The sequence below is a fragment of the Zingiber officinale genome, chromosome 9B (genome assembly GCF_018446385.1).
Source record: "Zingiber officinale cultivar Zhangliang chromosome 9B, Zo_v1.1, whole genome shotgun sequence".
In the NCBI taxonomy this organism is placed as follows: domain Eukaryota; kingdom Viridiplantae; phylum Streptophyta; class Magnoliopsida; order Zingiberales; family Zingiberaceae; genus Zingiber; species Zingiber officinale.
Window position 1 is genome coordinate 112,869,197 of NC_056003.1, and position 72,089 is coordinate 112,941,285.

Genomic DNA, 72,089 nt, shown 5'->3' on the forward strand with positions numbered 1-72,089 from the left:
TAGATAACAACCAATCTTATTGCTTTTGTGAAAAGGCTGGCTGAAAGAATTGGGAAAGTAGCTTACAAGCTGGACTTACCACAAGACATGTCAGCAATACACAATGTATTTCATGTCTGTTTGCTAAAGAAGTGTCTCCACGACCCTAGCCAAGTGATTCAGCCTCAGTCAGTGCAGATCCAAGAAAATCTTAGCTATGAGAGCAGACCTACGCAGATAGTGGACAGAGCAATCAAGAGACTAAGAAACAAAGAGGTGTCACTAGTGAAGGTCATTTGGCAGAACCAGAAGCATGAGGAAGTCACTTGGGAGCGTGAGGACAGTATGAGACAGAAGTATCCAGAATTATTCTAAGTTCGAGGACGAACTTTTTATAAGGTATGGGGAATTGTAACAACCCAAATTTCCTCATTTCAAGTTTTAATAGTATTTAAAAATATTTAGAAATGCTATAGAAATATTCTAGAGATTTTTAGAAATTTTTAGAGTATTTTTATGTAATTTTTGGAGGTCGTTTGGTATTTTTACTAAACGAAAGAAGTTTCGACAAAAATAATGTCCAAGCCGAGATTCGAACCGGAGACCTCGGACCCCAGCAAAACCTTAAGCGAGTCCTTCTGACCAAGTGTCCAAGCGGATGATGCTGATCAGATAGGTAGCGAAATATATTTATATGGTAGATAGTTAATTGAATATTGAAGTTATAAGAAGAGAACTTAAGTGTTGCCGTGACCGAAACCTAAAACCCTTTTCTCTCTTTCTCTCGCGCGGCGTCGTTCTCTGCTCGGGCGGAAACACAAAGGAGGCTAGGGCTTCACTCCGGCGGTCGGTCGAGGGGGTTTTCCAAGAGATTTCTTCATCCTCACAATCCTCTCGGCAAGGAGAAGAGTAGGCGCAAGAAGAGGTCGGAAAACTCGAGTTATCCGAACCCTAGAAGCCCTCCTAGTTCAGCTGTGAGTCCAAGAAGCAAGGTAAGTTGCTACTCACCTGCAGTAGAGTAGTTCCGGAATCTTATTCCTTGTGTTTTCGAATTTTCTATGAAGATTGTTTGTTGTTCTTGCTGCCGTGAGCTTTTATAGGAAGATGAGAAGTGGTTTTAATGGATTTGGCATATAGTTGGGCTTTTAATTACTGGTTTAAAGTAATTCATATTGAGGTTGCTCCACATTGTATTGTTTTAGATGATTGCTGCTATGAATATGAAATCACCTCATTGTTGAGTAATTCGGGTTTGTGACTTTGCTGTGCAAATCAGATTGGTGTTAGGAAAAAGGGGCATGAACAATTCCTTAAAGCTTGTTGTACGGATTTGGGTTTGTGCCATGCATTGGGTGTGGATAACCTTAATTTGGGAGTTCTGTTGGATTTTAATGGCTTGTTTTCTTGCTTCGGTTTTTGTACAGCATTAGGATGGTTTGAAATGTAAGAGTAGTAAGTGTTCCTTGTTGTCTTGCTTCCGGATTTCCTTCCTGTACAGTATTAGGATAGCTTGGAATTAAAGAGTAGTTTAAGGAATTATTCTGCATTGCATTATGTTTTGGTTCTTTGTATGTTCTAGTATATTATCATGTTCACGTATCAACTTTTGATAGCAACAACATTATTTTAGTAGATGGCATTTCTTTTGCTTGAGCTAATTGACTTGTCCTTACTAAGGGGATTTGACTGTTCTTTTTTTAGTTCTGTTGTAGCAAGATTTAAGATAATGTAGTGCAGATTCTTATTAGTCATATATACAAATTTTCTAGTTTTCATTTGCTATTATTGAGCACGTGCAGCTTTTATTTGCCATGAGTTGAGCATGATCAGTTTTCTTTACTACTAGATACACATGAGTAGTTTCTTTACTTTTCATTTGCTATTTTAACAAGCATGAGCAGCCATGTATTTTAGTGGAAAAATAAGAGTTCTATTAAATTCTTTAGAGGTTTATAAGTAGCTATAAGAAAGAGAGACCAAGGTCTTAATAGGATCCCTAAGTTTAAGAATTGGGATCAGTAGCACACCATGTGCTCAAAGAAACGCAAAGGCATTTTATTATAAGAATATTAAAAGATAACAAGTATTTTATTTTAAAAAGGCTAGTACCCGACTTCAAAGGTTGTCGTTAAATAAATCCAGGTGACCAATTCCAAGGTCTTGGCCCTGGTAAGACCAAGGTCTTTACCCTCGTAGGACTGATGACTAGCTACCACAGTCCCTATTAGGGAGCGCACATTGGTACTAAGCCTGGGCCCAAGAGAAGCTTCATTATTATTTTGAAGTATAAGAGTATAAGTTTTGGAACAAACAAAATAAACTTTATATCAGTTTCAATTTCAGCAAGTTAGCTATTTCAGTTTATTCCAGCAAGTTAGTTTCTTTTAATTCGAATCATGCAGTATCAGTTTTATTTGTTCCTGATTAGTTATTGAGCATGATTAGACTTATCTTCCAGCATGCAGTTTTATCCTTGTATATCATGACTATGCAAATTTTAGTGCTTTGCTATTAGATTAACATGAGCAGCTATATTTATGCTTTTCTTTTAGAGCATTCAGTTTCTAGTATCTTCTTGTATACATGCATATTCGAGTTTTTGTGAGTTAGATAGCGCTTACTAAGTAATTTTGCTTATAGTTTGCGTTTCCTCTTACTGCAAATAAAGGAAAGGAAAATATATAGCAAAGGAAGGCGACAAGGTGGTGCGGATGGTGTGTGATGCCAGGACTATGGGAGAGACTTGGGATGTTATTGAGTTTCCGTGTTTTAGTGGTTAATAAATATTTGAGATTGTGTCTTACATTTCATGTCATTGAAGATTATTCTAGTTTTAGATTATATGATGAGATGAGTTATGTTTAATAAGTAGATATTTTGGTGTTTGACACTTATTTAACTGCGTGGGTGTTTGATATATGTTCCAGCCACTTGTGGCTGATGTATATTATATATGTATCTCAGTTTATGGTCACCGGTACAGGGGAGATGCTGCCGAAATTTTTCGGTAGAGACTCCTCGTGGTTTCGATCATACCAGTTAAGTAGAGTTAGTAGTTAAGTAACGGTCACCCTTAGAGAGTAGTAGTAAAAAGGGTGGTCATTACAACACATGTCTTGCAGGGTTAGTAGACTAATATTATTTTGTAGGACAAAAGGAAGAAATGACCTTCAGGTGAACAGTGCTCGAAGGCATCTTCCTTGGCTATGGAAGGTGCCTTGGTACTGTTCATAGAAGGCGCCTTCCATGACTATGGAAGGAGCCTTCCACAGGATAAATTTTGATCGGTTCGCAGATAAGGTGCAGCGAAGTCGGGATAAATTTTCATCCAATTGGAGGCGCCTTCAAGACCTTTGGAAGGCGCCTTCCAAGCCTTTTATAAAGTTGTTTCGAGGAGGCTTTGAGAAATCAACCACATAAGAGCTATTGCGTGCACCTCTGAGCCTCCGGCTGCTTCCTATTGCTGCTACCACACTACCAAGAAGCTGCTGACCCCGATGACTTATCTAAAAAGTTTCAATCGCGCCCGGCAGACAGACATCAACATGAAGCGCATCATTTTCATTCCTTTTTATTATTTGTTTATTTGTCCTGACACATGTCTTGCAGGGTTAGTAGACTAATATTATTTTGCAGGACAAAAGGAAGAAATGACCTTCAGGTGAACAGTGCTCGAAGGCGCCTTCCTTGGCTATGGAAGGTGCCTTGGTACTGTTCATAGAAGGCGCCTTCCATGGCTATGGAAGGAGCCTTCCACAAGATAAATTTTGATCGGTTCGCAGATAAGGTGCAGCGAAGTCAGGATAAATTTTCATCCAATTGGAGGCGCCTTCAAGACCTTTGGAAGGTGCCTTCCAAGCCTTTTATAAAGCTGTTTCGAGGAGGCTTTGAGAAATCAACCACATACGAGCTATTGCGTGCACCTCTAAGCCTCCGACTGCTTCCTATTGCTGCTACCACACTACCAAGAAGCTGCTGAGCCCGATGACTTATCCGAAAAGTTTTGATCGTGCCCGATAGACAGACATCAACATGAAGCGCATCATTTTCATTCCTATAATAGTGTTGGTCACAGTTATTTTTTTGTACTTAATTTCTATAAAAGGGTAAGTGCAGTTTGTTGCACTTAACCTAATTCTTGTGAACTCGACTCTCTCTTCTAGGGGTACCAAAAGAGATTTTTAGTGGATTGCCCATCGATAGGTCCGCGGGACCTAGGTCTTAGAGTAGGGGTCGTCGAAGGCTCCAAACCAAGTAAAAAACCGCTCGTGTTTTTCTATTGTTGCTTTCGTATTTATTTTCCGCTGCTTACTCGATAATGATTTTCAACGAACGCTATTCACCCCTATTATCATATTCATTATTTTCATAGAAAATTGTATTGTATACGGATATAGACTTTTTCCTATAAAAAAAGCTCATATCTAGATCAATATATAATATGTATGTACATGGATTAGATGTATATCTAAATAGTACATCAAAATAGCAGCCCAATTTTTTTTTGCTACATTTACTTGTGTGTATTTCGATCGATCCAAAATAATCGAAGGCCAACTGTTCTAATTCTTAACCTATTTTAGAATTTATTTATATAGGATAGATCCTGAGATCTATCAAAAGAATCAATGAAGCAAGAATAATATAGGCGTATACTAATCTAATAGAAATTTAAAAATAAATAAAAAAAAGAAGAAAAAAGAAAACGAAACCAAAGAATCTTTTTCTTCTTTTAGATTTCTCACCACAAGAAGCTATTGCTTGATCCATTAACTGAAAGCATGATCCGCGGAGTTCTATTGGAGTTATATTCTATGATAATTTATTCAGATTTGTAAAAGGGAATAGGTTAATAGTCCATATCTATGTGTATACCCCTCTTGCGTTTTCACGATCCAACAAAAGTTTTATCTTCGTCCGAACACCTAGAGTCTTGCTGACGTGGACTCCGAACATTATCTACAACAATTTCTCGATGATGTGCCTGTTCTGTACCAGGATGGTCCTAGTGCCCGGACATGGTCCGGGTGGCTAGAGTTTGAGTGCCTAAACTTGGTCCAAGCACCTAGACAAGTCAACTTCATGTTAACTTGTCCGACTTCTGCTCTGGTCACTTGAGTGATTTTTCGATCATCCAACTCCGATTTTCTCCTCGAGCAGTCTTCCGTTCTAGCTTCTCGCCCCTCAGAAGCATCGCACATGTCTTTCTCGCTCCACTAGTATACTCTTTCACACCTTCTCATCCCTCAGATACACCGAGCACGTCGACTCGCTTCTCGTGTCATTCTTCTCTCCGCTGCGTCTTCTACTCGACTTCTTGTATTCCTAAATCCCTATATACTTAGATACAAGACATCAAATATACTACGTCTAATTTAACTCAGTTAATCATATCAAAATTAACTCGAAATATTTATAGTCCTATGGTAGATCCGTCCTGACCTCTTACCATTGTACCATGTCTTAGGCACCTAAAACCATATGTCTTATTCAATCCATGCAAAGATGCTTATATTATTATAATTCTTTAATTTCATTCAACCAATGCTCTGTTCCATCTCCCTACAAATGTCATTTGTTCTCTCTCGAATTGTTGCTTTCTCTTGGGTAGGGGCAAATTTTTCTCCTTTTTTCCCCTCTAAAATACTCTCCAAATATTTTTATTTTTTAACCCCACACCCCCCCCCCCCCCTTTTTACGCATATATTTTAAAAAAACAGAGGCACTTTTCTGCTTTATAAATCTCCAAATAAATAGATTCTTATTCTCACTATTATTTTTATATTTTATGGATGTATATTTATCTAAATTTAAAAGGAATGAATCATACATTTATAGAAGTCCAAAGAATGAATAAGAATATTTATTTATAAATTTAGATTAATTTAAATATGTATATAAGCTTAATTAAAATTATGATATGAACTTAAAAAAAGGGAATATAATGACTTCTTACCATCCAAGGAGCACATATGAGAGCTTGTCTACGTTAGTAATGTTGGGACTAATGATGTGGCTAAAGGGGAGTGAATAACGATTTTGATCTTGTCCGATAATTTATTTATTGTGTTGGTTTACAAAGAGTTATACTTAGCGAAAAATATAAATCTAGGGCGGTCCTAGACTTTAAAGGACCCAGTGAAAAAAGACCTCTTTAATTTAAGTAAGAAAATTTCATTTAAATCGAAGGATTTACATGTGTGTATTACTGTGTAGTATCGGTGGGCGAGGACGGCAACGCGACGATGCGACAATGGCGACGCTAGACAATGGCTATTGGTGTAGGAGAAGAGTTTGAGGGTGAACAAAAGTGAATTCCAAAAGATTAAGATTTAAGGAAATAGAAATAGAAAAAGACTCGTCTACTATGTGCGGATTCTTCTCATTTTTTGGAGCACCTTTATAAAAAAATCTATAATATTTTAAAATTTATAATTACATCTTTTACTTTTTTTTCTAATGAATATATTTTATTAGTTTTTACTTAAAAAAATTTTTAAAAAAAATAAAAAAAGGACCTTGCCAAAGGTGGGGCCCTGTGTGTTGGCCCCACCTTGACAGCCCCTAGGCTGACTCTATACAAATCAAATACACAGCAGCACAAGTAGAAGAGAGAAATAATTTTTACATGGTTCAGAAGCCTTAATTTCTACTCCATGATTTATCGTCCTAATGATAGCTCCACCATCTTTCTCCTTATCAGATATCTTCAGGATCAAGGTGGAGAAACTTCTTATAATTTTTAATTCTTTACCAACAACACAAATAAAGAAAACAAGAATAAAAATGAAATATAATGTAAATAAAAATTTATACAAATGAATCTCGCTTTTCATTGTTGTTGAATTCTTTTAGATTATCTCCTAAGCTTTAAAAATACAGCAACACTTGTCTTCAAACCCTCTATCTCAAAACCTTAGCTACGGATACGGATAAATCCCTTTGATACGGATATGGTATGAGGGGTATAGGAGAAGTTAAGAGGAAGAAGAGGGGCAATTTGGTAAAAGGACTCTTAGGGTTTTAAAGAAAGGGGGCACTGTAGCAACAGGGAGGGGGGGGGGGCTTCGTGCAGGGTTTTTCCGCCGCCGCTGAGCACAGGGAGCAGCAGGGTTCTTCTTCGTATGGGGCTTCTCCACCGCTGGCAGGGGAGAAAAGGGACGAGGTTTTAAAGGTTCAGCCGCCGCATTATCCTCCTCTCGCGGGCAAGTGCCTCTAGCCATCGCCCCCTTCTTCTCCTCCTCACGAAGCCGCCACCGGACGGATTCAGAGCCGCCGCCAGGGAGAGACCAGCAACGTCGCCGGTCGCACATGTTAGACCCCGTGGTAGTTTTGATGTGATCAACCAAGTTGGTTAGGTCCTGTTTTGTGTTTGATCCCTGTGTTTGAGTGTGTAGGAGCTTAGGAGCGCAGGAAGTCGAGCGGAAGACGCAGCTAGCGAGAAGGACGGCACGGGAAGGGAGCCGACGGGCTCGGTGCGTCCAAAGGACGAGAGAGCTGCGGAAGAGTACTCCAGTGGGCGTTAAGAGCGTGCGTGGTGTTCGAGGAACGTTAAGCCGGGACGGAAGGCTACTCGAGGAGAAGGCCGGAAATTGGGTTCGGGTGAGCCCTATTTCGGTTGGCCGAAATCACCCAAAAGAACGGAGCGTCGGAAGCTGAAGAAAGCCAAAGAAAAGAAGCTGAGCTGGATAAAACAGCTCAAGGCGCCTTCAAGGCTGATGAAGGCGCCTTAAGCCTGGTCAAACAGACCATTTGCGCAGCGGATAAAGTTTTATCCGTTGAACCCTTGGAGGCGCCTTGGACCTCTATTGGAGGCGCCTTGGACCTTCGAGATCAAATTTCCAGAGGCTATTTAAAGGCCCCTGGAGCTAGGAATTCACAAGAACTTCTACATTCAACTCTGTAAGCACTTCCTAGCAGTAGTTCTGAACCATTAGAGTGTAAAAGGCTTCTCCGCCTTCAGCAAAGGAGAATTTTCTTAGTGCGCTTTCTTACTACCCTGGATTAACAATCCACTTGGTTATAACCAGGTTAAATTCGGTTTCTGTTTTTATTTCTGCCTTTATTTTATTTACTATTGCATTAATTGAGTTGAAAAAATGAGGAGGGTAGTTTTATTTTTGTTTTCAGCAATTCACCCCCCTCTTGCCGGCCTTCGCTGCACCTACAATTGGTATCAGAACCTGATCGCCTCAGAAGGACTAACCGCCAACTGAAGCACTACGATCAAGACGATGACCGGAGTGAACATCCATCCCCCGAAGTTCGACGGAGATTTCGCTACATGGAAGCGAAAAATGGAGGTATTCTTTAAAACAGACTTTGATATTTTAATTACTATGAAATATGGTTTTGCAGCTCCTAAAGACAAAGAAGAAAACACGTGGAGCAAGAAGGAGCAAGCCGATTTCGTCACCAACAGAAAAGCTGAATTCCATCTCCTCAGCGTTCTGCCACCTCAGGAGGTAAGTCGGATCGGAAGCTACGACTCAGCGAAAGATCTCTAGGAGAAATTCCTGGAGTTTCACGAAGGTACCTCTGAAGCGAAGCAGGCGTGACGCGACATCCTCCGGACACAACTAACAAACCTCCTGATGAACAATGGCGAGAAGGTACCGCAACTCCAAGCAAGAATCAAGGAGCTGATAACGCAACTAACGAACCTTGGAGAAGAAGTAACCAACCGGTATTCCATCCGATACGCGCTCAATGCCTTCCCGAGGACTTCAGAATGGGCGTCCTTAGTAGATGCTTACTACATCTCTAAGGACTTTAAGGTAAGTAGTTTAGAAAACTTGTTTTCAACTTTCGAACTTCACGAGTCTCAACTTGCAGAAAAACCAGTAGAGAAGTCGAACCTCAACGTTGCCCTACGAGCTGAAAAGGACGATCCCGACTCCGAAGCGTCAATCGACGAAAACGAAGCTGCGTTAATGGTAAGACGTTTTAATAAGTTTTTTAAATCTAACAAGTTTAGATCGCAGTCAAGTAAACGTCATCAAAAAGGAAGGACAGTTCGGTGCTACAATTGCAACGAAGAAGGGCACATCAAGGATGATTGCCCAAAATTGAAGAGCAAGCAAAAAGATAAGGAAAGAAGCAAGAAGCCAGCTCGACCCAAGCACAAAAACCTGAAGGCGACATGGAACGACTCTTCATCCTCCGAGTCAGAAATCGAAGAATTCTCAGGATTAGCTCTACTAGCTAACCATCAGCTAGAAGAAACGTCTAGCTCAGAAATGAGCATCGATGAAGGGGGAGGAACATCAGATGAAGAAAGCAACAGTGAAGGGGGAGCGTCACCAAATCAGGTAAGTAAGGTACGCAATCTAACCCCGTCTCAGTCTTTTTGATTTATTAAATCGCTTTCTAAAGACTTATTCGAATTAGAAAAAGAAAATAAAGAATTGAAAATGAAATTAGCAAAAGCATGTCCACTTGAGATGTACGATAGTATAAAATCAGAAAATGATAAATTAAAATTAGAATTTGAAATATTGAAATATGATGCATGATTAAATAAATTTCCGAAATCAAAATTAAGAACTTATGGAAAATTAAATTGATACATTAGAAAACACCAGGTCAACTTAGAAATGTGCCCAAAAATCATGTACCCCCTAAGTTTTTAACCAACCCTGTAAGAAGGAACCTTTATTGGGTTCCAAAGTCACTGCTAGTTTAAATTTCTCTTTTAGTTAAAAGCTTACAGTGAGAAAATTAAACATTGAAATCCTTTATGGAAGGTTTGTCTAAGGAAGTGGTTGTTGCTCCAATAACCAAGAAGACCTAGTGCCTTGCCACGACCTGGAAGCTAAAATATTGAAAGAAAATGTTTAATTAACTTTCTGAAAAAGTATTAAAAAAATAAGAATTAAATAATGCTTTGGAAGGTTATCAACCATTTTTTTTCTTAGAAACTTTTTTTTGAAAATTCTGACTTAAAAATTTTTTTGGAAAAATTCAGTTTAACTTAGAAATTTTTTTGTAAAATTCTAAAAATTCATTTTTTGCTTAGAAATTTTTTTAAAAAAATACAATTTAACTTAGAATTTTTTTTTCTAAAAATTCATTTTTGCTCAGAATTTTTCTACCTTAATTTTCTCTTGTTGGAATCCCATTTTTGCTATGATCAAGGGGGGGGGGGGGGGGGGGGAAAGGTAAAAGTTTAGGGGGAGTACGGAAAATTAAAAAAAAATAAAGATTTTAATATTTTTTCTAAACTGTGTTGCAATTTTATTTATTGTAAATTTATGCTTAAATATGTTAGTTTAGTAATTTCCTATAAAATTACTATTTATGTCTATTCTAACCCTAACTTGAACTTGGGTTGATGCACATCAAAAAGGGGGAGATTGTTAGACCCCGTGGTAGTTTTGATGTGATAAACCAAGTTGGTTAGGTCCTGCTTTGTATTTGATCCCTGTGTCTGAGTGTGCAGGAGCTTAGGAGCGCAGGAAGTCGAGCGGAAGACGCAGCTAGTGAGAAGGACGGCACGGGAAGGGAACCGACAGGCTTGGTGCGTCCGAAAGACGAGAGAGCTGCGGAAGAGTACTCCGATGGGCGTGAAGAGCGTGCGCAGCGTTCGAGGGACGTTAAGCCAGGACGGAAGGCTGCTTGAGGAGAAGGCCGAAAATTGGGTTCGGGTGAGCCCTATTTCGGTTGGCCGAAATCACCCAAAAGAACGGAGCGTCGGAAGCTGAAGAAAGCCAAAGAAAAGAAGCTGAAGAAAGCCAAAGAAAAGAAGTTGAGTTGGATAAAACAGCTCAAGGCGCCTTCAAGCTGCCTTGAAAGCGCCTTCATCTTGAAGGCGCCTTCAAGCTGCCTTGAAGGCGCCTTCAGCTTGAAGGCGCCTTCAGCTTGAAGGCGCCTTCAAGGCTGATGAAGGCACCTTAACCCTGGTCAAACAGACCATTCGCGCAGCTGATAAAGTTTTATCCATTGAACCCTTGGAGGCGCCTTGGACCCCTATTGGAGGCGCCTTGGACCTTCTAGATCAGATTTCCAGAGGCTATTTAAAGGCCCCTGGAGCTAGGAATTCACAAGAACTTCTACATTCAACTCTGTAAGCACTTCCTAGCAGTAGTTCTGAGCCATTAGAGTGTAAAAGGCTTCTCTGCCTTCAGCAAAGGAGAATTTTCTTAGTGCGCTTTCTTACTGGCCTGGATTAACAACCCTCTTAGTTGTAACCAGGTTAAATTCAGTTTCTATTTTTATTTTTGGCTTTATTTTATTTAGTATTGCATTAATTGAGTTGAAAAAACGAAGAGGGTAGTTTTATTTTTGTTTTCAGCAATTCACCGCCCTCTTGCCGGCCTTCGCTGCACCTACAGCACACGTCGCCGCTATCGGTCGCACACCTCCTCCATCGTCGCCGTGATCCCTTGATCCCCTCCCCTGCTCCCCTCTCCGCTACCTCCTCCTTTCACCGGCGCCGACACCGTCGAAGAGCGTCGCCTCCAACAGCGTCGTCGCTGCTTCTGGCGGCCGCCAACACCTCCCGCCGCTGCGGCCGACGCCTCCAGTAGACGCCGACACCGCCTCCAGCGACAGCCGCTGCCCCCTCTAGCGATCACCATCACCCTCCGGGCAGCCACCGTTTGAGTGCTCAGGTTTGTCTACTCCGGCCTTCAAGCCGAGATGATGTGCGGCCTGCGAGCCGATGTGATTTTGACCATCGAGCCAATGTGTTTCGCTATTCGTATTGTTATTACGCTTGTGAGTTACTTGTATCATCCGGCCTGTGAGCCACTATCATATCTAGCCTGCGAGTCGTCATCATATCCCGGCCTGTGAGCCGTTGTTGTATTCCGGTTCAGGAGCCGCCATTATATTTCGGCCGACATGCCGCCTCTTGGATCCATGTTGCACCAGATTCCATGTCGTCGCCCTTAGATCCGACTCCTCAGCTGACTCGCACCCATCTACTCGTCCGGGCCGCTACGACTCGATCAGCACCACGACCAGCTCACCGACCCATCCGAGGGCGCCCCCCCCCCCCCCTCCCGGAGCCAGGGTACGTCACTGTACTCGTCTTGTATTTATTTAGTTTTGCTATCATTATTCGGCTACTTATATATTCGTCAGATCCACCTTGAGCATCGGGGTGCCAGAGACCAGGGTGACCCGATTGCTGGCTGCAGGTAGTGTTGACCGGAGGACACTGGATGACTTGGTCAACACAGGAGACAACCCACCATTCAGATCATGGAGATGCGATCAACATTCCAGACACGTCGTTCCGGCAATTCCGTCTTCCCAGATTCCCGACGGGAACATAATTGGCGTCGTTTGTGGGAACACACCTGATCTGGAACGTGAAGATGGACAACGCCGAAAAATTTTGCCATACTCATGACCTTGATGGATTTTGACGAGTATATCATATTCTCCTCACTCCATAGGTATTCGGGAGTCGAGGAATTGAGTCAGATCCTCTGTTGGATGAAAGGTCAGTTTTTCCGTTGTATTTTCTCTTTCGATCATAGGATCTACCATAGTTCTCCAGTCGAATCCTCCCGTGTCAATCGGCTGGGCCTGTCCTATATTAGAGCCACAGGCTCGATCTCGAAGAATCTCGCGCCGATCAGCCAGGATTACATTTGCGAAGACTCCCGAGCCAATCGGTCAGGATTATATTTGCGAGGACTCCCGCGTCGATCGGTCGGGATTATATTTTCGAAGACTCTGTAAAATACGGTGCCCAAATAATATCTAAATAATAAGGTTATTGGATAAATAATCTTATTGGATTTTTCAAGAATTTTCAGAAATTTTCTGGGATTTAATTGGAGCCCGTATGACATACTTTAAGGGGATTAATTATTGGACAACGAGAAAGCCTCTTTGGAATACCCATTTAAGTGGGAGTTGATTTGGGAATGAACTTAGGCTTTAATTAATCTAACCTAGGTTTTATTTTATTTTTATTTCTTTTCCTATTCTCCTCCCCGAATTCGCTCGAACTCTGCCCCTTTCCCCGATCTCCTCTCCCGAGCTCTCTCGCACGACCTCCTTTCCCCGACGCCGATGCCACAAGGGAGGTGATCGCCAGTCGTTCTTCTCCTCATCGCCGCCCATGCCCTAACTTCCCCTCTTCATTCGCCGCACACCTTCGTCCTCCTCTGTGCGCCGTCGCCCGACCAGGCTAGTGTCAGTCCTCTCTTCCGACGAGCCACAGCCGCCGACACCACTGCTCCCCCACACGATGCCGGATCGGTGATGCTGTTGTTGTCTCTGTCGCGAGGGTGAGCCTTTGGATTCCTCTCGATTTTGCCTGATGTCGCCGCCCTATTTGGTCGTGCCCTAGCTCCGGATTTCCGTTCCCATCATGTAGCCGGCAGTAGGATATCAAGGCTAGGAAGGGCACCAAATGACCGGGGGAGAGCTGATCCATCGCCGGCAACCCGATCCTCTTCCACCTCTGGCCACAAGGGCAAGAGATGCTGATCCACCGCTGCTTCCCTTTCTTTCTCCTGATCACCGAGAGCTCTTCTTGTTCCTGATTTCCAGCCAATCTTTGCTTTGCTTGGTGACACCATTGCCGATCGTGATTGAGAGAAGAGGGCAACCCGTAAGAGGAGATCTTGATTTTCTCGCAATAGCATCCGGGATCTTCATCGGGTGGTTGTAGATTTGGGTATGGATCCAATGTGCATTGCTGCAACCTGTGGATTTTTCACTAAATTGCTGTGGATCAGATTAAGGTAAGGCTATGAACTGATCTTGTATTTTATTATAGGGTAATTGATGGATTTCTTTGATTTGGTTGTTAGGTTAGAAGGTGATGGGGATGTGGGCAGCAGTAAGCATCACACCCGTGATTTTCAACAGTGGGTTGTTTCGTTCACAAGGAGCACTTCGAATGAGGTGAGTTATGTTTGGAGATCGGTTCGTAGTCTTGTGATGGATTGGTTGATTTTGGTTGATGGTGTGGGGTGGATATAGTTATGTATCCATTTCTGATTTAGATTTTAATCTATGGTATCTTGATTAACGAATAATTAGTTGTGTTGGTTGGATTGTCAGCTGTGGTAGTTAGAAATGGATTATGTGGAAGAATTATGCATGTTCGATTCATGATGTTTAGTTGTTGATGGAATTAAATTTGACTAGATAAGTTGAATGGGTAGATTATGCTTTCTTGGATTAAATGGAAGTATGTGAATAAAGGGGTTGAATCGGTTTAGGTTTGTTGATAGTTGATACATGGATTATAGATCCTTAGTTTTTTCTCGTATCCTGTATTTGTAGGATCCGAGTTGGATGTGATCTTCTGGAGTTGTTGAAGACGGTTGACACGCACTACGTATAAAGGCGGGTATTTCTTGCTCTATCTCTTTAGCACATTGATCTTAGTGCATGAGCTATATGTTTAGTTGGCTACTATGTTTATCTTGACTCCACTCTTATTTGTCCTGCGTTTGATACTTCCACTCAAGCTTTGAGCTACTCGTTTCTGTATCTATACAGTCTCTCGTTGCTATTCATGATATTTAGCAGATACTATAGTACTAAGTCTTGGGTACCAGATACCAGACATTAGATAGTAGGTATTGGATATATGGACACCTGATACCATGTTTACCTGCTTTGATTGCTGTTTATTTACACACCTTACTGAGCATGCTGGTTTCATGTAGCATACCTGTCTCTGTGTTTATTTACACACCTTACTGAGCATGCTGGCATGTAGCATACCTGTTTCGTTTATATATATATGATGATTGTTGCATTGTTCGCATGCATGCATGTCGGTGACCATGTCTCCCTTGTGGTTGAGAGGGTCATTGGCGGGGCACGCCGGCCACTCGTGGGTAGTGGGCGTGCGCTTGTCTGTCGTGCCTCGCCCACCCGTGGGTAGTGGCGGTGGAGTTCTGACGGCGGGGACCCGTCGCAGACGTAGCTATTCATCTACTATGCTATCCATCCGGTCACTCGAGAGTAGTGGCGGTGTGAGTGTATAGTTGTCATCGATCCGCCTCTCGACCATACAAGGGGTCATGGTGCATAGAGGTGGGCGGGGTGACCATCCGTACATCTGTTGTTATTATATATCTGGTTGTTTACTTATCTTGTTGTTGCTATCTATCTTCTTTGTTGCTAGATTATACTCGTTGTTTATTTATCTTGTTATGCTTACTTAGGTTGAGATTTATACATGTGTTAGGTGTTTAGACACTAGCTTCTGTTGACCAGTATATACCTCACATGATACCATGTAGTTATGAGCAGTACTGTAGCAGGACTTTGCTACATCTACCTTCCCTTACTAGCCTAGGATATGGTTTCAGGTATGGACACTTATTATGATATCACTGTAGTATCTGCTATTTCCATACGAGACTGTATACCTTTGCATCTCTAGTTTGATTTACTATACTCATGCACTATCAGTCTATTATACTCACCACCCCGTATATTGGTAATTTCACCAGGTAGCAGTTAAAGGATTTATGGAGTCGCCTGGAGATCCTGTCCGCCAGTTCCACGTCACATTCGAGGACGATCTTACGATTTTGGTATTTCTTACGTTATTTGTATTTTGGATTTTGTACTTGTTTATGTATTTGTATTGTTTTGTATTGGGTTTGATATTATTGTGTCAAGCCGAGCCGGCTCGCAGTTAGTTGTTTTATGTTTTGTGATCATTATTTGTGATTTCCGCTGTGTTGATTTTCTGTTCCAGCCGAGTGGGCTGCTTATATAACTGCGTGGTTGTGTTGATATATTCCAGCCGTATGTGGCTGATGTATATTGTATGTATGTATGCCTCAGATTGTCACCCGTACAGGGGAGATGTTGCCGAAATTTTTCGGTACGGTCTCCTCTAGGGGCATGACAATTTATTGGTATCAGAGCGACCTTGCGACCGTGAGTGCGCCTATGGCAGAAGCACCCAGGGCACCACCTAGCGAGGAAGATTCTGGGATTTGTTTGTGGTGTGATTCGTGGTTACACAACGAGGACGTTGTGTCTTTAAGTGGGGGGTGATTGTAATACCCTGGTTATGAGATTCTAGTTAAGTATGGCTTAAAAGGTTAGATGGTACTATCCATATCACCAAGGTGCACCTTCCTTTTCGGAAGCCCAAACTTAAGAACTCCAAAGTTAAGCGTGCTTGGCTTGGAGAAATCTGAGGATGGGTGACCTCCTGGGAAGTTTTTCAGGGTGCGTGCGAGTGAGGACAAAGCACGCTGAAAGGACCTCCGGTGGTCTGTGGAGCTAGTCGTTCAACCCGATGGGCAATTCAGGTAGCATTCCCGGTTCGGTTCGGGTGGGGCCCGCCCGAGCCGGGGCGTTACAGACTCTCATGCCGATCAGCTAGGATTACATTTGCGAAGACTCCCGAGCCGATCGGTCGGGATTATATTTTTGAAGACTCCCACGCCGATCAGCCGGGATTACATTTGTGAAGACTCCCGAGCCGATCGGTCGGGATTATATTTGCGAAGACTCCCGCGCCAATCGACCGAGATTACATTTGAGAAGACTCCCGAGCCGATCAGTCAGGATTATATTTTCGAAGACTCTCACGCTGATCGGTCGGGATTACATTTGCGAAGACTCCCGAGCCGATCGGTCGGGATTATATTTGCGAGGACTCCCGCGCCGATCGGTCGGGATTATTTTTCCGAAAACTCTCGAGCCGATCGGCCGGGATTACATTTACGAAGACTCCCAAGCCGATCAGTTGGGATTATATTATATCAGAGCCACAGGCTCACTGTCGAAGACCCCGTGCCGATCAGCTGGGTTTATATCATATTAGAGCCACAGGCTCATTGTCGAAGACCCCGGGCCGATCGGCTGGGATTATATTATATCAGAGCCACAGGCTCACTGTTGAAGACCCCATGTTGATCGGCCGAGTTTATATCATATTAGAGCCACAGGCTCATTGTCGAAGACCCCGGGCCGATCGGCCAGGCTTATATTTTATTAGAGCCACGAGCTTGTTGTCGAAAACTCCCGTGTCGATCGGCCGGGTTTGAGTTATATTAGAGCCACAGGCTCTAGAAGTCGAGCGACGACTATAAACCCCAGAGTCGAGCGGCGACTATAAACCCATGTGAAGATCGTCGAGCGGCGACGTTAAACCCAGGTCTCCACCGACGGTCGAACGACGACCTTAAACCCTGCCATATAAGACCGGTGAGCGGCGATGTTAAACCCAGGTCTCCATTGACGGTCGAGCAGCGACCTTAAACCCTGCCTTAGAAGACCGTCGAGCGGCGACGTTAAACCTAGGTCGCCATCGACGGTCGAGCGGTGACCTTAAACCTTGTCTTAGAAGACCGTCGAGCGGCGACGTTAAACCCAGGTCTCCACCGGCGGTCGAGCGGTGACCTTAAATCGGTGTCTACACCGACCAGCTTATCAGAGCATCTATCTCCCCCGATTGGGGTCGAGCAGTCTTCACGAGTATCTATCTCCCCCACTCGGGGTCGAGTGGTCTTCACTGGTCTCGGACCAACATATCATATTTCTTTATCTCCCCCGTTCGGGACCGAGCGGGTTTCACTGGTCTCATACCAGTCTTATCGAATATTCTATCTCTCCCGTTCGGGGTCGAGCGGTCATCACTGGTCTCAAACCGGCTTAGCGGATCTTCTATCTCCCCCGTTCGGGGTCGAGCGATCATCACCATCGGATCTCCTATCTCCCCCATTCGGGGTCGAGTGGGCTTCACTGGTCTCAGACCAGTCTTATCGGATATTCTATCTCCCCCGTTCGGGATCGAGCAGTCATCACTGGTCTCAGACCGGCTTAGCAGATCTTCTATCTCCCCCATTCAGGGTCAAGCGATCGTCACCATCGGATCTCCTATCTCCCCCATTCGGGGTCGAGCGCGCTTCACTGGTCTCGGACCAGTTTTATCAGATATTCTATCTCCCCCGTTCTGGGTCGAGCGGTCATCACTGGGCTCAGACCAGCATATCGGATCTCACATCCACCCCCCCCCCGTGCGGGGTCGAACAGTTTTCATTGGTCACAGAGCATCTTATCTCCCCCGTTCAAGGTTGAGCTATCGTCGATGGTCACGAACAAGAGTATCTCCACTAGTTTTGGACCAGGATATCTCATAGGCTCTGCGCCCGTTCGGCTCACGACTTTAGCGCCTATGCGCCGTCAACTCACGGGATACACTCCAGTTCAGTTCACAGGCGATGCGCCCGCTCGGCTCACGACTCACGTTTCCGTGCTCATGTGATTTTGCGGGCTATGCTTCCGCTCCGTTTGAGAACTCCACTTCCGCTCGACATTGCCTCATCGCTCGTTCGGTATTCGCCCGAGCACTCACTCGACGTTTGCCCGATAGCTTGCGTGGCATCCGCTCGACACTATTTTTCGTTGCTCGGTCGACACGTTTTTCTCGCTACTTTGACAAGCGCGCGTCATTCTGTCAGCACTTGCAAAGTCGTCTGTCCGGTATCGCCCAACCGTCCATTTGGCCACACACTTAAACTACTTGGTCGAACTCTCGATACTCTCTCGGTGGTCTGGTCAGCATCTTACGGTCGACTGGCCGATACTTTCTCGATCACCCGCTCGGCATCGCCCGCTCACTACAACAAATTTGTTAAAAGACAACGGTTAAAAACCGTTGTCATAGGCCCTTTAAACCCGTTGTAACTGACACTGTTATTAAATGTGCGGTAAAAGACAACGGTTAAAAACCGTTGTCTTTGACCACATTAGACAACAGTCATGCAACAGATTTAAAGTGTTGTCTTTTAATACCAAAGACAACAGTTCTGCAACAGTATAAAACCGTTATAATTGCCAGTTTTGCAAAAATTTGATCGCAGATATACTTTTAACAACATATACACTGTTGTCTTTCTTCAAAATTTAGTTTAAAACCATTGTCTTAGAATACTTTTCACAACGGTTAAAAATCGTTGTCTTTGTACATTCAGTTGCATGTCTATATATGTACTTTTCACAACGGTTAAAACCATGGTCATTGCACACAAACTGGTACAACGTAACATTTATACATTCACAAAAATAGTTTTCAACATATATACATTCGATTAGTTGTCTTTAATTTATATATACATCTTGTCTCAAACAAAAACCCGTACATGTGTACATTCACTTAAGTTTATAAACAATTCTATACAATTACTACAAGCTATCCAAACATGACCATAAGTAGTATCCAATCATGACAACCACAAAAGATAAAACCACAAAATTAAGTTTATAAGACCACAACCATGCAAACCCAGCTTGCAAACCCAGCAATTTCTCCCTGGTTCTTTTTCTGCATACCCAGCTTGCAAACCCAGCAATTTCTCCCTGTTATGAAAATAAAATATAGTTAAAGCCATAGAAAAAAAGAATGGCCAAATATGCACGAGAAACGTTGCCGCTTCACAATTTCATGAGTAGTGAAGCAAGTGAGCACGAAAAAAGTTTATGAAACTGGTTCATATGGCTGTTCCAACCCTTCAAATTCATTTCTTTTGTTAGTTCAAGGCTAATTGTACAAAGTTGGACAAATAGTACAGCAGATAAGTTAAAGAAATAAGGTAATTGAATTAAATCGGCTTGTGCATGAAATAGAGCAAAAGTGTGCAGGACTGAAACCAGGATTGGCAAAAACGTCTTAGCAAGCAGATGAAGTTGAATCCAACACATACCAAGTACACATGAGCTATACATAATCTAATATGATAACACCACCCTGCTTAAGTCAAGGTGAAGCCTTACACGGAATAAACCAACAATCCTTGTAGCTAGTAACAACAAATAATGGAGGGCAGAATACATTGGGAAGAAAAAAGCAGTCAGATCAGAGCAACTCTAGGTAAGTCTAGATAGTTTGTGTATCTTGCATATAGTGATTGCTAAATTGGTTTGGTTTGGTTTGCCATAAGTAAGTCAAAACAACTATGTGAATGAACTTGGTCATTGTGATTCTCAACAAAGTGTAAGTTATTTCCATCCAACTTTAACCCATTCCGACCATTCATCATGTCCAACAAATTACAAATTCCAAATATTTTCAATTTTGTTTGATTGAGAAACCATTTTCATTCCCAAAGAAAACAAGAATCTAAATACTATTAATTAAATTGGTCTTGCTCCTGCATTTTCCCCATGTATTATCATGTTCATAAATCAAGTAACTGCTCAAAATATTTATCTAGCTCACCTCCTTTACATGTAAATCCTAGTCTGCAGAAAATTGTCCATTAAGAAAGGAAACAATTCATGATGCTCAAAGTTAATCAGTTCATCATAATCTGACAAGTGTGTCAGTCCTACAGAAATGTGTTTACCAGCAAATGATATATATGTTTGAACATCTCAAAATCTTAAGATGTTGAAAAACATTTCATGCATTCTAGTATAAGAATAATAATAAAATAGAGATGTTCTACCTGGATGTCCTACACACTAAAGTTTTAATAATCATGATGTTTCCAGGGGCATATCTGTTAGGATCATATTATGTAATTTGCATTATATGCAAATACTTTCCTAATAGATCAAGTCATTGTATGATTTTAAATACCTAGTCATAAATATAGTCTTGTATGCATTCTGCCGACTCGGAACGCACTTCATCAATTTCTTCTCTAGAGTACTGGGGTTTGATGAACTGTGAACAAAGACATAGATTAGATTAGTAAAAAACAATCAAAAGATGATAAGTGCGAAATGATAAACACACAAATATTTGAGAAGATTGAGAATTGAATGTCAAATATTACTATTGATCGAAGTGAATCTCTCTCGATAGTTTTCAATTCTTCAATAATATCTCTCATATATCTCATCATATAAAAATCACACTGTTTCGTATCTGGTTGGCGAGGATCCTATGTTAAAAACAAATTGTAAATGTCTAATATACAAGGTTAATTGTTTATAATTTAATCATAAGTAGACATGCATACCTTTACTACTTCCCATGTAACATGTTTTTTCCCTTTTTTTGCCTTGTTTGAATTAAACAATCTTATGCTCCTTTATACATCAATAAGAATGGGCATATGAGAGTTTTACTGATTAAAAAAATGCTTAATAAAATTAAAAAATGTACTCACATATCTACTACGTATTTCCAATCCTCGTCACGAATGCGATGACTAAGCGAATCCAACAAATAAACTGTCTCCTTATATGGATCAATGACAGTGAGAATCCAATGATAACTATGCACAAATCACATAATTATTGCATGCATATTTCTCGAAACAATAAATTAAAACTGATATTATAAGTCTTACTTACCCAACATTATGTGGCACCAAAACAAGTTGATTTCTTGATGCTTGACTCAGCTTATCTGCCAAAACACTAGCTCTTTCATTCAACTGCTCGAATTTGCTGGTTTTGTCCAGTCGAGTCACACATGGCACATATAGGATAATGTGTGGATTCACAAATCTGATTTTGTGGACATTGTTATATGTTTTCAGCTTTTTATAAAGATGCCTACCATTTCAAAATGAAGAATGTTACAATGCTAAATTAATAAAGTTTATACAATTTATACGGTAAACAAATAGAATAAGAAGACTTACCACATGTAAATTACTATACAATTTGCAGTTATGGGATCCAAATGATAAAAAGGAATAATATCTTCAAGGTGCACAAGGATTTCATATTGATCGTCAAAGAAACCCTCCTCAAAAATCATTGATATATTTGTTTCATCATTTAGAGCACGGTTACAATAACAATACAGTAGATGCAATGACCTTGGCACACTTGATGAAATAATTGGGTTATTTTTTTGGACAACACTTCTTTTCCTTTGAGGATTCTAAAAATTACAAATGTACACATGTTAGGTGCAACACTAATCTTTGTTGGACAATTTAACTATAAATAATATGACATTTACCTCATCTTGCATAACTACCAAGTTAGCTGGCCATCCCACATGTGTTCTAATAGCATCACCAATTGTATCACATTGATTTGGAATTGGACATGGCAATTGTGCTAATTCATCCACAGCCTTATCAATGGAGACACGCATACAATTAATGGGTAATGGAACACCATGAAGTAATTTACCAACCGCATTGACATGAATAATTGTACCATAGGCAACAATATTGCTCTTAGAACCCAATGTCAATGCAACCGGTTTACCCTAGAAGATAAGTAATCATGTTATAAATTGATGCAACTCATAGTTTCAATAATACTAAGTAATATAATGACAACTAAATATATACCTGGAAGAAATCATCATTGTTCAAAATTTGCATGTCATCATCATCCAAAGTTTCAATATTTGGGATACACTTTTCAATTTTGATATTTTCATCACTCATGGGATGCAACTTTACTGAGCAACTACCTTTTTCATCCGTATCTAAGTCGCATGCACCCTTTCTGAACATTGCTTCAAGTTTCTGTATGCGTTCATCTTGATTTGATATGCGTGCATTTTGTTGTGAGATTAATATCTTTGCCTCCATCAACTCTTTTTGTTGAAGGATAAACTGCTCATCAACAAGGTATTTCTGCACTATGCTGCCAACATTAAAATAGAATGTTGGAGTGACATGGCCTCCAACACCCCTCACACGCCCAGAATGCTCCTCAGATGAAAGTGCTTTTGAAAGGATATCCGTGTTTGCCTCTTCTAAGTGCAACTTACCCTCCCGTTTTTGTTGCACATAATCATCCTGTCATGCAAAAGAAAATAAAATAATTACTGGTACAAAATTAATTACTGGTAAATAACTCCCTATTAAGTACTAACACTAATATGGATATACATTTGTTTTAAAATTGCCAATGATGATTTGCTAATTATTTAACTGGTTGTGTATGCATACAAATATAATTTTACTGTTTGTGTAGAGTTTTCTGAAAAAGAAAAGGGGAAAGCACAGATGATCAACATGAGAACACTACTGCCACACCTTATTCTGGATCACAGATGCAGATTTTGATGAAATGATTTTGATGCAGATGCAGATGCAGAAGAAGATGCAGATTTTAATGCAAATGCAGATTTTGATGCAGAAGCAGATGCAGATTTGGATGCAGAATTTGATTTTTTTTTCTGCAATGCTGTAGTGTACATAAATGTAACAATATATTATTGTTGCGATAATAAAGGACAGAGGCATAATAAAAACTGATCCGGTTGTAAGAACAGGGGACCCCCGTCTGGTGGGGTCAACGCCACGTGGAAGCCAAAGTGGCAGGTGGCCGGTCGGAGAGGTGTGGGCCGACCGACCGGACGGCTGGCCGATATTTAGTGGATGGTCCAAGGCACCCTGACGAAAGTCAGGGTTCCGGCGCTCAATGGACAATATCACATAGCCGAGCGGATCGCTTGGTCGAACACATGAGGTAGCATACTGCTAAGTCTCCACAAAGCACACCATCGAGAATCTTCCTGGACCGTTATATGTATGTGCCTGATCGGACGTAAGGCGGAGGCGAGCCGGCCGGACGCTCGGAGGCGGGCCGGCCAGAAGCTAGTTCGGTAGCCGAGGGGAAAAGGACAAAGGACATCTTTTCCTGACAGCGGGCATGTTCCACATGTAGCAGTATGGGTCAGGTAAGCTCACTGACAAGCCCTTACTGGGGTATGGGCCGCGGACACGTGTACACCTCGGTATGTGTACACTCGCTTCTTCGCTGCCCTATATAAAGGCCCTCATCCTTCGCCAGAGGTACGCGTTCAACACCTTTGGAGCCACTCTTTTTGCTGCTTGCTTGCCTGACTTGAGCGTCGGAGGGTTGCCGCCGGGAACCCCTTCCCGGCCCGACTTCTATGCAGGTTCGCCGGAGGTTCGTGCAACCAATCGAAGACCCACGTCAGCAGCCGGGGAGCGCCACGTGCCCAGCGTCCGTTGATTCAGCATTCGGACTGGATCAATTTGGCGTCGTCTGTGGGAACGCTCCTGTATCCGAGCGGAAGCAATGGACGAGACTGGACGACAACACACGGTGACGCTCTCCACGGAGGAACTCGACGCTCTGGTCGAGTTGAGGGCCGCCAAGCTTGTGGAGCAAAAACAGAAAGCAGCAGCCGAGCGGCCGGAGCAGCAAGCAACGTCTGCGTCTGGTGGCAGAGCGGAAGCACCGCAGGCCACCGTTGCATTTCATCGGGCCCTATTCCGCACCCCCGAAGCTGCAGCAACTCATAGAGATCGGGGATCTTCTTCTGATGAAAGGCCGAGACGAGAAGACAGAAAAGGGAAAGCCCCCCGAGCGGACGCATCGCCCGAGCCGATTAATTGCCAATTCTCAGAAGCCATCTTGAAGGATCCTCTGCCAAAGCACTACGTGCCCCCGACGATCAGCGAATACAATGGGACCACCGATCCGGATGATCATCTGGGTAAATTTGACAACACTGCTACCCTTCACCAATATACGGATGGGGTGAAGTGTCGAGTCTTTCTAACTACCCTCTCTGGATCGGCTCAACGATGGTTTCGGAGGTTGCCGGATGGGTCCATCACAAACTTAAAGGACTTCCGAACGACCTTCCTCCATCATTTTGCAAGCAGTCGGCGTTATCAGAAGACGAGTGTCAGCTTGTTCGCAATCAAGCAAGAGCCAAGAGAGCCGCTTAGAGCCTATATCCAGCGGTTCAACCGAGTGGCCATGGATATTCCAACGGCCACCTCGGAGACAATGATGAATGCCTTTACGCAAGGCCTAGTGGATGGGGATTTCTTCCGATCGCTCATTCGCAAGCCGCCCCGAGACTACGACCACATGCTACACCGGGCCAACGAATACATCAACGTAGAGGAAGCCCAAGCAGCTCGGAAAAAAGAAACACCAACCGAGCGGGCTCCTATTGCCGAGCGGAAGCCGCACGCTGCCCATCCACCCAGAGGACCGAGGGCCGAAGTAATCCGCTCCCCCCATGCAAGGTCCCACGTGCAAGAGGTAGCTGCCGCCCGGCCCAAGCCAAAGAAGAAATGGACCCCGATGTTCTGCTCCTTCCACTGGACGGATACGCACAACACAAGGGATTGTCGAAGTCTTCCCTTGATTGCTCATCCCGTTCCTCGGAATGATGGTCGACGATCTCCCTCATCCGATAGGCGACAGAGAACTCATGAAGCCGATCGGACGCAACCTGACAGGCGACAACAACAGAATCCCGATCGGCATCGCTCTCCGAGGCGGGAGAGTCGGCGAATGTCTAGAGAACGGTCTCGACCGTCCGCTCGGGAAGAAGAAAATAGAAGTAATACTTCCCGAGGTGAGATCAGCATCATAGCTGGTGGTCCAACCGGAGGAGATTCCAACTGAGCAAGGAAAGCAAGTGTCCGGCAGCTAAAGATCCACGCGGTCGGCTGCAGCCAGGAACGGGCGAGCGGACCAGAAATTAGTTTCGGACCCCGGGACTTGGAAGGAGTGGAAGTCCCCCATGACGACGCCCTTCTCATCAAAGCGGTAATAGCCAACTACACTGTTCACCGCGTTTTTATTGACACAGGGAGCTCGGTCAATATCATATTCAAGAAGGCATTCGATCAACTGCAAATTGATCGAGCCGAGCTGCTACCCATGACAACCCCACTTTACGGGTTTACGGGCAATGAAGTTCAGCCGGTCGGATAGATCCGTCTGGCCATATCTCTGGGAGAGGAGCCGCTCAGAAGGACGTGCACAGCAAACTTCGTCGTGGTGGACTCTCCGTCGGCATACAACGTCATATTGGGGCGACCAGCTCTCAGCGAATTCCGAGCGGCCGTTTCCACCTTCCACCAGAAGATCAAGTTCCCCGTGGATGACAAAGTGGGAGAAGTAAGGGGAGATCAACTGGCAGCTCGGTGATGCTACATCGAGATGGTCCGAGCAGAAGCCCATTCCGCTCGGAAGGCACCAAGGATCGAGGTGAACGCTATAACAGAAAAACCTCCCTCTTTAGTTTATGAAGAAAAAGAGGAAGTGCAGATTCATCCGACCCGATCGGAGGCCACAACGTTCATCGCGGCCGACCTGGAGGAAAGCCGAAAACAGGAAGTGGTCAAATGCCTCCAGAGAAACTGTGATGTCTTCGTCTGGTCGACGCATGAGCTGCCTGGAATTTCGTCGAGCATAGTGCAGCACGAGCTACCTGTCCGACCGGACGCTCGGCCAGTGAAGCAGAGAAAAAGGGATTTCAGCGCCGAGCAGAATGTCATCATCCGATCAGAGGTTGAGAAACTTCTGGAGGCCGGCCACATACGCGAGGTCCAATTCCCAAGCTGGTTGGCTAACGTGGTGCTTGTCTCCAAGCCCGGCAATAAGTGGAGAGTGTGCATAGATTTTCGGGATCTCAACAAAGCTTGCCCGAAAGACTTTTATCCTCTGCCTCGAATCGATCAATTGGTGGACTCCACAGCTGGCTGCGAGCTGATATGTATGCTCGACGCTTACCAAGGCTATCATCAAGTGCCGCTCGCCCGTGAAGACCAAGAAAAAGTTAGCTTCGTCACTGCCGACGGCACATATTGCTATAATGTGATGCCGTTCGGATTGAAGAACGTGAGAGCCACTTACCAACTCCTAATGAACAAAGTATTCAAGGAGCAGATCGGGCGAAATCTAGAAGTATACGTTGACGACATTCTCATCAAGTTCGTCCGAGCGGCCAATCTCTTGGAAGACATGCAGGAGACTTTCCGAACGCTAAGAAGGTATGGAGTTAAACTAAATCCCCTGAAATGTCTGTTCGGAGCAAAAGGAGGGCGTTTCCTAGGTTACATAGTGACCGAGCGGGGTATCGAAGCAAATCCCAACAAAGTGAAAGCCTTACAAGATATGTCGCCCCCAAGAAATTTGAGGGAAGTGCAGCGCTTGACCGGTCGGATAACTGCTCTGTCCAGATTCATCTCAAAGACCGTCGACCGGAGTCTTCCTTTTTTCAAAATCTTGCGCAAAGCCACCAAGTTTCACTGGGACGGAGAATGCGATCGGGCGTTTGAAGATTTGAAGACGTATTTAAACTCCCTCCCGGTACTAGCCAAGCCTGTTGCAGGTGAGCCGCTCTGCATCTACTTATCTTCTACTGAACAAGTCGTTGGCTCAGCATTAGTAAGGCCGAGCGGAGAAGAGCCAGTGTATTTTCTAAACCATATTTTAAAAGATGCTGAATCTCGCTAAACCGGGCTCGAGAAACTTGCTTTCGCTTTGGTCCTCGTCGCTCGGCGCCTCCGTCCTTATTTCTTGGCGCATACTATCATCGTCCGGACGAATAGCCCATTGGGAAGAGTGCTGTTGAATCCTGAAGCAGGAAGGTATTTGTAGACGGATCGTCCACTCGGCTCGGGAGCGGTATTGGTGTATTATTGTTGTCTCCCCTAGAAGAGAAGATGCACTTATCCGTCCGGCTGGAGTATAGAGCTACGAATAATGAGGCAGAGTATGAAGGCCTTATAGCTGGCTTACAGGCCGCCCGGCATGTAGGGGATGGACGGGTAACGCTTCCATTCAGACTCCCAATTGGCCGCTCAGCAGTTGACAGGTACTTTTGAAATCAACAACGCTCGGCTCAAGCTTTACGCTCAAGCCTTCGAGAAACTCAAAGCCGACTTCAGAGAAGTTATTATCCAGAAGATACCCCGAGCGGAGAACCAAGCGGCTGATGAGTTAGCCAAACTTGCAAGCTCAATAACGCCGATCGCCATCCAGCAGCCAATTGAACAAGTATCTTTGGTGGCGCACGTCGATCGGATGGAGGGTCTCAAATCTCCGAGCGACTAGCGGACACCCATCATGGAGTTCCTCCGCTCAGGTGCTACATCGTCTGATCGGGATAAGGCCCAGCTACTGAGGAGGAGAGCCGGTCGGTTCACACTTATTGGAGATCAACTCTACAAGAAGGCTTTCTCCCGCCCGTTACTGAAATGCGTGAGCTCGGAAGACGCGGCGTACATCCTCCAAGAAGTGCATCAAGGATCCTGCGGTGGGCATCCGGGCGGACGATCGCTGGCCAAGAAAATCCTGCTGGCCGGATATTTCTGGCCAACTTTACAAACAGACGCCGCTCGGACCGTCACGACGTGCCTTTCTTGCCAACGGTATCATAATTTCTCTCACCGACCGGCGGAAGAAATGAAGGCCGCCACTGTCTCTTGTCCGTTCGACCAATGGGAAATGGATATTGTGAGTCCGTTTCCTATGGCAACCGGACAGCGGAAATTATTATTGGTGGCGGTTGATTACTTCTCCAAGTGGGTGGAGGCCGAGCCACAAGCTAAGATCACCAAGCAGATGGTCAAGAAATTTATTCGGCAGAGCATCATCTGTCGGTTTGGCATCCCTCGTCGACTTATTTTCGACAACGGGCGGCAGTTCACAGGAAAATTGCTCGAAGATTGGTGCAAAAGCTTCGGCATTGAACAACACTTCACCTCCGTGGCGTACCCCCAAAACAATGGTCAAGCTGAAGTAGCCAATCGGGAAATTCTTCGTATTCTGCGCGTTCGGCTCGACCATTCGGGTGGAAGTTGGGTGGATGAAGTGCCGGGCGTCTTATGGGCCATCCAAACGACTCCAAAGGAAGGAACGGGCGTCACGCCTTTCCATCTGGTGTACGGAGGCAAAGCAGTGATTCCTGTTGAAGTTGGCGTCGAGTCCACCCGGATCCAGAATTATGATGAAGGTAGCGCCGAGCGGGGGAACATGGAGCTAGATTTGGTTGAAGAGGAGCGAGCCAAGGCGTCCGTCCGGCTGATGGCATACCGGCAACGGATGAAGCAAAACTACAACAGGCGCGTGATCCCCAGATCGTTCCAGGTCGGCGACCTTGTCTGGAAGAAAGTCAAGCCGGCCAGCGACGTCGGCAAGCTGGAAGCTCCCTGGGCGGGCCCCTTCAAGGTTATCAAAAAGCTCCGCTCGGGCGCTTACTATTTGGAGGATGAAGACGGACGGCAGCTGGATCGGCCATGGAGTGCAAATCATCTCCATCCTTATCGTGCCGGATGAAAGGTGCACTGGTGTAACTTATTTTTGTGTATATTCTAGTCGCACATGTCCTTGTAATGCAGGAAGCAGAAATGAAGCAGACATGAAATTAAAGGATGGCTAGTGTGTTTGCCGAGCGGCTGTGTTAAAGATTAGCCCAAGACCGTCGAGCTCCGACGTTAAATATCGAGAGACGAGCCGACGTCTATAAATCATCCGAGCGGAAGACCGTCGAGATCCGACGTTAAATATCGAGAGACGAGCCGGCGTCTATAAATCATCCGAGCGGAAGACCGTCGAGCTCCGACGTTAAATATCGAGAGACGAGCCGGCGTCTATAAATCATCTGAGTGGAAGACCGTCGAGCTCCGACGTTAAATATCGAGAGACGAGCCGGCGTCTATAAATCATCCGAGCTGAATATGCCAATTAAAAGAAGGTAACTGCCCCAGAAATTCGCCTCCAATAGTGTTGGATCATCTCTACGTTCCGCTCGGCCCAGCACCTAAAGGTACTCGACCGATGTCAAAGCGGAATATTTAGAAATATTATGTATTAAGCCGAGCGGAAGGGCAACGTCAAATACTTGGTAACTTTTCGAATACCCGAGAGGTGATAATAGGCGAGCAGGCAACATACATATTCACTAGCAAAAAGACAGTACGTGAAAGAAAAGCATTGCATTAAGATTAAAACTTTAGGCCGAGCGGCCTAAGTACAAAAAAGGATCCATTTTGGCCGAGCGACCTAATTACATATAGAGACAGTCTACTCAATGTAGTCATAAAAGTCCTTGGGAATACTTTCCAGGAGCACCACTTGATCGCCGGCCGGAATAGTAGTGGACTCCGGAAGAAGACCCTTAGACTTCAGATAAGTGGTGGTGGCGGTCATGGCCAAGTCGAAGGCTGTGTACATCCGCTCGCAGATTTTCTCCGAGAATTCAGGCGAGCGGATGTAGCTCTGCCTTAAGGCAGCGATTCGACTCGGCTCGGCATCTTGATATTCTTTGAAAGTCGCCTGGGAGCTAGTAAGGGCCTCATTCAGATTCTGAAGCTTGTCCGCGTCGGCTGAGCGGCCCGCCTTCTCCCTGTCGAGCTGCTCCATCAGCTCCTTTACCTTCAGCTCCAGGCCCCGAGCCTCCACGTTCTTTTTCTCCAGATCGGAGATGACCGTATTTTTCCGAGTGGTGGCCAGGGTTAATTTTGTGTCAAGCGACTTGACTTGTCGCTCAGACTCGGCCAGGGCATGAGCCTGATCGGCCGCCTTCCTCTGCTTGGCCGCCAGCAGATCCTGAGCCTTCTTCAGCTCCTTCTGCAGCTCGGAGTAAGATGGGCCTTGAGAGCCGGACGGACCGCACGCCACCTTCAGTTGCCTTAACTCCTCGTCCACCATGGCTAGGCGGTTGGAGACTGCGATCTCCTCCACCCATCTCTGGCAAAAGAAAATTGTTAGTAGCCGATCGGAAAAATGCAGGCAAAACTTCAGAGAAAACGAACTTACCCCCGTGGCCTCCTACATGTGGCTATTGGCCAAGTTGCGGAGGGGGATCAGCGCGACGCGCTCCCGAGCGTCGGCCCACATCTCGGCCAGGGGCCCCTTCAAAGTGATGGTGTGCTCGGGCACAGTCGGGCGCTCGGCCTCGGGCAGCAGCTCTTCAGTCGGGAGATGAAGAGAGACTCGTATAGTGCGGCCGTGGCCGGGGATCGTCCGACCGGTGGTCGAAAGGGGATTAGAAGTCGGCGCAGAAAACTGGGAATGAATGGTTGAGCATTGGACTGAATGACGAGCGGGCGGAAGGGTGCTCACCGGAGTAGCCTCAATTGGAACAGCCGGCTCGTCCCATTCGGAAGGCGTCCGGTCGAACGAAATGGCTTCAACCTCTGGCGCCTTGCCCCGAGCAGTCGCAGTGACCCGCTCGGATGGTTGGACCGCGGAGGTAGCCGACCGCAGGGGAGTCTCCACTCGGCGTCTCTTTGGTAGAGGTTGCTCCTCCTCCCGAGCGGAACCTTCCTCGGGGACAGTTGGTTCCCCAGTGGGGGTGGCTCCGCTGGCCACGTTTTGTTGAGAAGCTGGAGTGGCCGACTCAGCCTGAGTCCCGCTTTCCCCTTCATGAGATCCGACCGGTTGGATACCCAGCATTTCCATTTCTTTGGCCGCCGCGGCTTCGAGCGCCGCCGCCTTTCTCTTCAAAACGCCGGCCATTACCGAATCCATGACGATGTCCGCTGCAAAGGAAAGAAGAGAAATCAGTTAGCAATCAAAACAAAGGACCAAGTAAAATGCCTACCAAAGCCGCTCGGAAGGGGAGTCCGCATTGGACTCAGGCCGAAGATGTACATCACCCCTTCGTGAAGAAGCTTGTTGATGTCAAGCCGCAGACCGGCTAGCATATTTGCCGCATAGAGGTAGTCTGGTCGAGTCTTGAACTTCTTCAGCTCGGGAGTGGGGGGCAAGTTGACCTGCCACTTGGTCGGGAAGTTGGCCTGATCGGGCATACGGATGTAGAAAAAATAATCCTTCCAATGTTTATTGGAAGTGGGTAGTTTGTTGAAGAAGACTAAGCCGGGTCGAGCTTGGAACATGAAGGTGCCCGGCTCGGCTTTGTTGGGGTAATAGAAATAAAAGAAGACCTCCGGTCGGAGGGGGATATTATGAATCTTGAACAAAACAACAACACCGCAGAGGAGACGAAAGGTGTTGGGTACTAGACTGCCGAGCGGCACACCGAAAAAATTACAAACATCTATGATGAAAGGATGTACGGGGAAACGCAGACCGGCGGTAAACTGGTCACGGAAGACTTAGAAAGATCCGCGCGGCGGCCTGTGCGGCCGAGCGGAGGGACCGGCTAAAAGAAGTTCAAAATCTTCGGGGATTGCGAAATTGTCTGTCAGAATATCAAAATCACGCCGGTCGAATCGGGACTGCATGGTGGTGTACCATGGGCCGAGGGACTGTTCTTCGGGATGGGAAGAGCTAGCCATGAGTCGATCGGAAGGAGTCAAAAAGGCGAAAAGGCAGGAGAAAAACAACAGCCAACGAAAAGAGGTTTCAAAGATTGGAACTAGGGAAAGAAATGTGGATGATACACCGGAAATGAGGAAGAAAAGTTATAAAGCCTTACAGAGAGGAAAGGGATCAAGGAAGAGGCGCCGGAGAGCGTCGGAGAACAAAAACGGTATCGCTGGAGCTCCAAGCGCTGGGGGCAGGGGTTGAAATCGCGGAGGAAAATGAGAGAAAGAAGGAAAGGAAGGATTTATAGGGTGGAGGCCGGGCGGCCTCCACCGTTGGATCCAGGTCACGGGAATCAAGCGCACATCGCGCCGTCCATTTCGAACCGCCTCGATCCCATCAAAGCACCACACCGCCGCCGCCGTACGATGACGACAGTTTGCCACGTGGCGTTTGGTCATTCGATGCATTTAATGAGCACATGCTCAGCCTTAATGTCGAAGATTGGCACGGGTTACGAGGAGATCCGAGGAAGGTTGCTGTTGACCAACCTAAGCCATCCCTGCGGGAAGCCGAGCGGAGGAGTGCTTGAAGATGTCGCCCGGCTAGGCTAGTAGTCTAGTCAGTCGGACTAATCGCCTCCTTCGACTAGACTTGAAGGGGAGGTAAGTGATCCGGTTGTAAGAACAGGGGGCCCCCGTCTGGTGGGGTCAACGCCACGTGGAAGCCAATGTGGCAGGTGGCCGGTCGGAGAGGTGTGGGCCGACCGGCTGGATGGCTGGCCAATATTTAGTGGATGGTCCAAGGCACCCTGACGAAAGTCAGGGTTCCGGCGCTCAATGGACAATATCACATAGCCGAGCGGATCGCTTGGTCGAACACATGAGGTAGCATACTGCTAAGTCTCCACAAAGCACACCATCGAGAATCTTCCTGGACCGTTATATGTATGTGCCTGATCGGACGTAAGGCGAAGGCGAGCCGGCCGGACGCTCGGAGGCGGGCCGGCCAGAAGCTAGTTCGGTAGCCGAGGGGAAAAGGACAAAGGACATCTTTTCCTGACAGCGGGCATGTTCCACATGTAGGCCATACTCCAAAGCTTATGACAGGGGTTCTGCTGTACCATCGAGGACATGCTTGGACTGTAGCAGTATGGGTCAGGTAAGCTCACTGACAAGCCCTTACTGGGGTATAGGCCGCGGACACGTGTACACCTCGGTATGTGTACACTCGCTTCTCCACTGCCCTATATAAAGGCCCTCATCCTTCGCCGGAGGTACGCGTTCAACACCTTTGGAGCCACTCTTTTTGCTGCTTGCTTGCCTGACTTGAGCGTCGGAGGGTCGCCGCCGGGAACCCCTTCCCGGCTCGACTTCTGTGCAGGTTCGCCGGAGGTTCGTGCAACCAATCGAAGACCCACGTCAGCAGCCGGGAAGCGCCACGTGCCCAGCATCCGTTGATTCAGCATTCGGACAGGATCAAAAACCATAAAGGCATAATAGATTTAGTAGGAAAGACGCATAATGACCTTGCTTACAATCTTTTCTATTGCCATTTTCAAATCATCGCCTTCAAATTGCCCCTTCTTATTCATTCGTCCTTTCTTCCAAATAATCGCTCGATTAATCTCTTCATCATCACATAATTCATCTCCCTACAATCAAAATGTATAATATATACAACTTTATAAATCACATTAATAGATTTAGTAAGAATAAAATATAGGCAGATTCTAGATCATATTTACCGAATTAAGCAGAAATACTTATTATTTCATCAGCAAAATGAGCATAACCTTTACGGGCAAGCCGATGTGGGTATACATTCTGCTTTCTTCTCTTATTTTACTCATCACTTACTTTCTAGTTAATTGAACATTCCTCATATATACCAGCTGTGATCAACCCAATTGAAAATAGCAAATTATAATCCTTACCTTGAAGTCATCCGACATGCGACTGATTACAAACGCACTCCAATCATCTCGTGTAATACCATATCCAATTGGTGGTTCTTTCAACTCTTCCGGTTTAGGAAGCTTGCTAAAAATAAACTTATGAGCGAGGAGAGCTTTATATTGCCGCCACTTACTATTTGCCGAATTCAAACACCCCTTTTTCCATCTGGGGTCAACATTGTAACTCAACTATAAAAAATATTAACCCATTACATTAAATAGATCATAAACATATATAAGGTAATTAAAATTTTCAAAAGAAATTTAACTTACATTAACTGATTCCCATATTAAATCCTTAACGCCACTTGGAACTTGCTTCCATGACTTGTAACTTATCCTAACCTTTTCCCGAGCGAGAATGCCGATATTACTTTGCATTTCACTAGCAAAGTCTCCTATTGGCTGTCCAAATTTATTGAATTTTATATCCTTTCTAATTCCGTGGGCCCTTTGCCTAACCAGCTTATCCAAACAAGTGCGACCTCTTGAAGTTCTTGTCGTTTCGGTCTCTTGAGATTCCATTACTGTACCAGAATTTCCAGAATTTCTAGAATTTGCCATATTACCTTCTTTGGTTCCTACAATATTTCCGTCTACCTGAATTCCCTTTCTTGTACTCTTTTTTCCACGAGATGTCATAGTTTCCACAAAGCAATGAAGAGATACAATTCCAGAATCTTGTTAAGTTCTTCAATGATGCAATTCCTGCATTATGCATTGACAACTTGTTAGTCATTCATAAAATTACACTATGCAATGCATTGGTAAATAAAGTACAGTAGTTTTCCATTTGCATCATATATCAATGTCATTCAAAATGCTACTCATACAAGAACCATAATAAAAAAAAGGAACATGTTCCATCACTTATTTATTGATAACCCAAGTCTCATCACAATCTTCACGGCTACATGGTGGTTCTTTCTCATATATTCCATCAACATCCATTGATAGAAACCCTCTTGTAAAACATTGGTAGTGGATTACATCATTTTCCAACTCATCATCATTTATATATTCAATGTTCTCCCTAGTAGGTGTTGCAAGTACAACATGCCATGTAGGCTCTTGAGGATCTTCAATGTAAAATACTTGCTTTGCTTGACTGGCCAATATAAAAGGGTCAGATTTGAATCCAATTCTCTTGAGATTTACCAGCGTGAAACCAAGATCATCAAATTTAATACCATTATTATTCTCAACCCAATTACATTTAAACATTGGAACTTGAAACTTTTGATAATCAAGTTCCCATATTTCTTGAATGACTCCATAAAAAATCATGTCTGACACAATTGGATTTTTGTCCTTTGAACTAGCAACTTGCATTGTCTTTGCGATTAAGCTTACTCCGGAGTTTTGAACAACTCGTATATCATCACGCTCTTTTGTATGATAAGTAACCCCATCAATCAAATAACTAGAATACTTTAACACTTGATTGCTAGGTCCGTGCGCTATCCACTTCAATCTTTCTGATATTTGACTAGTGGAATGGCAAACTGCATTTGCAACCTATATTTCACAATGTGATAAAATTTGAACTTAGCTTTGAAAAAACCTATATTTCAAAACTTATGAAACTTACACGATCACGTAACCAGTTAATAAATGATCGGTTATGCTCATCTTGTAGCCACCTTTTGGACTTAGCCTTATGAGGAAATTTTGCATTCAAAAATGTCATGTGCTCCCTGATGAAATGATTAGGGATAAGTTAACCATTTGAATATAAGAAAAGTTCAAGAAAGTATTAATAAGTTAGAGAAATTACTCGATATAAGGATCAACATCATCATCATTTTCTAATACATAACGATGTGCTTGATGCAACTCATCATGACTAGGGGAGTGAATTACTGAACCAGATAGAGGCTTTATGAGTTGTACTCTTCGATGCCTTGATGGGATCCCAATTGTATGCACACTAGACAAGTAGTCTGAGCAAAATTCCACAGCCTCTTCAGCAATATAACTTTCGGCTATACATCCTTCAGGTCGATTGCGATTTCGCACATAGCCTTTCAAGATCTTCATGAATCTTTCAAATGGGTACATATGCCTATACCATACCGGTCCACATAATTTCACCTCCCGCATAAGATGGACAGTTAAATGAATCATTATATCAAAAAAAGATGGGGGAAAATATTTTTCAAGTAAACACAATAGCATCACAATCTCTCTTTGCAAATCATCCAACTTTGAGACATCTATCACTTTATTATATACCACATTAAAAAATCCACACAACCGAATGATAGTATCTTTAACATGTTTTGGCAAGACACCACGGATAGCCATTGGAAGCAATTGTTGCATCAAAGTGTGATAGTCATGTGACTTAAGGCCAACAAGTTTCAAGTCCTTCATCGACACAAGGTTTTTAACATTGGATGAGTAACCTGTTGGGACCTTTATTCCTAACAAAGAATTGCAAAAAAAAAATTTCTCAGCCTTACTTAGTGTAAAACACGCTGCTGGCAAATATGTTTTATTCTCCCCCATCTTTGGTGCCAAATCAGTTCTCACATTCATCTCCATAAGGTCTAGTCTTGCTGCTACTCCATCCTTTGTTTTTCCTGGAATGTCAAGTAACGTACCAATGAGACTTTCACAAACATTTTTTTCAATGTGCATCACATCAAGAACATGTCGAACATGTAGATGTTTCCAATACTCAAGTTCAAAGAATATAGATTTCTTTTTCCAGCATGATTTTTCATCAACATCCTTTAACTGAAGCTTCCCACTCATTTTTCCCAAACAATAATTAATACTTTCAACTCTTTTTAATACTTCATGGCCAGTTAATGATTTTGGTGCAAGGTTAAACTCTTGATTCCCGTTAAATGCTTTCTTTTGTCTTCGATAAGGATGACTTCTAGGAAGAAACCTTCTATGGCCAGTATATGACATTTTTTTACTATGCTTTAACCTTATTGAATATGTTTCTTCACTGCATATTGGACATGCATGATATCCTTTCACAACACAACCTGACATGTTCCCATATGCAGGAAAATCATTGATTGTCCATAGTAAAACAGCTCTAAGCAAGAAATTTTCCTCTCGATATGCATCATATGTATCAACACCTATATCCCATAAGCATTTTAGGTCATCAATTAAAGGTGCTAAGTAGACATCAATATCATTCCCCGGTTGTTTGGGACCAGAAATCATCATAGTGAGCATCATAAATTTTCTCTTCATACATAACATTGGAGGAAAGTTGTAAGTGATCATAACAATTGGCCAACAACTATATGCAGAATTCATCGTACTATGGGGATTAATCTCATCTGCTGATATGGCCAATCTTAGATTTCTTGGCTCAGAAGCAAAATCAGGCCAGTTGTGATCCACCAATTTCCAAGAGGGTGAATCAGCCGGATGACGCAAGTATCCATCACGAATTCTTTTATCAGCATGCCAAGTTAACTCCTTAGATATCTCCTTGTTCTTAAACCATCTTTGAAATCTTGGAATAGGTGGGAAGTACCTAAGGACTTTTGCTGGAACTCCTTCATTTATTGTATGTTTTTTCCCAACTTCCACCGTGACATCCCGCAAATAGGGCAACTGGTAAAATCCTCATACTCCTTTCGGTATAAGATACAATCATTAGGACAAGCATGAATTTTCACGTAATTCATCCCTAATGCAGATAAGCTCTTCTTTGCATCATACAAAGATAAAGGTAATTCATTGTTATCTGGAAGCATTTCCCTGATCAAACTAAGTATGTCAATGAAACTTTTATCACTCCAACTATATTTTGCCTTCAAGTTATATAATTTGACAAGTGAAGATAACTTTGTAAATTTAGTACATCCTAGATATAAAGGTTTCTCAGCATCTTCAAGTAGCTTATGGAATTGTTTTGGATTCTCAGCATAACTATCATATGCAGCATGTACCATATCAATAGGTTCCTCGGCAAAAGATTTGTGTTCATCTTGGCCTACTCGATCATTCATTGAGTTCCCGATCTTAGATTTTTTCCCCATGCCAAATCCATGTATGATATGTTAAATACATACCATTACAACACAAATGTGCTCTTATAGTGTCAACATCTTTCGTCTTTAGATTACCACATCTTGCACATGGGCAAGGTATTGCATTTGGATCTATAGCGTTTTGTGTTGCAAAGTGCAAGAAAGACTCTACCCCAACCTCATATTCATGTGATAGCCTATTCTTTGACATCCAATCTTTATCCATTACTCATACAACTAAGCAGCTAATAATGAGTCAAATCCTTCAAAACAATTGTAAGAATAACATTAAATTAGCAATGCTACAAACAACACAAATTTAATCTAGTGAATTATGCTGGAATATATATATTAAATTTCATTTAATTATTAAGGTAAATATAGCTAAATTAATATTAAATGTGACAACTATGAATCAATTATTTTAAACATTAAGCATGTAGTAGAGATAAGAGAAGTATACTTTGAAGAGAGACAAGCTAGAAGAATTGTAAAGAAGAGACCAGGATAACATGATTTAGCAAAAAAAACTTCTAGTTGCAGATCATGCTTGTATGGATTGACAAGTTATATGGAACCATGTTTTCCTTCTTTATTGGCATCATATCAAACGTATTGTGATTTTTTATTAATTGTCGGACAACTTCTTACCTAAGGAAAACTTGAACAAGAAGTAGTGCAAGCTCTTGTTTTAAATTGGGAAATTTAAAACCAGAAGTAGCGTGTTTAAATGCATCGCTAGTATATTCGTTTTCCTCATCTCCTTTTTAGTTGAGCTTCTCTTGTTTTAAAAAAAATAACTTGTGTTCAAATATTGCTCCTGGTAGCATGATGTTTCTGATATATTTTGATTTCCAAATTGTGTCTTTTAGCTTTTAATTTCCATTATCACTACAGGTACCAGATGTCTCCCTGTTTTAGTTGTTGCACATGGTCCACAGCTAACCAAATCAAGGGACTCACATGAGTTCCTGATCTGCCCCTGAAACTAAAAATGCAGACTTGCCTATAAAATTCTGAAGACATTCATGGAGACTTTACAAGGTCCATCTCCATTGATTGGTATCAAGATAATTTGTTCAATTCACATAAGTGAAACAACCACTATGATATACTTTACCAAAGTAGGGGAAAAAAAAAACCTTTTTGGTATGTTGTTTACAAACTCCATATAACAATGAATCACAATGGTCTTTTTCTAAACCCTTCTAAGAAGATGAAAAAAATACTATAAACCCTTCTAAAAAGATGAAAGAGTTTTTCCAGCCATACCTGAGTTATATCAGTGTAACTGTGGATTCACCCCATTTGAAAAGGGAACGAAGGCGGCTTGTTCAGATGTTCAGCGGAAGAGGGTTAGTCTGAGAGGAGTTCGAAGGAGAGGTTCAAGGAGAGGGGTTCGTCGGAGATGTTCAGCGAGAGAGGTTTAGCCAGAGAGGAGTTTTGAGGAGAGGGGTTCGTGCAAAGGGGTGGAAGGCAAAAACGTGTGAGGAGTGGAGAAGATTGTGTGAGGAGATCGGGAAGAGGAGATTGTGTGAGGAGAGGGAACGTGAAGAGATCGCGGGATGAGGAGAGGAGAAAGACACAGTTGCCTAGGGTTCCTGAAGACTAAGGGGAGGGAAAACACGCGCCAAAATATATTTCGGAGAGGGGAAGACATTAAACCAGGGCAATGGAACAAAAGAATTAGGTTTACAACGGTTTAAAAACCGTTGTAAAATGTGTAATCCTCTAAAAAAATTCTCTTAAAAACAACGGTTTTAGGAAACCGTTGTAAAATGTGTTGTTGATTATAAAACAATTCGCTCAACGACAACGGTTTTTACAAAAACCGTTGTCTTTTGTTTTTCTTTAGAGCTAAAAGACAACAGCTTTGTCAAAAACCGTTGTCTTTTGTCAAATTAACAACAGTTCTCTCAAAAACCGTTGTCTTTATAGTGTTGTCTTTTAACAAATTTGTTGTAGTGGCTCGTTCGCTCGGTCTGCTCGACATCCCGTGTGTCGCTCGCTTAATGTTTTACAGCCCGCTCAGCATCTATCCGGGTATTGACTTGATACTATTTTTTGTAATCTGCTCGGCACCATCACCATCTCACGTGACACCATTACTATAGCGACCGCTCGCGGGGCATTATACGATGGGTTCAGCGATTTGATTCGAGTATTGAGACTGAGTCAGCCTTTGTGATAGACTGTCTAGTCAGTCGGACTCGTGCCTCCTTTGACTAGACTTGTGGGGAAGGCATGGAGAAAATTACGTTTTTAGTCCTGTAACTTATACTTTTTTTCAATTTTAGTCCTGTTATGAGTCAATTTACATTTTTAGTCCTGTAACTTGTAATATTTTCCAATTTCAATCCTTTTTCCTCTAAAATTGAAATTTTTCAACAAAAAATGATGAGTTATAAATTGAATTTGGGGGTTTTGATTTTTTATGACCCATGTGCTTTTTATATTCCAACCACAAACTAGACATTTTCCTTTGAAAAATTTTAATTTTGGAGGAAAAAAGACTGAAATTGAAAAATATTATAAGTTACAGGACTAAAAACATAAATTAACTCATAACAGGATTAAAATTAAAAAAGATGCAAGTTACAGGACTGAAAATGTAATTTTCTCGGAAGGCTTGTGATACGGATATGGTATGAGGGGTATAGGAGAAGTTAAGAGGAAGAAGAGGGGAAATTTGGTAAAAGGACTCTTAGGTTTTAAAGAAAGGGGGCACTGTAGCAACCGGGGGGTCTTCGTGCAGGGTTTTTCCCTCGCCGCTGAGCACAGGGAGCAGCAGGGTTCTTCTTCGTATGGGGCTTCTCCACCGCCGACAGGGGAGAAAAGGGAGGAGGTATTTAGGGTTCAGTCGCCGCACTATCCTCCTCTCGCGGGCAAGTGCCTCTAGTCATCGCCCCCTTCTTCTCCTCTTCACGAAGCCGCCATCGGATGGATTCGGAGCCACCACCAGGGAGAGACTAGCAACGTCGCTGCTGCCGGTCGCACACCTCCTCCATCGTCGCCGTGAGCCCTTGATCCCCTCCCCTGCTCCCCTCTCCGCTACCTCCTCCTTTCTCCGACCCCGACACCGTCGAAGAGCGCCACCTCCACCTCCAATAGCATCACCTCCGCCTCCAACAGCGTCGTTGCCGCTTCCGGCGCCTCCCGCCACTGTCGTCGATGCCTCCAGTAGACGCCGACACCGCCTCCAGCGGGCGTCGCCTCCAGCGACAGTCGCTACCCCCTCTTGTGGTCACCGTCACCCTCCGGGCAGCCACCATTTGAGTGCTCAAGTTTGTCTACTCCGGTCTTCGAACCGAGATGATGTGCGGCCTGCGAGCCGATGTGATTCAGGCCATCGAGCCGATGTGTTTCACAATTCGTATTGTTATTACGTTTGTGAGTTACTTGTATCATCTGTCTTGTGAGTCACTATCATATCCGGCATGTGTGTCGTGTGCCGGCCTGCGAGCCGTCATCATATCCCGACCTGTGAGCCGTTGTAGTATTCCGGCTCAGGAGCCACCATTATATTTCGGCCGACATGCCGTCTCTTGGATCCATGCTGCACCGGATTCCATGTCGTCACCCTCAAATCCGGCTCCTCAGCTGACTCACACTCATCTTCTTGTCCGGGCCGCTATGACTCGATCAGCACCACGATCAGCTCACCGACCCATCCGAGGGCGCCCCCCCCGGGTCAGGGTACGTCACTGTACTCGTCTTGTATTTATTTAGTTGTGCTATCATTATTCGGCTGCTTATATATTCGTGGGATTCGCCTCGAGCATTGGAGACTTCGGAAAATTTGGTCAACACAAGAGACAACCCACCATTCAAGTCATGGAGATGCGGTCAACATTCCAGACACATCGTTCCGGCAATTCCGTCTTCCCAGATTCCCGACAGGAACACCCTTCTTTTATTGTCTTCAAGTCAGGGTTGATTTTCGGTTATCAATCAACTATTCACCATCAGTTGATTGTTCCACTAAATTTGATCATTCAACCTGCAAAACAACTCTTACAGTCTCTGAATTGAACATGAACAGTCGACTGTTATAATTCATCAAGTGACTAATGTGTATATTCACAATGATGAAAATACTATTCAGACCTGAATTCGCTTATGTCAAAGGACTCTCATGTCTCTGAAACTTCCTAATACAATTAGTACTAGTTAACCCCGACCTACTAGAGTCTCGTCCTTGCCTAGTATCTAATTGGTTTCAACCTACTAGAACTTTACCTATCTAGTATTCGATCAACCTTAACCTGTTAAGATTTTTCGTCTCATGGCTAATATTCATTTAACCTTAACATGCCAAGACTTCGATGCTTCGTCATCGCCAAACATCTGATCCTCCTTAACGTATTTAGACTTCTCTTCTCACGTCTAATAGTCAGTTCTCCATGACTTGTCAAAACTTTTATTATTGTCAAGTGTTCAATCAATCTTGATCCACTTAGACTTTAACCTTACTAAGTGTTCAGTGATATATGATCTACTTAGACTTTCCACAATAAAAAGTAATAAATTTTAATATACTTGATTTTTTTTCTTAAAAATTCACATTCACACCTGATTCTGTCCGAATGCTGAATCAACGGACGCTGGGCACGTGGCGCTCCCCGGCTGCTGACGTGGGTCTTCGATTGGTTGCACAAACCTCCGGCGAACCTGCACAGAAGTCGGGCCGGGAAGGGGTTCCCAGCGGCGACCCTCTGACGCTCAAGTCAGGCAAGCAAGCAGCAAAAAGAGTGGCTCCAAAGGTGTTGAACGCGTACCTCCGGCGAAGGATGAGGGCCTTTATATAGGGCAGCGGAGAAGCGAGTGTACACATACCGAGGTGTACACGTATCCGCGGCCCATACCCTAGTAAGGGATTGTCAGTGAGCTTCCCTGACCCATACTGCTACAGCCCAAGCATGTCCTCGATGGGACAGCAGAACCCCCTGTCATAAGCTTTGGAGTATGGCCTATATGTGGAACATGCCCGCTGTCAGGAAAAGATGTCCTTTGTCCTTTTCCCCTCGGCTACCGAACTAGCTTCCGGCCGGCCCGCCTCCGAGAGTCCGGTCGGCTCGCCTCCGCCTTACGTCCGATCAGGCACATACATATAACGGTCCAAGAAGATTCTCGATGGTGTGCTTTATGGAGACTTAGCAGTATGCTACCTCATGTGTTCGACCAAGCGATCCGCTCGGCTATGTGATATTGTCCATTGAGCGCCGGAACCCTGACTTTCGTCAGGGTGCCTTGGACCATCCACTAAATATCGGCCAACCATCCGGCCGGTCGGCCCACACCTCTCCGACCGGCCACCTGCCACTTTGACTTCCACGTGGCGTTGAACCCACCAGACGGGGGTCCCCTGTTCTTACAACCGGATCACTTGCCTCCCCTTCAAGTCTAGTCGAAGGAGGCGATTAGTCCGACTGACTGGACTACTAGCCTAGCCGGGCGGCATCTTCAGGCACTCCTCCTCCACTCGGCTTCCCGCAGGGATGGCTTAGGTTTGTCAACAGCAACCTTCCTCGGATCTCCTCGTAACTCGTGCCAATCTTCGACATTAAGGCTGAGCATGCGCTCATTAAATGCATCGAATGACCAAACACCACGTGGCGAACTATCGTCATCGTACGGCGGCGGCGGTGTGGTGCTTTGATGGGATCGAGGTGGTTCGAAATGGACGGCGCGATGTGCGCTTTGATTCCCGTGACCTGGATCCAACGGTGGAGGCCGCCCGGCCTCCACCCTATAAATCCTTCCTTTCCTTCTTTCTCTCATTTGCCTCCGCGATTTCAACCCCTGCCCCTAGCGCTTGGAGCTCCGGCGATACCGTTTCTGTTCTCCGGCGCCTCTTCCTTGATCCCTTTCCTCTCTGTAAGGCTTTATAATTTTTCTTCCTCATTTCCGGTGTAACATCCGCATTTCTTTCCCTAGTTCCAATCCTTGAAACCTCTTTTCATTGGCTGTTATTTTTCTCCTGCCTTTTCGCCTTTTTGACTCCTTCCGATCGACCCATGGTACACCACCATGCAGTCCCGATTCAACCGGCGTGATTTTGATATTCTGACAGACAATTTCGCAATCCCCGAAGATTTTGAACTTCTTTTAGCCGGTCCCTCCGCTCGGCCGCACAGGCCGCCGCGCGGATCTTTCTGTGTCTTCCGTGACCAGTTTACCGCCGGTCTGCGTTTCCCCGTACATTCTTTCATCATAGATGTTTGTAATTTTTTCGGTGTGCCGCTCGGCAGTCTAGTACCCAACACCTTTCGTCTCCTCTGCGGTGTTGTTGTTTTGTTCAAGATTCACAATATCCCCCTCCGACCGGAGGTCTTCTTTTATTTCTATTACCCCAAGCAAGCCGAGCCGGGCACCTTCATGTTCCAAGCTCGGCCCGGCTTAGTCTTCTTCAACAAACTACCCACTTCCAATAAACATTGGAAGGATTATTTTTTCTACATCCGTATGCCCGATCAGGCCAACTTCCCGACCAAGTGGCAGGTCAACTTGCCCCCCACTCCCGAGCTGAAGAAGTTCAAGACTCGACCGGACTACCTCTATGCGGCAAATATGCTAGCCGGTCTGCGGCTTGACATCAACAAGCTTCTTCATGAAGGGGTGATGTACATCTTCGGCCTGAGTCCAATGCGGACTCCCCTTCCGAGCGGCTTTGGTAGGCATTTTACTTGGTCCTTTGTTTTGATTGCTAACTGATTTCTCTTCTTTCCTTTGCAGCGGACATCGTCATGGATTCGGTAATGGCCGGCGTTTTGAAGAGAAAGGCGGCGGCGCTCGAAGCCGCTGCGGCCAAAGAAATGGAAATGCTGGGTATCCAGCCGGTCGGATCTCATGAAGGGGAAAGCGGGACTCAGGCTGAGTCGGCCGCTCCAGCTTCTCAACAAAACGTGGCCAGCGGAGCCACCCCCACTGGGGAACCAACTGTCCCCGAGGAAGGTTCCGCTCGGGAGGAGGAGCAACCTCTACCAAAGAGACGCCGTGTGGAGACTCCCCTGCGGTCGGCTACCTCCGCGGTCCAACCATCCGAGCGGGTCACTGCGACTGCTCGGGGTAAGGCGCCAGAGGTCGAAGCCATTTCGTCCGACCGGACGCCTTCCGAATGGGACGAGCCGGCTGTTCCAATTGAGGCTACTCCGGTGAGCACCCTTCCGCCCGCTCGTCATTCAGTCCAACGCTCAACCATTCATTCCCAGTTTTCTGCGCCGGCTTCTGATCCCCTTTCGACCGTCGGTCGGACGATCCCCGGCCACGGCCGCACTATACGAGTCTCTCTTCATCTCACGACTGAAGAGCTGCTGCCCGAGGCCGAGCGCCCGACTGTGCCCGAGCACACCATCACTTTGAAGGGGCCCCTGGCCGAGATGTGGGTCGATGCTCGAGAGCGCGTCGCACTGATCCCCCTCCGCAACTTGGCCAATAGCCACATGCAGGAGGCCACGGGGGTAAGTTCATTTTCTCTGAAGTTTTGCCTGTATTTTTCCGATCGGTTACTAACAATTTTCTTTTGCCAGAGATGGGTGGAGGAGATCTCAGTCTCCAATCGCCTAGCCATGGTGGACGAGGAGTTAAGGCAACTGAAGGCGGCGTGCGGTCCGTCCAGCTCTCAAGGCCCGTCTTACTCCGAACTGCAGAAGGAGCTGAAGAAGGCTCAGGATCTGCTGGCGGCCGAGCAGAGGAAGGCGGCCGATCAGGCTCATGCCCTGGCCGAGTCCGAGCGACAAGTCAAGTCGCTTGACACAAAATTAACCCTGGCCACCACTCGAAAAAATACGGCCATCTCCGATCTGGAGAAAAAGAACGTGGAGGCTCGGGGCCTGGAGCTGAAGGTAAAGGAGTTGATGGAGCAGCTCGACAGGGAGAAGGCGGGCCACTCGGCCGACGCGGACAAGCTTCAGAATCTGAATGAGGCCCATACTAGCTCCCAGGCGGCTTTCAAAGAATATCAAGATGCCGAGCCGAGTCGAATCGCTGCCTTAAGGTAGAGCTACATCCGCTCGCCTGAATTCTCGGAGAAAATCTGCGAGCGGATGTACACAGCCTTCGACTTGGCCATGACCGCCACCACCACTTATCTGAAGTCTAAGGGTCTTCTTCCGGAGTCCACTACTATTCCGGCCGGCGATCAAGTGATGCTCCTGGAAAGTATTCCCAAGGACCTTTATGACTACATTGAGTAGACTGTCTCTATATGTAATTAGGCCGCTCGGCCAAAATGAATCCTTTTTTGTACTTAGGCCGCTCGGCCTAAAGTTTTAATCTTAATGCAATGCTTTTCTTTCACGTACTGTCTTTTTGCTAGTGAATATGTATGTTGCCCGCTCGCCTATTATCACCTCTCGGGTATTCGAAAAGTTACCAAGTATTTGGCGTTGCCCTTCCGCTCGGCTTAATACGTAATATTTTTAAATATTCCGCTTTGACATCGGTCGAGTACCTTTAGGTGCTGGGCCGAGCGGAACTTAGAGATGATCCAACACTATTGGAGGCGAATTTCTGGGGCAGTTACCTTCTTTTAATTGGCATATTCAGCTCGGATGATTTATAGACGCTGGCTCGTCTCTCGATATTTAACGTCGGAGCTCGACGGTCTTTCGCTCGGATGATTTATAGACGCCGGATCGTCTCTCGATATTTAACGTCGGAGCTCGACGGTCTTCCGCTCGGATGATTTATAGACGCCGGCTCGTCTCTCGATATTTAACGTCGGAGCTCGACGGTCTTCCGCTCAGATGATTTATAGACGCCGGCTCGTCTCTCGATATTTAACGTCGGAGCTCGACGGTCTTGGGCTAATCTTTAACACAGCCGCTCAGCAAACACACTAGCCATCCTTTAATTTCATGTCTGCTTCATTTCTGCTTCCTGCATTACAAGGACATGTGCGACTAGAATATACACAAAAATAAGTTACACCAGTGCACCTTTCATCCGGTACGATAAGGCTGGAGATGATTTGCACTCCATGGCCGATCCAGCTGCCGTCCGTCTTCATCCTCCAAATAGTAAGCGCCCGAGCGGAGCTTTTCGATAACCTTGAAGGGGCCCGCCCAGGGAGCTTCTAGCTTGCCGACGTCGCCGGCCGGCTTGACTTTCTTCCAGACAAGGTCGCCAACCTGGAACGATCTGGGGATCACGCGCCTGTTGTAGTTTTGCTTCATCCGTTGCCGGTATGCCATCAGCCGGACGGACGTCTTGGCTCGCTCCTCTTCAACCAAATCTAGCTCCATGTTCCTCCGCTCGGCGTTGCCTTCATCATAATTCTAGATCCGGGCGGACTCGACGCCGACTTCAACAGGAATCACTGCTTCACCGCCGTACACCAGATGGAAAGGCGTGACGCCCGTTCCTTCCTTTGGAGTCGTTCGGATGGCCCATAAGACGCCCGGCACTTCATCCACCCAACTTCCACCCGAATGGTCGAGCCGAGCGCGCAGAATACGAAGAATTTCCCGATTAGCTACTTCGACTTGACCATTGCTTTGAGGGTACGCCACGGAGGTGAAGTGTTGTTCAATGCCGAAGCTTTTGCACCAATCTTTGAGCAATTTTCCTGTGAACTGCCGCCCGTTGTCGGAAATAAGTCGACGAGGGATGCCGAACCGACAGATGATGCTCTGCCAAATAAATTTCTTGACCATCTGCTCGGTGATCTTGGCTAGTGGCTCGACCTCCACCCACTTGGAGAAGTAATCAACCGCCACCAATAAAAATTTCCGCTGTCCAGTTGCCAAAGGAAACGGACCCACAATATCCATTCCCCATTGGTCGAATGGACAAGAGACAGTGGCGGCCTTCATTTCTTCTGCTGGTCGGTGAGAGAAATTATGATACCGTTGGCAAGAAAGGCACGTCGTGACGGACCGAGCGGCGTCTGTTTGTAAAGTTGGCCAGAAATATCCGGCCAGCAGGATTTTCTTGGCCAGCGATCGTCCGCCCGGATGCCCACCGCAGGATCCTTGATGCACTTCTTGGAGGATGTACGTCGCGTCTTCCGAGCTCACGCATTTCAGTAACGGGCGGGAGAAAGCCTTCTTGTAGAGTTGATCTCCAATAAGTGTGAACCGACCGGCTCTCCTCCTTAGTAGCTGGGCCTTATCCCGATCGGACGATGTAGCATCTGAGCGGAGGAACTCCATGATGGGTGTCCGCCAGTCGCTCGGAGATTTGAGACCCTCAATCCGATCGACGTGCGCCACCAAAGATACTTGTTCAATTGGCTGCTGGATGGCGATCGGCATTATTGAGCTTGCAAGTTTGGCTAACTCATCAGCCGCTTGGTTCTCCGCTCGGGGTATCTTCTGGATAATAACTTCTCTGAAGTCGGCTTTGAGTTTCTCGAAGGCTTGAGCGTAAAGCTTGAGCCGAGCGTTGTTGATTTCAAAAGTACCTGTCAGCTGCTGAGCGGCCAATTGGGAGTCTGAATAGAGCGTTACCCGTCCAGCCCCTACATGCCGGGCGGCCTGTAAGCCAGCTATAAGGGCTTCATACTCTGCCTCATTATTCGTAGCTCTATAATCCAGCCGGACGGATAAGTGCATCTTCTCTTCTAGGGGAGACAACAATAATACACCAATACCGCTCCCGAGCCGAGTGGACGATCCGTCTACAAATACCTTCCACACGGCTTCGGGCTCTGGTCTCTGTACCTCGGTGACGAAATCCGCCAAGGACTGCGCCTTTATTGCCGACCGGGGCTGGTATTGAATGTCGAACTCGCTCAACTCCATTGTCCATTTGATGAGCCGTCTGGACGCTTCGGGATTCAACAACACTCTTCCCAATGGGCTATTCGTCCGGACAATGATAGTATGCGCCAAGAAATAAGGACGGAGGTGCCGAGCGGCGAGGACCAAAGCGAAAGCAAGTTTCTCGAGCCCGGTGTAGCGAGATTCAGCATCTTTTAAAATATGGCTCAGAAAATACACTGGCTCTTCTCCGCTCGGCCTTACTAATGCTGACCCGACGGCTTGTTCAGTAGAAGATAAGTAGATGCAGAGCGGCTCACCCGCAACAGGCTTGGCTAGTACCGGGAGGGAGTTTAAATACGTCTTCAAATCTTCAAACGCCCAATCGTATTCTCCGTCCCAGTGAAACTTGGTGGCTTTGCGCAAGATTTTGAAAAAAGGAAGACTCCGGTCGGCGGTCTTTGAGATGAATCTGGACAGAGCAGTTATCCGACCGGTCAAGCGCTGCACTTCCCTCAAATTTCTTGGGGGCGGCATATCTTGTAAGGCTTTCACTTTGCTGGGATTTGCTTCGATACCCCACTCGGTCACTATGTAACCCAGGAAACGCCCTCCTTTTGCTCCGAACAGACATTTCAGGGGATTTAGTTTAACTCCATACCTTCTTAGCGTTCGGAAAGTCTCCTGCATGTCTTCCAAGAGATCGGCCGCTCGGACGGACTTGATGAGAATGTCGTCCACATATACTTCTAGATTTCGCCCGATCTGCTCCTTGAATACTTTGTTCATCATGCGTTGGTAAGTGGCTCCCGCGTTCTTCAATCCGAACGGCATCACATTATAGCAATATGTGCCGTCAGCGGTGACGAAGCTAACTTTTTCTTGGTCTTCACGGGCGAGCGGCACTTGATGATAGCCTTGGTAAGCGTCGAGTATACATATCAGCTCGCAGCCAGCTGTGGAGTCCACCAATTGATCGATTCGAGGCAGAGGATAAAAGTCTTTCGGGCAAGCTTTGTTGAGATCCCGAAAATCTATGCACACTCTCCACTTATTGCCGGGCTTGGAGACAAGCACCACATTAACCAACCAGCTTGGGAATTGGACCTCGCGTATGTGGCCGGCCTCCAGAAGTTTCTCAACCTCCGACCGGATGATGACATTCTGCTCGGCGCTGAAATCCCTTTTTCTCTGCTTCACTGGCCGAGCGTCCGGTCGGACATGTAGCTCGTGCTGCACTATGCTCGGCGAAATTCCAGGCAGCTCGTGCGTCGACCAGACGAAGACATCACAGTTTCTCTGGAGGCATTTGACCACTTCCTGTTTTCGGCTTTCCTCCAGGTCGGCCGCGATGAACGTTGTGGTCTCCGATCAGGTCGGATGAATCTGCACTTCCTCTTTTTCTTCATAAACTAAAGAGGGAGGTTTTTCTGTTATAGCGTTCACCTCGATCCTTGGTGCCTTCCGAGCGGAATGGGCTTCTGCTCGGACCATCTCGATGTAGCATCGCCGAGCTGCCAGTTGATCTCCCCTTACTTCTCCCACTTTGTCATCCACGGGGAACTTGATCTTCTGGTGGAAGGTGGAAATGGTCGCTCGGAATTCGCTGAGAGCTGGTCGCCCCAATATGACGTTGTATGCCGACGGAGAGTCCACCACGACGAAGTTTGTTGTGCGCGTCCTTCTGAGCGGCTCCTCTCCCAGAGATATGGCCAGACGGATCTGTCCGACTTGCTGAACTTCATTGCCCGTAAACCCGTAAAGTGGGGTTGTCATGGGTAGCAGCTCGGCTCGATCAATTTGCAGTTGATCGAATGCCTTCTTGAATATGATATTGACCGAGCTCCTTGTGTCAATAAAAACACGATGAATAGTGTAGTTAGCTATTACCGCTTTGATGAGAAGGGCATCGTCATGGGGGGCTTCCACTCCTTCCAAGTCCCGGGGTCCGAAACTAATTTCTGTTCCGCTCGCTCGTTCCTGGCTGCAGCCGACCGCGTGGATCTGTAGCTGCCGGACACTCGCTTTCCTTGCTCGGTTGGAATCTCCTCCGGTCGGACCACCAGCTATGATGCTGATCTCACCTCGGGAAGTATTACTTCTATTTTCTTCTTCCCGAGCGGACGGTCGAGACCGTTCTCTAGACATTCGCCGACTCTCCCGCCTCGGAGAGCGATGCCGATCGGGATTCTGTTGTTGTCGCCTGTCAGGTTGCGTCCGATCGGCTTCATGAGTTCTCTGTCGCCTATCGGATGAGGGAGATCGTCGACCATCATTCCGAGGAACGGGATGAGCAATCAAGGGAAGACTTCGACAATCCCTTGTGTTGTGCGTATCCGTCCGGTGGAAGGAGCAGAACATCGGGGTCCATTTCTTCTTTGGCTTGGGCCGGGCGGCAGCTACCTCTTGCACGTGGGACCTTGCATGGGGGGAGCGGATTACTTCGGCCCTCGGTCCTCTGGGTGGATGGGCAGCGTGCGGCTTCCGCTCGGCAATAGGAGCCCGCTCAGTTGGTGTTTCTTTTTTCCGGGCTGCTTGGGCTTCCTCTACGTTGATGTATTCGTTGGCCCGGTGTAGCATGTGGTCGTAGTCTTGGGGCGGCTTGCGAATGAGCGATCGGAAGAAATCCCCATCCACTAGGCCTTGCGTGAAGGCATTCATCATTGTCTCCGAGGTGGTCGTTGGAATATCCATGGCCACTCGGTTGAACCGCTGGATATAGGCTCTAAGCGGCTCTCTTGGCTCTTGCTTGATTGCAAACAAGCTGACACTCATCTTCTGATAACGCCGACTGCTTGCAAAATGTTGGAGGAAGGTCGTTCGGAAGTCCTTTAAGTTTGTGATGGACCCATCCGGCAATCTCCGAAACCATCGTTGAGCCGATCCAGAGAGGGTGGTTAGAAAGACTCGACACTTCACCCCATCCGTATATTGGTGAAGGGTAGCAGTGTTGTCGAATTTACCCAGATGATCATCCGGATCGGTGGTCCCATTGTATTCGCCGATCGTCGGGGGCACGTAGTGCTTTGACAGAGGATCCTTCAAGATGGCTTCTGAGAATTGGCGATTAATCCGCTCGGGCGATGCGTCCGCTCGGGAGGCTTTCCCTTTTCTGTCTTCTCGTCTTGGCCTTTCATCAGAAGAAGATCCCCGATCTCTATGGGGGGTGCGGAATAAGGCCCGATGAAATGCAACGGTGGCCTGCGGTGCTTTCGCTCGGCCACCAGACGCAGACGTTGCTTGCTGCTCCGGCCGCTCGGCTGCTGCTTTCTGTTTTTGCTCCACAAGCTTGGCGGCCCTCAACTCGACCAGAGCGTCGAGTTCCTCCGTGGAGAGCGTCACCGTGTGTTGTCGTCCAGTCTCGTCCATTGCTTCCGCTCGGATACAGGAGCGTTCCCACAGACGGCGCCAAATTGATCCTGTCCGAATGCTGAATCAACGGACGTTGGGCACGTGGCGCTCCCCGGCTGTTGACGTGGGTCTTCGATTGGTTGCACGAACCTCCGGCGAACCTGCACAGAAGTCGGGCCGGGAAGGGGTTCCCGGCGGCGACCCTCCGACACTCAAGTCAGGCAAGCAAGCAGCAAAAATAATGGCTCCAAAGGTGTTGAACGCGTACCTCCGGCGAAGGATGAGGGCCTTTATATAGGGCAGCGGAGAAGCGAGTGTACACATACCGAAGTGTACACGTGTCCGCGGCCCATACCCCAGTAAGGGCTTGTCAGTGAGCTTACCTGACCCATACTGATACAGTCCAAGCATGTCCTCGATGGGACAGCAGAACCCCCTGTCATAAGCTTTGGAGTATGGCCTACATGTGGAACATGCCCGCTGTCAGGAAAAGATGTCCTTTGTCCTTTTCCCCTCAGCTACCGAACTAGCTTCCAACCGGCCCGCCTCCGAGCGTCCGGCCGGCTCGCCTCCGCCTTACGTCCGATCAGGCACATACATATAATGGTCCAGGAAGATTCTCGATGGTGTGCTTTGTGGAGACTTAGCAGTATGCGACCTCATGTGTTCGACCAAGCGATCCGCTCGGCTATGTGATATTGTCCATTGAGCGCCGGAACCCTGACTTTCGTCAGGGTGCCTTGGACCATCCACTAAATATCGGCCAACCGTCCGGCCGGTCGGCCCACACCTCTCCGACCGACCACCTGCCACTTTGGCTTCCACGTGGCGTTGACCCCACCAGATGAGGGTCCCCTGTTCTTACAACCGGATCAACACCTATATTAATTTTGATCAATTAGACCTGAAGTTGATTGCATCAACCATCTATCTTTAATAATTTCTCTTTTTACTTATCGTCTCACTCTTATTAACAAATATATTAATTAAATATCGAAACTCAACTTGGATCAATTTAAACTGGGATAATCAGGTCAATTTTAACTAGAGGTCAATTGCACCAATAAGTATTAATTTTCTTAGATAATTTTAATATTTTATAATTTATAAAATAGTCTTTTAAAAACATTATTATAGAATTTATATCACTTTATTTTTTTTAAAAAAAAACCTTTTTAGTTATTTTTAATATATATACATATAATTAAAATTTATGATTAGTTGAAGCACAAATATTTTTTTTATGGTGGTTTAAAAGGGGTAAAATTGACAAAAACTACAGTCCTATATCGCTATTTTAATAATAAATAGAACCAAAAACTGACTGAAAAAATAAGCCAAAATCAGTTGTTACTACTTGTTAGCTTGCAGTCTTATTAACTCGCGAACAACATGAAGCTCCCAAGACTTGTGAATCGCGAGCAGAGAAAAGCAGCTGGTCGGTCAGCATCGACGACCTTCACCGGAGCTCTTCCGCCGTCATCATCTCTTTTTCCCTGCAAAAGGCTTCGCATGCCATCTTTCCTCAAACAAGTCCAGAATCGATTGCTCCATCAGGCCATCGGCGCCGCTCATCCCTTCTCGCGACTCATCTTCATCGATCTCTACTCTGATCCTCTTCCCTTTATCTTCCTCGCATTCTTCTTCTTCTCCTTCCTTTTTCCTCTCCGCTTTCCCCTGGTCGCCGTCGCCTTTCGGTTCGACGACGACGTTAACGAAGCTTCTGAATACCGAAGTGCACTGCACAAGCTGGTCAGGTATCTTCTCCACCAGGCTCGGCAGCTCGTCCATCGACCGCTCGAACACTTCAGGAAGCGAGTCCACCACCGGAGCGATCTCGTCGATCTTCTCCAAAATAGGCCTGAGACTCGGAACGAAGTAGAGCAGTATCTTCTCCACTATCAGCACCACGCTGTCCGTGAAGGAGAACCAGAAGAGCCAGCACTGCACCAGCCGCCTGACCATTGGGCCCGCCAGGAAGCCGATCAGCCGAGCCAGCAAGCCCACGAAGCCGTCTAGGCCTTCGATTCGCTTGTAAACGTTGCCGGCGATCGAGGAGAGCGAAGTCGTGCATCTGTGGAGCACCTTGGGCCTTTCCTGATGCACGACGAGCTGCCATGAAGAACTCTGAAGAAAAAAAAACACATTAATTATAAGAATCGAAGAAGATTGGATTAATGAAAAACAATATATATTACTGATTGATCGGGCTCCTCTCCGGTTGCCTCCATGGATATATACACAATATATATATGTGATTATATTATTCCTGCTGCTTAACCAAAGAAAAAAAAAGGGAAACAACTCGATATAAACTGAATTAATTGATAGATAAAGGTTGAAGAAATAAAAGAGGAGAAGGATTTTGATCAGCTATTTGTTTTTAATCTTTTGGATGGAGGATCGGAGAAGAAGGAAGGAGCGGCAAGCCTTGGAAATAGCAGCATGGTTGCTGTATGCCCTCCATTTGTGGCATTCAGAAAATTAAGGTTACAACTATTTGTCTGAAAATGAGATTTTGGTTTATAATTATCAGGCTATACAGATTTTTCATTAATTTTCATGTGTTTTATTCATCAAGATTTAAGAATCTAATATTGATGCGATGATGATGAGGGTCCTACGCTGCTACCACGGTAAAGGTTAAAGTCAAGGCAGCCAACACATATAGGACATCGGTCAGTCTGGCGAAGTATGCTCCAACTGGGGAGAAGGATCTAATCCACCGTCGCCCTCGACACGGGGAGCATTCAAACAACCGACGCTCAAGGGAGAACGACGCGTAGAAGCCAAGCCGAGCGGGCCCTTCGCTCAACCGAACAGCAGACTCAACATCAGCCGAGCATGCGGACAATGGACTTCCGGCCGAGCGGCTATCCCGCTCGGCTCGACAACAGACAACACTTGGACAGTGGACTTCCGGCTGAACGGCTATCCTGCTCGGCCAAGCAATAAATGTGGGACCCCGCGGGTGTTTTGATGTGATCAACCAAGTTGGTTAAGTCCTGCTTTCTGTTTGACCCCTGTGTCTGAGTGTGCAGGAGCTTAGGAGCGCAGGAAGTCGAGCGGAAGACGTAGCTAGCGAGAAGGACGGCACGGGAATGGAGTCGACGGGCTCGGTGCGTCCAAAGGACGAGAGAGCTGCGGAAGAGTACACCGGTGGGCGAAAAAAACGTGCGCGACGTTCGAGGGACGTTAAGCCGGGAGGAAGGCTGCTCGAGAAGAAGGCCGAAAACTGGGTTCGGGTGAGCCCTATTTTGGTTGACTGGAATCACCCAAAAGAACGGGACTTCGGAAGACGAAGGAAAGAAGCAAGCAAGCTGGAAAAGGCTGCTAGCCAGCTTGGAGGTGCCTCCATCAGGCTTGGAGGCGCCTCCAGCTTGAAGGCGCCTTCAATGCCTGTTGGAGGCGCCTCAGACCTGGCAGAAGTGAACGTTGAGCTTTTGGATAAAGTGTTATCCACTCTCTCGATGGAGGCGCCTTAGACCTCTATTAGAGGAGCCTCGGACATCCGAGATAGAATTTCCAAAGACTATATAAAGGCCTTTGGAACTAGGAATTAGAAATCAATTGTTTCATCAACTCTGTAATCAATTCCTAGCAATAGTTCTGAGCTGTTAGAGTGTAAAAGGCTTCTCTGCCTTCAGAGAAGGAGATTTTTCTAGTGCGCGCTTTTCATCGCCCTGGATTAACAACCTTTTTGGTTGTAACCAGGTTAACTCCCGGTCTTCTCTGTCCTTCTGTTTTGTTTTATTGTTTTAGTTATTTTATTATTATTGCTATTGCACTTTCAAGTTAAAAGATCCGAGGAGGGTAGTTTTAATTTGTGCAGGCAATTCACCCCCCCCCCCCTCCTCCCCTCTTGTCGGCCTTCGCTGCACCTACAATTGGTATCAGAGCCAGATTGCCTCAGAAGGACTAACCGTCGACTGAAGTACAACGATTAAGACGATGGCCAGAGCGAATATTCATCCCCCGAAGTTCGACGGAGACTTCGCGACATGGAAACGCCGGATGGAGGTATTTTTCAAGACAGAATTTGACATTTGCTTAATTATGAAATATGGCTATGCAGTTCCAAAAGATAAAGAAGAAAACACGTGGAGCAAGAAGGAGCAAGCCGATTTTGTCGCCAACGGAAAGACAGAATTCCATCTTCTTAGCGTGCTGCTACCACAAGAGGTAAGTCGAATCGGAAGCTACGACTCCGCGAAAGACCTCTGGGAAAAATTCCTGGAGCTTCACGAAGGTACCTCGGAAGCAAAGCTAGCAAGGCGCGACATCCTCCGGACTCAACTTACGAACCTCCGGATGAACCAAGGCGATAAGGTAGCGCAACTCCAAGCAAGGATCAAAGAGCTGATCACGCAACTAACCAATCTTGGAGAAGAAGTAACAAACTGGGAGTCGATCCGGTATGCGCTCAACGCCTTCCCCAGAACTCCAAAATGAGCGTCCTTAGTAGATGCATATTACATCTCTAAGGAAATTTGTTTTCTACTTTTGAACTTCACGAATCTCGAGTTGCAGAGCCCAATAGAGTAGAGAAGACTAGTCAGAACATTGTCTTAAAGGTAAAAACAAACGCTTCTGACTCTGACGCATCGATTGACGAAAACGAAGCTGCGTTAATGGTAAGACGTTTTAATAAGTTTTTTAAATCTAACAAATTTAGATCGCAGTCAAGTAAACGTCATCAAAAGACAAGGGCAGTCAGTTGCTACAATTACAACGAAGAAGGGCACATCAAGGATGACTGCCCGAAATTGAAGAGCAAACAGAAAGAGCTAGAAAGAAAAGGTAAAGTCCAAGGAGTCAGAATCCTCCAAATACAAGAACCTGAAAGCGACATGATCAGACTCATCCTCCGAATCAGACCTCAAAGAATTCTCGGGGTTAGCGCTAGTGGCAAGCCATCAGCTGGAAGAAGAGTCAAGCTCAGAGATGAGCATAGAGGAAGAGGGAGGAACATCAGAAGAGGAAAGCTGCAGTGAAGGGGGAGTATCACCAAATCAGGTAAGTAAGGTACGTGCTCTAACCCCTACTCAGTCGTTTAAATTTATCAAATCTCTTTCTAAAGATTTGTTTAAATTAGAAAAAAGAAAATACTGAATTGAAAATAAAATTAGCAAAAGCATGTCCACTTGAGATGTATGATAATCTAAAATTAGAAAATTAAAAATTAAAAATTAAAAATTGAAGTTGAAAAATTTAAAAATAATGCATGTTTAAATAAATTTTCAAAATAAAAAATTAGAATTTATGGAAAATTGAATTGGTACATTAGAAACCATCAGAGTCAACTTAGAAGAGTGCCCAAGAAATATGTGTTGGTGCGGGTAGCACTAACGGTCTAACCTAAGTTTTGATGAATGACAAATGGGTTAAGTTAGTTTTGTTGTTGTCTGACACTTTGATCGAGTGTGCAGGAGAAGTCCAGACAGGTCGACGGGCTGACCGGATGTCTGGCACGAAGCCCAGCTAGGTCGACGGGCTGACCGGATAGCTAGCGAGAAGTCCAAGCAGGTTGACGGGCTGACCGGACGCTTGGCGAGAAGTCCAGCTAGGTCGATGGGCTGACCGGATAGCTGGCGAGAAGTCCAGACGGGTCGAAGGGTTGACCGGACGTCTGGAAGGTGAGTAAAGGTAAGTCACTGGAAGGGAGTGACTGCGAGGACGCGTTCCCGGGAAGGGAACATTAGGCGTCGATCCGGCTTAGATCCATTTCGGATGTCTAAGTCGAGATCGTGACTAGATTCCGGTCTCGGAAAGACGGAATCTAAGTCATACTATTTGTGCTAATTCATACTATTATAAAATGTGCTAATAATCTATTTTGCAGGATATATATTGCCTCGGACTAACTTTGTTTTGCAGGAAAAGGGAGTTTTCTGGAACAAGGTGGTCCGGGCGACCGGAAAGCAAATTATATCCAGGCCAAGTCGTCGCCACGTGGAATATCTCGGTTTGAGCAGCTACGTCACATTCCAGGCGCTCGGAAGGAATCCAGGCGCCCGGAGCAACATATAAAAGAAGCCCCAGGCAGGAGCTTCAGAATCAACCTTTCACATCTGAGAACTCTGAGATTACTCGCTCTGCGCTCCAACGACGCTCACAAAGCTCCGACGACATGATCCCGCTCTTTTAAATTCCTTGTCTGTCGGTACAGCTTTGTTTTTCTTTTCATTAGCATCTTTTTGTACTTAAATTGTAATTATCCGAATTGTTAGTGAATTGCCCAATGAAAGTACTCAAGGAGTACGGGCCTTCGAGTAGGAGTCGTCACAGGCTCCGAACGAAGTAAAAAACCCTGTGTCTACTTTACTTTTTCGCTACGCTTATACTCGATATTTTCGAAACGATATTCACCCCCCCTCTATCGAATCTAACGGTCCTACAAGTGGTATCAGAGCAGGTACCACTCTGATTTGGTGCAACCACCAATCAGACTGGGGGTGAAACCTTTATTTTCAGTCTTCAGTTTTACGCTTAATTCTAAACTGGTTTATCATTTTTTTAAATATTTTTTGTTTGTTGCAATTAAACCTAAATTGGTGCAACACCAATCTAGATTTTTCTACTATTTTTTCCCGCACTACTAATCCAAGACCAAGTCTTGGGATTTTGTTTTGCTTTTCTTTCTTCTATGCGCAGGACTAAAATGTCTCAGACAGAAGGATTCAGCACAGTAGGACCTCCACTTTTCAACGGAGACGATTTTCCGTACTGGAAGAAGCGCATGGAGGTTTACCTCAAAACAGACTTCGACCAGTGGATGAGCGTCACGAGACCCTATAAAATTCCAGCGGATAACTCCGGGAATATACTGGATCCTGAATACTAGACAGCAGATTTGAAGAAAAAAGCGTCAACAGAAAATAAAGCGATCAACACTCTACAGTGCGGATTAACAAGAGAAGAACTAAACAGAGTCGGTCCACACAAAAATGCTAAAGAGCTGTGGGACAAATTGATCGAGCTACACGAGGGAACGAGCGACGCCAAGGTAACTAAACAAGGCCTGCTCTTAAATAAAATTCTCAACATAAAAATGCAGGAAGGAGAAACGACAAATCAGCTCCACACGAGGATCAAGAACATCCTCAACGGGCTTCATGCGATAGGCCACCAGATGGAAAACAGAGACTTAATAAGGTATGCATTAAATGTTTTTCCACGTAATAGTTTGTGGGCATCAATCGTAGATGCCTACAAGATTTCTAAAAATCTTTCTAAGTTAAAATTAGACGAGTTTTTCTGTGAATTAGAATTACATGAACAAACTAATGCTGGAGCCGAGAAAGGTATAACTTTATTTGCAGGTTCGTCCAAGGAAAAGAAGAGCAAGCCTGAATATGAAGAAGATTCCGACCAAGACTCCGAAGACGAAGAACACCTGGTGAACTTGGTAAGAAAAATGTTCACCAGGAGAAAAAGGAGCTTCAGCAAAAAGGACCTTCAAAAGATCAGTTCTCCCTCAGAACAAAAGAATGTGACTTGCTTCGGCTGCAATAAAAAGGGACACTACAAGAACGAATGCTCAAAACTAAAGTTCGACAAACCGAAGCCAACCAAAAAGAAGGCCCTCAAAGCAACGTGGGACGACTCCTCGGACGAATCGGAGGAAGAATAGCAGAAACATCAGAGCCACCTCGCACTGATGGTCCACGAAGCTGAAACAGAAGACGAGTCGGAAGATGAAGACGGGTCTGAACCCGAAACAAGCCACGAGTCCGTACTCGTTTCCGAAGGCTCGAATGAGGTATATTTTAATTTAAACAAAATTTTTTTTAGAATTATTTCCTGTTTAAATAGTAAATTAATTAAAATAGAAAATGAAAACAAATCACTTCTTGAGGAAAATCAAAACCTCAAGGAACAAATCAAAAATACAAATCCAACTCAAGATCTAACACTTGAGGAGGAGAATTTAGCATTAAAAAATGATATTAACAATTTAAAAGAAATGCTAGAAAAATTTACGACAAGATCAAAAAATCTTGACTTAATCCTGAACAATCAAAAAGCATGTTATAATAAAACCGGACTCGGATACAAGTCGAACTCAAATAAAACTTTTAAATCATTAATAACTCAATACAAATCAACTAATCAAGCTTGGGTTCCAAAAGCGTGTCTGACCACGCAAGTAGGACTTAATCAATATTATATACCTAAAGAAAAAGTATATTACATAAACTCGATTAAACCAAATAAAAAACCAAAATACAAAACTAAATCGAAAAATTCAAAATTTAAAACTCAACAAAATTTAAATTATCACCAAGTTAACCATAACTATAAAAGGAATCGACACAAACCTAAAACCAAAATTTAAATTAATGGCCAATAATTCAGGGGGAGGCTCCAGAATAGCTGGCACTTCCAAAATTAACTAACCCGACAGGTTAATTAGGATTAGTTAAAAAGAGACCAAGTTTAACTTGAATCATGGTACTGGTGAAGTTTTTGGATGATAGTACGTTAGGGAAGCTTGGGCATCGCATGTCTAGAAAGATATGGTTTCGATCTGGTGCATTTGGCCAAGTGGAACTGACCGAAGCTACCCTTAAATGAATCCTAACCAGTTAGACCAAGATTTAGTACTAAGGTTCGTGGATAGGACTATTCGGAAAACCTCGAAAGGTTGGTTACTTCTAATGACGTCCATGTGACTCACCAAGCTTAGAAGTTTATCCGAAGATTGCCTATTTGTGGAGACCAAAGCTAAATCTGAATCTAACACAAGTTAAACTAAAACTCCATAATTAAAAATCCAATTTCATCTCACAAAATCATAGGATTCCCTGATTGATAATATAGATCGGGTGAGATGAATAAGACTTCAAAATTTTAATTTTAACTTAAAAATTATTTCAAAATTTTAACTTTAAAACTTAAAAAATTATTTCAAAATTTTAATTTTAACTTAAAAATTATTTCAAAATTTTAACTTTAAAACTTAAAAATTATTTCAAAATTTTAACTTTTAAACTTAAAAATTAATTTCAAAATTTTAATTTTAAAAATTAAAAATTAATTTCAAAATTTTAATTTCAAACTTAAAAATTAATTTCAAAATTTTAATTTTAAACTTAAAAATTAATTTCAAAATTTTAATTTTTAAAATTAAAAATTAATTTCAAAATTTTAATTTCAAATTTAAAAATTAATTTCAAAATTTTAATTTTTAAAATTATAAATTAATTTCAAAATTTTAATTTTAAAATTAAAAATTAATTTCAAAATTTTAATTTTTAAACTTAAAAATTAATTTCAAACTTAAAATTAATTTCAAAATTTTAATTTTAAACTTAAAAATTAATCTCAATTTTAATTTTAAACTTAAAAATTAATTTCAAAATTTTAATTTTAAAAACTTAAAAATTAATTTCAAAATTTTAATTTTAAAACTTAACTTAAATTATGCCTGCTCAAAAATAAACTAACTTTAAATCCTACTTACTGTAGGAAACCAAGTGGATTTTGGACAGTAGTTGCTCCAAACATATGACTGGAGATCACACCAAGTTCACTCAACTCACTTACAAAAGCTTAGGAACAGTTGCCTTTGGAAACAACGGCAAACTCAAGGTAATTGGTATAGGTAATATTAAATTAAAAATAGACTTTATAATTACAAATGTTTTACTTGTTGAAAATTTTAAATATAATCTTCTGAGTGTAAGTCAATTATGTGATACTAGGTATAAGGTTAAATTTCTATCCTCAGAATGTTTAATCAAACATCTAGATAATCCTACCATAAGCCTAAAAGGTTTTAGAAAAGACAACATCTATGCCATTAACCTAACCACTTCTTCCATTAAGTGTTATTTAACACAAAAAGAAGAAACATGGTTATGACATAGAAGAATGTCTCACACCAACTTTAGAAATATAAGCAAATTAAATGGACTAGTGAGAGGCTTACCAAAATTACCTAACATAGATTCAACCGTATGTAATGCTTGTCAACAAGGTAAACAAATTAAATCCACTCACAAACCAATGAATAAGCCACAAACCAACTTAATATTAGAACTTCTACACTTAGATCTTTTTGACTCCCATGGAGTCAAATCCATAAATGGAAACTTATACTGTTTAGTCATAATAGATGATTATTCTAGGTTTACTTGAGTAAAATTCTTAAAACATAAAGACGAAACTTTTGAAATCTTTACAAACTTTTGCAAACAAATTGAAAATGAAAAAGATCTTAAAATTAAAAGAATCAGGAGTGACAATGGGGGAGAATTTAAAAATCATAATTTTAACAAATTCTGTCTTGAAAATGGCTACCATCACGAATTTTCATGTACTAAAACCCCCCAACAAAATGGAATTGTAGAAAGAAAAAATAGAACCTTACTAGAAGCCTCTAGAACTATGTTAAATGAATATAACCTACCTAAATATTTCTGGGCAGAAGCTGTTAGCACAGCCTGCTATGTGCAAAATAGAACAACATTAAATAAAAGACATAATAAAACCTTCTTTGAAATATTTTATAACAAACAACCTAACATAAAATATTTTAAAGTATTTGGGTGTCCAGCCTTCATCCTAAATACTAGAGAACATTTAGGAAAATTTTCCTCTAAAATTGAAAATGGAATTTTTGTAGGATATTCCCTAAATAGTAGAGGCTATAGAATTTATAATAAGGTTACCTTAAAAATTGAAGAAACTACTAATGTAAAATTTGAAGAAACTAAACAAAACTTAGAACCTACACAACCACTTGAATTTGTTCCAGAAACCAACCAAACTCTAAGTCATGAAGAAGAGGAACAACATCAAGAGAGTCAACCCCCTAGAACAATAAGGGTTAACCCAAATCACCCAACTGATCAAATAATTGGTGACCCAGACTTGAGAGTGCAAACCAGATCATCCTTTAGAAACCTAAGTCAAATTTCTCTAATTTCAAAAATTGAACTCAAAACTGTAGATGAATCCCTACTAGACCCAGACTGGATTATAGCTATGCAAGAAGAACTAGCCCAATTTGAACGTAATAAAGTTTGGGGCCTAGTACCACCACCTAAGAATAAGAAAATAATAGAAACAAAATGAGTATTCAGAAACAAATTAAGTGAAACTGGGGAAATTTCTAGAAATAAGGCTAGGCTAGTTGCCAAAGGGTTTAGTCAGGTTGAAGGACTTGACTATGATGAGACCTATGCCCCAGTAGCCAGATTAGAATCCATTAGAATGTTACTGAGTTATGCAGCCCATAAGGGATTCAAACTATACCAAATGGATGTTAAGTCTGCCTTTCTTAATGGACTAATTAAAGAAGAAGTTTATATAGGTCAGCCTCCTGGGTTTGAAAGTCTAGAACACCCTGATTACTTTTTTAAGTTAAAGAAAGCATTATATGGACTTAAACAAGCACCCAGGGCATGGTATGAAAGGCTAACATCTTACTTAACATCTAAAGGATTCAACCAAGGTCAAATTGACCCAACCTTGTTTGTTAAATCATTAAATACAGACATATTTATTGCACAAATATATGTAGATGATATAATATTTGGTTCAACAAATTCAAATTTTTTAGAAGAATTTATTAATCTAATGGAAAAAGAATTTGAAATGAGCTTAGTAGGAAAATTAACTTATTTCTTAGGATTACAAATCAAACAAACAAATGAAGGAAATTATATTTATCAACACAAATACACTAAAGAATTACTTAAAAAATTCAGAATGGAAAATACAAAAGAAATAAAAACACCTATGACAGTAAACACAATCTTAGATAATGACCCAAATGGAAAACCAGTTGATTTAAAATATTATAGGAGTGCAATAGGTAGCCTACTGTAGATACCAAACCTGTGCTAAGGAATCCCATTTGACACAAGTTAAAAGAATTTTTAGATATCTTAAGGGAACAACAAATGTAGGAATTTGGTATCCTAGGACCAATAATTTTGAACTAATAGGGTATTCTGACTCAGATTATGCTGGATATAAATTAGACCGCAAAAGCACAAGTGGTGGATGCCAATTATTAGGTTCATCACTTGTTAGCTGGTTTAGTAGAAAGCAACATTGTGTTGCTCTATCTACAACTGAGTTAGAATACATAGCTATAGGCGAATGTGTTGCACAATTATTATGGATGATGCATACTCTAAAAGATTTCAACTTAAATATCACAAATGTAAAAGTATTAATTGACAATATTAGTTCAATTAACTTAACCAAGAACCCTGTGCATCATTCAAGAACCAAACATATTGAAATTAGGCACCACTTTATCAGGGATCATGTTACTAAAGGTGATATTGAACTCAAATACATTGAGTCCAAATCAAATTTAGCTGACATTTTCACAAAACCACTCCCTGAAAGTGAATTTAGCAACTTACGTCGAAAATTAGGGATGTGCTTAATAGACTAGGAGTTTCAAATTTCAAAAACATTTTAAAAAATGGCTTTCTCAAATTATAGGTTGAAACATATTGTGTTTTTCAAAACTTTCCTCTTTTTAGATTTTCAAATAAAGTTTTAGCCTTAGACTAGTTCAAAATCCTTAGAAAACATGTACCCATAGGACTAGTCTTTGAGCATCTCACCAACACCTTAGGTTTACCTTGCTTGTGCTTGACAAACATAGAAAGGGGTGAGATGCATAGGCCAACTGTCTGAACTTAAGATGTTTATTTCAGTGCATCAGCATAAGTCTGGACGTTAAATACAAATCAAACATTAATCAGATTAAGTTCCTCAGTCAAGTCAAACACTGGCTGCTTATAATCAACTTAATCTGACTAACCAAGTGAAAGCTACTATCTTCTGATAGTTAGTTAGTACCTAATTAGTTAGACAGCTGTTTAATTTTAAATGTCAAATTCAGGGGGAGAAATTAATTAAAATTTTGTATATTTGAAAAATACTTTTGTACATCTATTTTAAAACTAACTTATCTTTGAACACTAGTTTTCAAGAAGTTAAATTTAACTGAGTGTTTGAAAAATTGGAAGTTTAAAAATCCCACCTAATTTTTAAAACTTGATTTTAAAGTTGAAATTTGTTACAACTTTCCAAACTTAAACTAGTTTTCAGTTTTGTAACATATGCTTGAAAATTAAACTTTCCAAACTTAGTTTTTATCAAATTAGCTTTAACAAATTTATTTTGGGTAAAATTTTACTTACTTAAAACTAGATTCAACTTAGTGTTTGACAATTGGAATTTGAACATTAGATTTTACCTTTTGAAAAGTATATGTTACTTAAATTCTAAATTTGAAAAACCTGATTTGAAAAATTTTAAACGTTTGAAAAGATTATCAACTTTAAATTATTATCTTTTGAAAATTACTCTGCAATCTAAGTTTTTCATAACTTAAAGTAATATTTTTTTAATCTAGACTCCCCCAAGTCAACTTAACTATTTTTAACTTGGTTTTAAAAAAAATTGTACTTTTATCAGTATTTTTTTTAGCTGTCTCTTAAATTTACAAATTTTTACAGTAACTCTACACTATGCTTATTTACCATTCTATTTTTGATGAATGCGAAAGGGGGAGGGTTAGGTGGTTAAGTTAGCTAAACTAAATTGAAAACACCAAAACTAGCTTTAAAAAAACCATGTACCTGTTTTATTTATTTTTTGCGTCTTTTCACTAACTTAACCAGGTTGTCATTCCATAAAAAAGGGGGAGATTGTTGGTGCGGGTAGCACTAACGGTCTAACCTAGGTTTTGATGAATGACAAATGGGTTAAGTTAGTTTTGTTGTTGTTTGACACTTTGATCGAGTGTGCAGGAGAAGTCCAGATAGGTCGACGGGCTGACCGGATGTCTGGCACGAAGCCCAGCTAAGTCGACGGGCTGACCGGATAGCTGGCGAGAAGTCCAAGCAAGTCGACGGGCTGACCGGACGCTTGGCGAGAAGTCCAGCTAGGTCGATGGGCTGACCGGATAGCTGGCGAGAAGTCCAGACGGGTCGAAGGGCTGACCGGACGTCTGGCAGGTGAGTAAAGATAAGTCACTGGAAGGGAGTGACTGCGAGGACGCGTTCCCGGGAAGGGAACATTAGGCGTCGATCCGGCTTAGATCCATTTCGGATGTCTAAGTCGAGATCGTGACTAGATTCCGGTCTCGGAAAGACGGAATCTAAGTCATACTATTTGTGCTAATTCATACTATTATAAAATGTGCTAACAATCTATTTTGCAGGATATATATTGCCTCGGACTAACTTTGTTTTGCAGGAAAAGGGAGTTTTCTGGAACAAGGTGGTCCGGGCGCCCGGAAGGGATCTGGGCGCTCGGAAAGCAAATTATATCCAGGCCAAGTCGTCGCCACGTGGAGCATCTCGGTTTGAGCAGCTACGTCACATTCCAGGCGCCCGGAAGGAATCCAGGCGCCCGGAGCAACATATAAAAGAAGCCCCAGGTAGGAGCTTCAGAATTAACCTTTCACATCTGAGAACTCTGAGATTACTCGCTCTGCTGCTCTGCGCTCCAACGACGCTCACAAAGCTCCGACGACACGATCCCTCTCTTTTAAATTCCTTGTCTGTCGGTACAGCTTTGTTTTTCTTTTCATTAGCATCTTTTTGTACTTAAATTGTAATTATCCGAATTGCTAGTGAATTGCCCAACGAAAGTACTCAAGGAGTACGGGCCTTCGAGTAGGCGTCGTCACAGGCTCCGAATGAAGTAAAAAACCATGTGTCTACTTTACTTTTCCGCTGCTCTTATACTCGATATTTTCGAAACGATATTCACCCCCCCCTCTATCGAATCTAACGGTCCTACAATATGTACCCCCTAAATTTTTAAATAATCTTATAGGAAAGAACCTCTATTGGGTTCTGAAATCTGTACTAAATTAATTTGTTTAATTAAGGCTTTCAAGAGAGAAAATTAAACAAATAATTTCTTTATGAAGCTTTGTCTAAGGAAGTGGTTGTTGCTCCAATAACCAAGAAGGCCTAGTGCCTTGCCACGACCTGGAAGCTGAAATATTGAAATAAAATATTTAATTAACTTTCTGAAAAAATATTAAACTAGAATTAAATAATACTTTGAAAGTTTTTTTTTAACATTTTTGAAAAATTCCAAAAATTTAGTTTAATTAGAAATTTTTTGAAAATTCTAAAAATTAATTTTGACTTAGAAATTATTTTGAAAAATTCCATTCTGTTTAGAAAATTTTGAAAAATTCATCTTACTAAAAAATCTTCTAACTTAAAAATCTGCTAAATATTTTTAAATATCCTACTCTTACCCCGTTTTGTTGTGATCAAAGGGGGAGAGATTAGTACAAGTCTAGGGGGAGATAATTTTTTCAAAAAAATTTTCTTAAACTTTTATTTAGTTGCAATTTTACTTTTTACAAATTTATGCTTAAAATGTTAGTTTAGTAATTCTCTTTAAATTACTATTTGTCTATTTTTTTACCCTAACTTGAACTTGGGTTGATGCACCTCAAAAAGGGGGAGATTGTTGGACCCCGCGGGTGTTTTGATGTGATAAACCAAGTTGGTTAGGTCCTGCTTTGTGTTTGACCCATGTGTCTGAGTGTGCAGGAGCTTAGGAGCGCAGGAAGTCGAGCGAAATGCGCGGCTAGCGAGAAGGACGGCACGGGAAGGGAGCCGATGGGCTCGGTGCGTCCGAAGGACGAGAGAGCTGCGGAAAAGTACACCGGTGGGCGAGAAGAACGTGCACGACGTTCGAGGGACATTAAGCTGGGAGGAAGGCTGCTCGAGGAGAAGGCCGAAAACTGGGTTCGGGTGAGCCCTATTTCTGTTAGTCGGAATCACCCAAAAGAACAGGACTTCGGAAGACGAAGCAAAGAAGCAAGCAAGCTGGAAAAAGCTGCCATCCAGCTTGGAGGCGCCTCCATCAGGCTTGGAGGCGCCTCCAGCTTGAAGGCGCCTTCAATGCCTGTTGGAGGCACCTCGGACCTGGCAGAAGTGAACGTTGAGCTTTCGGATAAAGTTTTATCCACTCTCTCGATGGAGGCACCTTGGACCTCTATTGGAGGCGCCTCGGACATCCGAGATAATATTTCCAGAGGCTATATAAAGGCCTCTGGAACTAGGAATTAGAAATCAATTGTTCCATCAACTCTGTAATCAATTCCTAGCAATAGTTCTGAGCTGTTAGAGTGTAAAAGACTTCTCCGCCTTCAGAGAAGGAGATTTTTCTAGTGCGCGCTTTTCATCGCCCTGGATTAACAACCTTCTTGGTTGTACCCAGGTTAACTCCCGGTCTTCTCTGTCCTTCTGTTTTGTTTTATTATTTTAGTTATTTTATTATTATTTCTATTGCACTTTCGAGTTAAAAGATCCGAGGAGGGTAGTTTTAATTTGTGCAGGCAATTCACCCCCTCCTCTTGCCGGCCTCCACTGCACCTACAATAAACACAGCATGCTATCTTTTGATATCTTTTTGGGAGCTAGTGTCGTTGACAGGCGGCATGGTCAGACAGAGGATCGTACGACGGAAGCTTCCACTGTCACTTCAGAGATATGCTCGGCCCGTGATGGTACTGTGTTAGGGACATTTTACTGACATGTCTTTTCAGGGAAAGTTTCAAGATGCGTGCTTGCCTGGGGAAGCATGCACGCGGCTATCGAAGCTCTATATAAATGGAGTCCAAGCTTCAACGGAGGTATGCGATATTTACTATTGCGCTACAATTCTTGTTGCTCCGCTTACTGCTTCTTCTTCTTCTTTGTCGGAGACTGACTTGAGCGTTGGAAGGCCATCACCGGGGACCCCTTCCCTGGCTCGGCACTGACGCTGCTTGTGTTGCAGGTCGAAGCGAAGTCCATCGAAGGTCAATAGGAGCGTCACATCCCCAACATCCATCTCATCGACTTTCGGACGGGATCATATTTGGCAACGTCTGTGGGAACAGCACCTACAACCGAGCCGAAAAGATGGGGGGCGTTGGATGACTAACCACTGTGACACTTACTCAAGAGGAGCTGGAAATGCTCATGCAAGCCTGAGCAGCAAAAATGATCGAGCAACAATAACAACAAGTGTTAGCCAATCGGCTAGCGCCACATCTTGAGAGATCGACAGCAGGACAAGAGGGGCATGAAGATCGAGCTGAGCAACTCTCCGTATGAGGACAGAACCGAAGGCCGATCGGCACACGGGGGGGGGGGGGGGGGGGGGGGAAGCACCGCCCACGCCGATCCCCTTCCATCGAGCTTTGTTCCAAACCCCCTCGGAGATAGCCCAAGCGCATCAAGAGCGGGGATCATCTTCAGATGATGCTCCTGTTCGGGATGCTTGGAAAGGGAAGGCGCCCCGAAACACCGCGCCTCCTGAACAGATCAACAGGCAGTTCTCAAAGGAGATCTTACAAGACCCTCTGCCCCGACACTATACCCCGTTGGCGATCGAGACGTACAATAGGTCGACTGACCGAGATGATCATCTAGATCGGTTCGATAACGAAGCCACGCTGCACCAATACACGGACGAAGTGAAGTGCCATATCTTCCTCACGACTCTCTCCGGATCGGTGCAGCGCTGGTTCAAAAGACTGTCGGACGACTCGATACGAAGTTTCAAGATTTCTGAGCCGCATTCTAGCACCACTTCGCTAGCAGCCGACACTACCAAAAGACAAGCGTCAGCCTCTTCGCCCTGAAGCAAGGCCCCAAGGAAACGCTCCGAGCATACATTCGGCGCTTCAATCAAGTGGTCATGGACATCCCCTTAGTCTCGTCCGAGACCATGATGAACGCCTTTACCCAGGGGCTCGCCGAGAGAGATTTCTTCTGGTCACTCATCAGGAAGCTGTCCAGAGACTTCGACCACATGCTCAAGAAGGCCAACGAATATATCAACGTGGAAGAAGCCCAGGCGACCAGAAGAAAGGAGACGTCGACCGTGCATTCGGCGCCGACTGAGCGCCGACCGTCAAGCAGCCATCAACCACCCAAAGAGCGAGGGCTAAAGGAGCATGGCCGCACTAGAAGACCAGGACACATGCCGTGCAGCATGTGGCTTCCGGTCGGTCTAAGGCGTCAAAGGGAAAGGTATGGACGCCTATGTTTTGTTCATTCCACCAGTCGGCGACGCACAACACGTGAGATTGTTGAGGACTGACACTGATCGTCAACCGACCGGCCCCAAGAGGATACTGTCGTCGATCTCCTTCTCCTGATCGGCGACAAAGGCATCGATCGACCGGGCGGCGAGAGGAAGAAAAAGGGGAGCATGAGCGCCATCACCATCAACAAAGGGAGGACACCAATCCCTCCAGGATCCCTGCCGAGCGAAAATAGGTCATCTACTCGGAAAGAAGAAAAAGGAAAAACGTTTCCCGAGGAGAGATAGGTATGATCGCCGGAGGCTCGACCGGCGGTGACTCCAACCGACCTAGGAAGTCATACGCTCAGCGATTGGAGATCCACACCATGGGATGCTGCAAGGAGAAGGCCGAAGGCCCCCAGATCAGCTTCAGCCCGAGAGACTTGGAGGGAGTAGAGATCCCTCACGATGATACTCTGATCATCCAAGCGGTGATTGCCAACTACACCATTCACTGGACCTTCATCGACGCGGGAAGTTTAGTGAACATCATTTTTAAGAAGGTGTTCGATCAGCTGCAGATTGATCAAAGCGAGCTGCTGCCCATGGCGACCCCGCTTTATGGATTCACTGGAAACGAAGTTTTGCCGATCGGCCAAGCAAGGTTGGCCATCTCACTGGGAGAAGAGCTGTTGAGGAGGACCCGGACCACCAACTTCATAGTGGTGGATGCATCATCGGCCTACAACGTCATCTTAGGCCGATCGGCCCTCAACAAGTTCCTGGCGGTGGTGTCAACTTACTGCCAGAAGATAAAGTTTCTAGTAGGCGAGGTCAAAGGTGACCAACTAGCCGCTCGGCGTTACTATGTGGAGATGGTCAAGATCGAGGCAAAAGCGGCTCAGAAGACTCCACGGCTAGAGGTAAATGCGATCACTGAAAAACCCCCTACCTTGGTATACGAAGAAAAGGAGAAGGTCCAGATCCATCCCAGGTGAGCGGAGGCAACAACCTTCATCACCATCGACCTGGAGGAGGAGAAGAAGGCAGAGCTGGTCACTTGCCTTAAACAAAATCACGACATATTCGCCTAGTCGACCCATGAGCTCCCTGACATCTCCCCAAGTGTGGCTCAGCATGAGCTTCACGTCCGACCGGACGCTCGGCCAATGAAGCAAAGGAAAAGGGATTTCAGCGCGGAGCATAGCGTGATCATCCGGGTGGAGATAGAGAAGCTACTAGAGGTCAGCGATATCAGGGAAGTCAAATTCCCGAGCCAACTAGCCAATGTTGTGCTACTCTCCAAGCTGGGTAACAAATGGCGGATTTGCATCGACTTTCACGATCTAAACAAGGCATGCTCGAAGGACTTCTATACGCTGCCCAGGATAGACCAAATGGTAGACTCAACGGTGGGCTGCGAGCTGATCTGCATGCTCGACGTATATCAAGGGTACCACCAAGTGTCGCTCGCCCGCGAGGACCAGGAAAAAGTCAGCTTCATTACGGCCGACGGAACATACTATTACAACGTCATGTCGTTCGGACTAAAGAATGTCGGAGCCACCTACCAAAGGCTGATGAACAAAGTGTTTCGACGGCAGATCAGGCATAATATGGAGGTATACGTCGATAACATACTGATTAAATCCCTCCGAGTTGCTGACCTATGCGCAGATATCAACGAGACTTGCCGAACGTTGAGGACATATGGAATAAAGTTGAACCCGAACAAGTGTCTATTCAACGTGAAGAGTGGCCACTTCCTGCGCTACATAGTCACCGAGTAGGGCATCAAAGCCAATCTGAGCAAGGTCCAAGCTTTGCAAGACATGCCTCCACCTCGGAACTTGAAGGAAGCTCAGAGGTTGACCGGTCGGATCACAGCGCTATCCAGGTTCATATCTAAGTCGTCCGATCGGAGCCTACCGTTCTTCAAGGTGCTTCGCCGGGCCACGAAATTCCAATGGGCGTCGAGTGCGACCGGACACTGGAGGAGCTAAAGGAGTATCTGAACTCACTGCCTGTATTAGTCAAGCCGGTTATGGGTGAGCCACTGTTGATTTATTTGTCATCTAATGAACATGTCGTTGGATCGACTTTAGTTAGGCAGAACGACCAAGATCAGCAGCCTGTATATTTTCTGAGCCATATATTGAAGGATGTTGAACCCCACTACACCGGTCTCGAAAAATTAGC

General features: G+C 44.4%; 2 long non-coding RNA genes across 3 annotated transcripts; one reads left to right on the top strand and one right to left on the bottom strand.

Annotated features, from left to right (window-relative positions):
* The first annotated feature begins 12,899 nt into the window (after positions 1 to 12,899).
* Positions 12,900 to 14,300, top strand: LOC122024178. The gene is made up of 3 exons (XR_006123354.1): positions 12,900 to 13,685; positions 13,755 to 13,848; positions 14,233 to 14,300. It is a non-coding gene; the product is annotated as an uncharacterized LOC122024178 (long non-coding RNA).
* A 6,251-nt stretch (positions 14,301 to 20,551) lies between these two features.
* LOC122022253 lies at positions 20,552 to 21,347 on the bottom strand. 2 transcript variants are annotated; one of them, XR_006122919.1, is made up of 3 exons: positions 21,232 to 21,347; positions 21,045 to 21,152; positions 20,552 to 20,596 (listed from the first exon to the last, which is right to left on the bottom strand). It is a non-coding gene; the product is annotated as an uncharacterized LOC122022253 (long non-coding RNA). The 2 variants fall into 2 exon arrangements; XR_006122918.1 differs by lacking the exon at positions 20,552 to 20,596 and adding an exon at positions 20,901 to 20,964.
* Positions 21,348 to 72,089: the final 50,742 nt, after the last annotated feature.